The sequence below is a fragment of the Lemur catta genome, chromosome 1, assembly GCF_020740605.2.
Source record: "Lemur catta isolate mLemCat1 chromosome 1, mLemCat1.pri, whole genome shotgun sequence".
In the NCBI taxonomy this organism is placed as follows: domain Eukaryota; kingdom Metazoa; phylum Chordata; class Mammalia; order Primates; family Lemuridae; genus Lemur; species Lemur catta.
In genome coordinates, this window is record NC_059128.1 from 7429834 (window position 1) to 7501922 (window position 72089).

The window sequence follows — 72089 nt, forward strand, 5'->3', positions numbered from 1 at the left end:
TTACTTACTTTTTTGTTTTATTCTTATTTTTCCATCACTGTGTCCCTCCAGAATTGCTCGCCTACTGGAATTTAATGTTTCAAACACAAAGTCAAGGTGGTTAAAAGTGACTTAAGAAGTGGCAGGAGGTGGAGATGTGGATGGGTCGTGGCTGGGTGACCTTGAACTTGTCCCTTGGTCTTTCCGAGTTGACTTCCCCATCTGTAGAAAGGGGAGACTGGCTCTTTCCATCTTCACAGGACTGTTTGAAGTGAACATGTTTTGCAAATGCCAAAGGCATCTCCCAATGTGAGAGTCAGTATTTTTATTTCTCTATTTAGCACCGAAGAGACGGTAAACAGACAGAGGAAAGAACCAGAGCGTTTTCCTCACTGTAGCACCAAAGCCTAGCACAGAGTCTGGCACAGATAGGTCCTCAGTAAGTGTTTGTTGAACAGAACTGGGGGCTCCGTGTGTGTCTGGACATGTCGGCGTAATCAGGTGACACAGACATGGACAGAGATGTAGGCAAACACAGATGCAGACAGGATTCTCATTGCTACCTTGCACTAACAAGGTTGAAGTACATTTCCCCGGTAAGGCAGGCGGGCTTAGCAGATTCCAAGCCCCACAACATTATGATGTGGGCCAGGAAATAATGTGGCCTACACATAGCCTGGAGTGATGTTTCATAGACCTATGTTTAGTCTGAAGCATCCCTGCAGGCCACTGCCACTGTCTGGACACACGCACACTTGGGTAATGTCCAAAGCACTTCGGTCACACTCGTCTTTAAATTCTAACTTGTGGGACTGCAGAACTGTCAAAGGATCCAGTGTCTTCAAAGCCCCCACGTACCCTTGCACTTGTCTCCCTTCCCACGCTGGAGCATGCATATGAACAAAATTGAATTCTGCCCATTAATTTGAAATCATTCTGTACTGATATAACATTTCAACCCTGCCAAAACAGTTTCTATTTCTGAGTAATTCTTTATTCCAAATTCTTCCAGTTGGCATTCTTTTTGAAATGCTGGGCTCCAGTCTCTGTGGAGGACTGCAGACTGCAATATGTCCCCAAAACATCTTCACTTTCTGCAAAACTTCACCAAGAACTCTTCTGGCACCATCCCCATTCATTACGCGCAGCAGGTAACATCTTCTGGAGCCTTTCCTTTCCAATGGGACTCTGGTATTTTTCGTTCTTATTTGGAGTTAGTTTCAACACTGAACCTGAAAAACATCACCTTGATCTGTGTCCAGAAAGAAGCCAGAAGAAATGAAAGGCACAGAGCAAAACCCACAGAGAAAATAGTGTGTTTAGGAACAGACCACCCTGTCTTTATCTGGGAATTAGGTAAGAAAACACCTTGAAAGAGCAGGCAGCTGGTGCAGGGTCACTTGCTGCATCCTTTAGAGACTTGGCCAGTGCTGGCTGTCCCTGCTGGAAGGCGGGGACTGGGTGTGGTGGGCACTCTGTTTATTCCTAAGGGGAAGCATTCTGGAGGTTCTCCAGGGCTTAGAGTCTGCAGGAAGAGAATGGACATAGAACCGATCGATATCAGGGACACTTCCCTTCTAGAAAATCTCCCAAAGGCAGGGAGCCAGGGCCCTGCCCTGGATCAATTTCCATGGTTCCTTCCACTGTCATGATTTCTCAGTGTTCCCTCCTCTCACCATCCTGCCATTCCATCCTCTGTCCCCTGCTGGTGCTGGACAAACAGCAGCTCACCTCTTTGTAATATTCTTTTTGGTTCCTTTGATAATCTTCTGCCTTTACTTTTCTCAGAATAAAAAGTTCTTCCCAACATTATGAACTCTTGTAATGGAGCAAGTGCATTGGGTTGGGTAGTATGGATTTTATCATCCGAATCAGGATACTTTTGAGAGTTAAGTTAGATATTATTAATAACTATATCAGGATAACAGGCACAAAATGAAACTCTTCTGGACACACCAGGAAATATAGTCACCCTGGTATTAGAACTTTTTTAGGTGGAAGTGATATTATAAATGTAATATAAAGTAGCTTGTGAAAACAAATGTATAGATTTAGTATATTATTGGCTCAGCATTAAGCTAAATTCAGTCACACCAATATTGCATGTCACCAAACTCATTCTCCCTTGCTGTCCTGCTTTCTGTTGTTTGTCACTGCCCAGCACCCTTCTTTTTTATTAGATGCAGATTTCCTCCATGTGTCAGGGAAGAGACCTGTTTTCTGACCCAAGAGGTGAGACCTCTTTTCCTCCAGGATGAAAAATCCTTGGAGGGACACTGACTGTCTCATCTTGCATCAGTGTCCACCCCTGGAGCACTTGCCTTCATCAAGGGAGAAGACAATGACAGAGGGTCTACAATGTATGTTTGTGGAATTAAGAATTTCAAAAAATACACAAAAATAAATATGCAGTATGGGCTTAATAAGTTGGATTTAAGGTAACATTTCTGAATGGTGATTATGGGGAGAGAGAAAAATTACCAATCCATGTCCTTCAAATTTAGAAAGAAATCCTAATTTCCCCATTCTGTAGATGAAGGAACAGGCCCAGAGAGGTTGAGTATCTGGCCCAAGGTTGCACAGATGATGAATGGAGCATCAGGGTATCAGGTTTAAACCCAAGTCTACGTGAAGTGGGCCACTGAGAGCTCATTCTTCTCCCCTGCCACGCACTGTTTTGGTGAGACGTAATTCTCCTTTAGTCAGGACTGACTTTGCTTTTAAGCAAGTGAAAAGTAAGCCAGGCTAGCTCAGGCAGAGAGGAGAGTCAAGGGCCCGCATAACCCAAACGTGTGTGTCCAGGGGTTCAGGCAGAGGCAAGGGTGAGAATGCCATCAGAATTCTCTGCTCCTCCGATTCTCACAGCAAGTTTGCTCTGTACTCTTAGATCATCTGTCTCCATGAGGCTGAAACCACAGCTACCAGCAATGCCCAGATCCTCACAGTTTAGGGATCAGACCTTGCTCCCTCCCTCCCGTTTACATCCCCATGCTCAGCCCTGCATAGCTTCCGACATCTCAAAAGAAGGTTCAGACTGGCCCCGCGAGAGTCATGTGTCCATAAGCAACCAATCCAAGGGCCAGGGATGTGAGGGTCTCTGATTGGTCCAACTGCAGTGAGGCACCCGCCACCTGGCCAATCACTGTGGCTAGAGCTGCAGCGCCAATGAAGAACATGGCCGCTCCCATCAGACAAACAGGAAAACAGAAGGCACTTAAACAGTACCCACCACGGAGTCCCCATAAAATTAATCAAACTGACTCCCGAATAAGAAATCTGGGAAATAAAAAAATGCTTTAAAACCATTTTGTGCACATAGAACCATCTTATCCCATGTTCTTTCTAAATGCGTTTTTACCCTAACTCTGAATTAGTATATTCTATTTATTTAAACGCAGTTACTCCTCTTTGTGTATCCCAAGGCAGATTGCCTGGGGGCCAACATTCAAGGAAGGCATCAGGTCTAGCCTTGACTTTGGCCATAAGTCCTAAATTTTTCAAGTGTTCCAGGCCCTTTAATTCTGTTGTCCAGAGGAGCTTTAGGTACCATATCTAACAATAGAAGGAGGGAAAAAAAAATCCTTCTGGGGACAATAGGGCAGAATATTTGTAATTGTAGCTGTAGTGGAAACCCTGGGCTGAGCTCTAAGCAATAGGTGGCAGAACCATATTTCTGAAATGTAAACTAAAGATTGTTTTTTTCCCCTGGAAATTCTCTCCCCAGGCCCCTTTGAATGACCAGACTTCTTGTGTTCATCATCTCAGAGATAGAGAACATCAAGGCAGAAATAAAATGTGCTGCTTATATTTCCCTGACTTTTGTCTTCCAAAAGCCTAGATCCTTAGGGAGACAATAAGATGTAGACAAAGACATAGAGGATTGAAAAAGTTACAGCTTTCTTCCTCTTGTCTACTGGCCCCAGCCTAAGGGGAGAAGATGCAAGGGAGAGATGGGGATGTGAATGTTGGCAAATCCAATGAAAGGACACTCTGCCACCCACCCCACCTAGGTTTGTAGAATCTGAGAATAGAGACAGCCTTGAGCCTATTTTCCAAGTGGAACCCCAGGGAAATGCTGAGATTCCAGAGAAGAAATGGCTTCATGGAATGTCTGGGCCTTCACTAAGCGCCCTGCTCAGCCTCACCAACTCCCTGCACCCAGCCTGACCACAGGAACTGTCCCCTGAAGTTAAGTGGACCAGTGGTAGAACCCATAGAATCAAGACCTAAGGAATGTACCCAAACCCCAGAAAGAACAGAGGCTGGCAGAGAGAGGGGCTGTCTGCATTGACTGAGATTAAATTACTCAAAATAGCCTTAGGACGGAAAAAAATATAGCTGTGTTTCATGCCGATGTGTACTTGTGTGTTGAACTTTGTATTTTCTATAAAAAGAAGGAGGAAGAAGAGAAAGGCAAAAAGATGATCATTCATTGAATGCTTAGTTTATGCTGGACCATATGTAAACCCTATGTATTGGTTTTCTAGTTCAGTGTAACAAATTACCACAATGTAGTGGCTTACCATTTCCATTTATTATCTCACAGTTTCAGTAGGTCAAGTCATGCAAGTAAGCTCTCTGCTCAGGGTCTCACATGCCAAAATCAAGATGTCACTGTTCTGTTTCTGCAACTGCTATATTTGTCTACTTAGTATCCATTAATCACAGGGCAAAACTAATGGCCAAACTTATTTACATGTCCTCTGCAACCCAGTTTTCACAAACGCACAAAAGTTGTATTTTAAACCCTCCAACCATAAACCATAACATCTGTGCTTTGCTTTCTGTCCAGTAGGGAACATGGCCACCCCAAAACTTCCCCCAACTCTCATCACAGAGGCTCTGGCCTAAGCCTCCCCCTCTTCCTTCTTCTGCCTCCTGACCAAACCTGGTACTTCCCCACACGGCCCCACATGGAGGGTGTGGTGAGAGTCTTTCCCTTGGGAAATGTAAGTAATAAATTCTTCTTTCAATGACTTTAGCCTCTCCATGTTGTCATTCAGTCACCTCCATAAATTAAAATCCTGTGGGTACATTTTAAGACAGTCCACTAGTCGAGGTCAGATCTGAGGCTCATAGTTCTATTCCCAGTTTACGTGATTATTGGCAGAACTCAGTTCTTTGCACCTGAGGGGTTGAGGTTTTTGTTTGTTTTCTTGCCTGCTGTCAGCAAGGAACCACACTCAGCTCACAGAGGCCACTCACAGCTCCCTGCCACAGGGTCCCCTCCATGGCCAGTTCACATGTTCTTTGATTTATTTCAAAGCCAACAGGAGAGTGTCTGCTGCTGCTTCTTGTCTCTTGTAAGAGCTCACCTGTTCATGTCAGGCACACCCAGGATGATGTTCCTTTTCATTAATTTAAATACAAGTGATGAGGGATGTCAATTACATCTGCAAAATCCGTTTTGCTATATAATGGTATGTAATCCAAGGAGGAGCTATGCAGGGGGTGGACACCAGGGGGCAGGAATTGTGGGGGCCATCTCTGACTCTGCTTCCACAATAGGCCTCATTGCATTAATTCTCAGTGATTCTATGAGGTAGATAACATTTTCATTCCACTTACAGACATTTTGAGGAAACAGAGGCATATGCTTAAACTTCAGAAGATTCATAATTCAATTGTGTACATATTACTGGACACTTGTTATGTGCCAGGCACCATGCCAGACCAATGCAAAGCCCTCGACCTCCAGGGTTTCATATTCCACTGCAACAGCCAGCTCCGTAATAATGACAGTCAATGTGACTAAACAATCCCTATGCATCATCTCTGTAAGGGACATAACATGTGAAATGGGTATTTATCCTTATTAGCTTTCATTTTACAATCAGTAAACTGAGGCTTAGAGAGTTTAAACGATGTTCTCTGGGTCACATGTGTCATAAATTCTGAAGAGGGAATTTAAACTCAGAGCAATTAACCTCCATGGTGCGTAAGTTTAATGAATGTGATATGCTGAATCTCAACACAAAAATTCTTGTCTCATATTTAATGAGAACTGCTAGAAAAGCAACTGGAATGAATTGTAAAATGGATTTTTTTTTAAGACAACTAGAAAACAGAAAAGAGGTAATGTCTTAGTCCATTTGGGCTGCTATAACAAAAGAACATAAACTGGGGTACTTATAAACAGCAGAAATTTATTCCTCACAGTTCTGGAGACTGGAAAGTCCAAGATAAGGCACCTGCAGACTCGGTGACTGGTGAGAGCCTGTTTCCTGGTTCTTAGAGGACACCTTCTTGCTGTGTCCTATACGGTGGAAGGCACAATCCAGATTCCTTGAGCCTATTAGCGTCCTTATAAGGGCATTCACCAGGGCAAAGCCTCACTCTATGAGACAGAGAGCATTTTTTATCACAATTTTAGACATTTTAGGGAAACAGGTATATATTTAAATCACCATCCTACAGGTCCCACCTTGGGTTAGGATTTCAACATAAAAATTTGGGGGGATACAAGTATTCAAACCATAGCATTCTGCCCCAGGCTTCCCCAAATTCATGTCCTTCTCACATGTAAAATATATTCTTTCCATTCCAATAACCCCAGTGCTGATTCCAGCATCAACTTTAAAGTCTAATTCCAAAATAGCATCTAAATATCATGTAGATTAGATACAGGGAGACTCAAGGTACAGTTAGCCCTGAGGCAAATTAGTGATTAGCCTGTGAAATCAAACATGTTATCTGCTTCCAAATTATGATGGTGGGACAAGCATGGGGTAGACATTCCTGTTCCAAAAGGGAGAAATAGAAAAGAAAGGGGTCACAGCTCCCAAGAAAGTCCACAACCCAACAAGACAAGCAAGACTAAATCCTAAGGCTCTGTAATAATCTTCTTTGACTCAAGGGTTTACCCTCCAGGCCCACTGGGCAGAGTTCCCACCTTCCAGACACATTGGGGATGGGGATTGGGTTGCCAAGTCTCTTGACGGTCCTGTGCCCATAGCTTTGGAGGGGCGCACCCCCACAGTTTTGCTGGGTACAGCCCATGCTGCAGCTTTCATGGCTTGGAGTCATGTGTCTATGACTCTCCCAGGCTGGAATCACACATCAGTAGCTCTGCTGGTCTAGAGCCATAGGGTAGCTCCAACCCCAAGGCTCTACTAGGCATTGCCCTGGTGGGGACTGTCTGCAATGGCCCTCCGCCCAGTCCTGTGAGCCAAGCTCCAGGTGGCTCCATCCTTCAAAATCTAGGTGGAGATAGCAACACCCCCACAGCTCATGAACACTAATGAAGATGGCAACACACTGACACTGCCATGGCTTGCCACCAAGGTTTATTGCCTGCACTCTCCAGAGGGACAGCCACCGTGGTCTGCGCCATACTTGGGCCACCTGGAGCCTTACCTGGGGCCAGCCGAAGAGCACAGCACAAGAATGCAGGGAGCAAAGCCTTGAAGTGACTCTGCCAGCCAATGTCCTGCAGGCACCCTTGAGCCCTCCAGTGGAATCTTTCTGCCCCCAAGGCCTTTGTGCTCTGGGCCTGTGATGGGAGGGACACCCTCTCCTAGAAAATCTCTGAAATGTCCTGGGGTCATTCTGCCATTTTCTTAGCACCTGGCTGATCCTTACTAATCTCCTTAGCAGACGGTCACTTGGCCACACCCTTGGAGTTCTCTCCAGAACATCCTTCCTCATTTTTTACAGTAGGACAGGATAGGTTCAGCATTAACAAATCTTTAAGTTGCACATCTCTTTTGATTAAAAATTCCATCTTTAAAGGCTTCTCTCTTTGCACATTTTAGGAGAAGCAGTCAGAAGAAGCCATGCCACACCTTCAACACTTTGCTTAGAAATCTCTTCGGCCAAATAGCCAATTTTATCACTCACAAGTTCTCCATTTCACAAAACATGAGGACATGAACAGAGTTTGGTCGATTTCTTTGCCACTTTGTAACAAGGATGGCCTCTCCTCCATTGTCCAATCATACGTTCCTCCTTTCTGTCGGGACCCACATCAGAATGGCCTGCACCATCCATGTTCCCACCAGCATTCCGCTCCCAGCCACGTGGTGCTCTCTGCGGAGACTGAGGCTTTCTCTGCAGCTCTCCTTGTCTCCTGAGTCCCCACCAGAACCGCCCTTAACAATCTGCTCATGGGAATGGAGGTTCTTCTTTTTTTTTTTCAACATTCACCTCAAAACTCTTTCAGTTCCAAAGCCACTTTTATATTTGTAGGTATTTGTCAGAGCAGCTTCTCAGTGCCACTTTTGTCTTTTGATTTGTCACACCTGGGAAGATGCTGCTGCTGGCATCAGGTGTGTAGGAACCAGGAATGCTGATGCATGTACAAGGCACATGACAGCCCCCTTCAACAAAGAATGATCCAGCCTTGCTATGCACGAATGTACGCCCCCAGAATCCGTATGTTAAAATCCTAAGCACCCGATACATTAGTATTAGGAGGTGGGGTCATGGAAGATAATCAGGTCATGAGGTGGAGCCCTTGTGGATGGGATTAGTGCCCTTATAAGAAGAGACATGAGAAATTCCCCTCTCTCGACTTGCCCCCGTGTGAGGACACAATAAGAAGACAGCTGTCCACAAACCAGCCAACCCTCACCAAACTCCAATCTGCCAGCACTGTGATCTTGGACTTCCCAACCTCCGGAACTGTGAGCAGCAAATGCTTGTCGTTCCAGCGGCCTTGTCTATGATATATTTGTTATAGTAACCCAAACAGACAAAGACGAGCCCCAAATGTCAAACGTGTGAGGTCAAGAAACTCAGCTCTAGTGAACCCATAAGGGCTGTTTCTCAATTGGCTGGAACTTCATGACTTCAAGTAGTGATTGAAAATTTATGTCATTAGACTCAGGTCTTAGTTTGCTTGAGATAGGTCCACACGTGTATATAATCTTAAAATCAAACCCAAAATATAGTTACAGAATCATTCAGCAAATATTCATGAAGAGCCAGCTACTTGCCCAGTATTGTCCCAGCTGGAAGGGTGGTGAACAGATTCCAAGACCACAGAACACACACATCTTGGGTGTAAGAGTGGGGAGATTTGGTCCTGTAGTGACAAATGTCCGCCAACTTGCCCTTGGCAGTACCGTTCCCTCAGCGTGAGTCATGCTGCCCTGGCTGGGGCGATGGCTGGGATGGTTAATCCACCCTCTTGGGGCCTAATCACCGTAGGCTCGGTTCCCATCTGGTTCCCACCCAATGCAATCAAAGGGAGGCCTCTATCTGCTCAGCCCCCGTGCCCAAGGCAGGTGGGGATGGGTGTGGCATAGAACACTCTCACAGTCCGGCCCCTTCAAGGGTACAAGCCCCAAGAAAACAAGAAGACACAGGGCCCTGTGGGAGCCCTGGGAACATGGGCTCAGCTGTGCTCTGGACAGTGCCAGCCTGTGTGGGCAAGTCTGACCCGAGAGTTGGCGGAGCCCTGGCCCTCAGGGAGTCAGCCGAGACAGCGATCGTTCCAGCTGCCCTCCCCGGGGCTCGGCAGGGTTCCCACAGTCTAGGGAGGCCCTGGGGTGCGGGGAGCTGCACAGGCTCAGCCCACCCCTCTCCCAGGGCTGCCTCTGTGACCCTGCCACCTCGGGGGGCCGGGCTGGGCAGAAGAGGCCACACAGCCTGCCTGGGTGCTGGGTGGAACCCACACCCGCCGAGCCCTCAGCCTGCCAGACAGTGACTTCAGAAAGAACAAACAAGCAGCTCATTAGTTCTTTTAATCAAGAGAAGTATTTGTTGAGCCCTACTTGATGCTCAGAACTCTGCCGAGTTCTGGGATGTAGAAACGAACCCAGAGGACACATGTCCTACTGTCATGGCATCAGACCTACAGTGTAAGAACCACCAACAAACCCTAATCCCATGAATTATTGATCATTTACCAGGCCTGCACTTGCATTCATCATTTAATTTAATTGTCACAGCATGCGTCCAAATCAGGCGTTATTATCGCCATGACAAATGAGGAAAGAGAATTTAGGGGGGTTAGGAGACCACCCATGCTCACATTCTGCGGGCAGTGGCAGAGCTGGGATTCGAACCCAGGTGTGTCGTTGTTTCCTTCACACCCCGTACCCCCTTCTGATTCCCTCTGTGATGAGCCTTCTTCCGTCCTTATTCCAAGTAGAATCAGTTCCTTCTGGGGGGGGAAGGGAACTCTTGGGGACTCAGAGACCATTATCTACTTGGTCTTTATATTTATCTAATCCATTACTTCTTTCGTTCACTTTTCCTACACACACACACTGAACACTTACGTCGTGGCGAAATCTGCACTGCAGCAGGTCCCCGCTCCTTGGGCACTCACAGTGTGTTTGCGAGATGGCTTGTACCCAAGTACCTAGAACACACATGATGGTTATGTGCTCACCTGGGGGTGTACACAAAGCCGTTTGGGCACTCAGGTGAGAAGAGGTGTGGGCACCTGGGGGCAGTCAGTGGGGCTTCAGGAAGGAGGTGTCCTGCCTGCAGAGACCTAAAGAGTGTTTAAGTTGTACATGCTGGAAGGGACATTAATGGCCCCTAAATCTGGGCTTTGTGGTCACAGGACCTGGATGAGAAGGATATTAGACAAACTGCCTCACCTCTCTGACTCCCATTAGCCTCATCCATGGAATGGACGCAAGTGCCCACAAGTGTTAGCGTAGTCACCAGACCTGCTTCTGTGTCAGGAATGCCTGTGCTCATTAAGGTTGGTCAGCCTTTTCCCAGTCCTGTGGAAGTCCCATGTTGCAGCAAGGCATGTCTCTCTGCCCAGCCTGGAGTCCTAAATTCATGGACCTATATGTGGGGACAGTGAGACAATGACCGAGTGAATTGAGAAAGATGTTAGAGAAGTAGGCTGGGGGGATAGGCTGTGCTTCACCGAGAGCCCTGACCTCCCAGTCAGGACAGACCGAACGTCCCCGCACTTGTAGGACACTGGATCCTCCACTGGAGACATGCCAGCACAAGGAAGGGTGTGTTGGGAGCAGACGGGGCATGGTGCATTCCCAGGTGTTTATTGCAGCCTAGTGGCATGCTGTCACAGGGACACTAATTGATATGCAGGACCTGGGCTCCCTGGCTGGCCCGCTCAGACTCCACTCCCTGCCCACACCTGCCTCGCCCTCTGGCCTTGCCAAGTGGATGAGGCTTCCTGCAAGTTTTCTCAGGACTGGCTGAGCCCAGAGGAGAACAAAGAACCAAGGCTCATAAACAGGTGAAACTCTTCTGCATAAAACCACACCGTCATTTCCCTTCCAAGTACTTGTGCACAAACAGGTCTACTTGCCACTTAGTAATACAAAGGTATTAGGGAGTCTAACCATGAACTAATTCCATCTGACTGTCCATGCTGCTCGTGCAGACAGACCTGGAAATAATATTCATCTCAGTCCTCAAGTGAATGAGGCCTATGCCCCAGGGTTGTGGTTTTCAGGCGGGGGCCAATGCCTGTTTTTGTAAATAAAGTTTTATTGATACATAGTCACTCCTATTCGTGTATATATTGTCCTAAAGCTGTTTTATGTGCTACGATGGCAAAGTTGAGTAGTTGCCATGGAGTCTGTATGGCCTACAAATCCTAAAATATTTAGTATCTGGTCCTTTAAAGAGAAAGTTGGCCAATCTTTTGCTGGAAGTATATCAGATTTTATTCTTTTTAAAATTTATCCATTAATTCCTTCATTCAGTTATGTTATTAGTCTGTTTCCCACCAGACCACAAGCAATTTGAAAGAGAAGACTGTCTTGTCTTTGTATCCTCAGTGTCAAGCACAGTGTCTAAGTCCTTAGGAAATGTTTGTTGAATGAATGAAGAAACGAATGCACTCAATTGCACAAGTGAATAAATTCTTGTTCTCTGCCATCAAGAAACTTAATAGTCTAGTGGGAAAGCCCTGCCTGAAAACAATTAAAATAAAAGCTGGTGAGGGTCACCCTATGTGTGGACATATTTCCAGAGGAAAGAGCTCCTGGTACTGGTGTGGGTGGAAGCTGATGACGTTAGAATGTGATCCTGAAGAATACTGAGTTCAAGTTTCTGATCCTGAAGTCCATGGGTTTTAGAGTCAGGTGATGGAAGCTGAGAGGAGCCTGCATATTCACAGGGCTCTGAGAAGGGAAGTGGATTCACGCACTGCTTTCCCCAACATTTACCGTGCACCTTCCATGGCCCCAGCCCTGTGCCGGGAGCTGGGGATGTAACAGGAAACACTCCAGGCCGGAGCATCAGATCCTGACAGGATCCTGTGGCAGGTGGGGGCAGCACGCAGGAGGCCTGACCTCCCCCATCTCTCACTGTCCTCTCTGAGCCAGGAGCCACGCTGCCCTGGGAGAAACGGGGGCTCCAATCCCATCCCCACCTTGTGACGAGAGCAGGGCAGTAGGGCTCGGTGGAGAAGGGACAGACACAGGCTCCACCTTCAAACGTGGCTGTGTCTGCGCCAGCTCTGCTGGTGCTCACCTAGCCACGCCTCTCTGTCTTCAGGTGTGGAAAGAGGACGACGCCCCCCACCTCCTGAGTTTCCTAGGAAGATCGAGTTAGCTTATACCTGCAATGCCCTTGGCGCATGGAAGCACTCAGAAGGAGCTGGCCTAAAACAAGATATATTATGTCAAGTTCACTGCTGCAAAATGGCAGCCTGGTTTCTTTGCCTGACCCAATTCTATCGTCCTGCACGGGCAAGACTTTTCATCCCCAAAGGACTCCTCCTTTTGGCTGGCGAGGTGTAAACGTGGTCACCTAAGGCATCATGGGTGATAAGCCTTCCCGTGTGCCTGCCAACTGCCCTCCACCTGAGCCAGGAAGGGAAAGCTTCCTGCATTGCAGCATGAGGCGATCTTATCTGCCAGCATCTCCATAGTGCAACTTCACAGGCACGCACACCACACCTCCACCAATAGACTGGCTTTGCTGCTTGCAAAAGGCCCTTTAAAAAAAAAAAATGCTTTTCTCTGTCTTTCTTTTCCTAATGGAAGCACATAGAGTGACAATCGCATTCTGCTGGAATAAAACTGCACCCGCAGCAGAAGCTGAGGCCATAGCTCCTATTTTAATGAACAGACACCCTGCATAACAATTTTCGAGGTCCTCCTGTCATCTCTCCCTTCTCCCTCCCTGCACTTCCTCCCTTCTTTTTCCCCTTACTCATTCCTTTCCCCCCACTCCCTTCTTTCCCCGCTTCTCAGCACAAAACTTGTGGGGGAAAAAATTACAAGGTGGCAGGTACTGCAATTGCCATGAATATCTAGTGCTATATATCTTGTCAAAAAATCATTGCGCACGTTAAAAAAGAAGAAAGCAAAACTCTAGTCTCAGAAGAATGTGCGGCTCTCCCGTATTCTCATTCGATTTTTTTTTTCCATTTAATTTTCACTATATTTCTTTTTTTAACCTCTCTTGCAGGTCTTTCTATATAGGACAATACACACACACACACACACCCTCATTCCCTCACTTCTGTCACTTGAAGTATGAAGACACTAGCAAAGAAAAATCTATATTCAGCTGTTCCTTGTTAGAATGCTTTTTGCTCTGTGATGAAAGAAGTGGCTTTCGAAGAAAGTCAAGGCATTGATGAAGATGAAGGAACATTACGACTGGCCATCTGTTCTGTTAATTAAATCCTGTGCATATCAAGTTATATGCTCTTACGTAACTAATTGCTAAGGGAGATGTATGTGTGTATGTAGTATCTACTATGAGTACTTATACATGTTTAAGAAATAAAAATAAGACCTGCTCCTACCCTGGTCCACAGTCGAGAGATAATTAAATGAGCATGGGGGGCGGGGGAAGGTCTTCAAACACAAAACAGGGTTTGAGCCTCCGAGAACAAAGGTTTCTATCAGATGCCTTTTTTCTTCTAATGGTCCTTGTGCCGTAAAAATAAAGTCCAAACACTATAATTTTACTCGCGGAAAAGTTACAAATACTGTAGGTATCTTTAGAAACAGCTGCAAAAGTGGTTTCACTTCTGACAAGATTGGTGTTAATTACCAGCAAGGACTTCAGTATAATACTATTTAAATCATTTTAAATTATCCCTCTCAAAAATTAATTTTTCATCAAAGATTACACACAAAAAAATCATGATATCATCTCTGCAGCTGCGATTTAGTAATAATTTCATCTATTATTACCAATGTCAGTTGGATAAAAGAAAAAATGGCACCCCACCGTGCCGATTCCAGCACAGGCCATATATAGAAATTTTTAACTATCACTTATAATCGCTTTGATGAGCTTAAACCTCCTCTCAATTAACACCCTAAATGACACTGAGACATCTTAATGGGGGATGTAAGTAAGGGAAAAGACTTTAATCAAAGAATAAAGAGAAAGATGCCAAGAGATAGGAGGGCTCGCTGCACACCTCTTCGTGTCCAATCCCACTGAAGTCCTTTGTCACGTCTGGACCCTTTTGTCATTCCAGGATCCGGAGAAAAACTACACGGCTGCACTGGCAGGGCGCTCTGTTCTCTTTGGAGATATAAAGACTTTTTCTAGGGCCCCCTAGCAGGACATCTGGACTAGAGGCTGGAAACTTTGGAGTGTTGTCACTTGAACAAGTACAATAAAGGAGAAAAGAAAAAGGGAGAACATTGTTCTCTGAAGACCGCCCTCTATCCCAGGGTAGCAGTTTTGGGGATCCTAGTCACTCACACAGAGGCACCCCAACTCACTCTCGGCGGAGCCAGAGAGGGAAACGAGTCCCTCCGGACGCATCTGAGTCATGCAAACTCACACAGCCGTGGGGATGTTACAGAAGGACATTTCTCAGGCCATTATTTTTATTGTGAACTGCTGTTCCTGGGCTTCAGGAGAATTGGGAATAAAATGAAATAAAACACAATCCAAATGAAAACTGACCAACATGCTTTACTCTTTTTGAATCATGTTTGCGGTATCCATGGTGATTTTTGTTCCCAATTAAGATGTCCTAATGAACATGTGTTAGTGCCCATGCTTTCCTCCCAGGAAACAAACCGGGCAATTAATGGCCCTGCAGGCCCTGATATCTTGAGCCATATATAGGTATTGGGTCAAAAATGCAACCTTTGGCAAAGTCTTGAAAATTGTGTTTATAAAATTAAGTGGAAAAAACCCGACTTTCAGATCTGACTTAGCTCGTTCTGCCCCTAAGCTGCCTTAGCCCCCAAAGACAGGAAGAGCCTCCTGCTGTTGCCTGCCTTGTGCTAGGGTCTGGGAGAGAGATGATGCACAAGCTACGTTTTCACTGGCAAAAATGACAGCTTCCTCCCTGTGGGCACCAAGGTCCAACACTTGCGCAGTGCCCAGGGCCACCATCCAGTCGGGGCCACACTCGACATCAAAACTCCACAAATAATCTGCCACGGCAGGTTTTATCATCCAGGATTTGGAGATGAGAAATTAATTAGGGATCCGAAAGTCTGAGAAATTTCCAGAGAGTCACACAGACATAAAGTAGAGGAGCGAGGATTTGAAACCAGGCTTCGCCATGGTGGGCAAATCAGAGAATACCAAGAACGGTCTCTTTTCCTAGAAAAAGGAATTTTGGCTGTTTTTATCTTTTGCTGGTTACCCCGACATTTTCCCTAATCCCCTTTCTTCCTCCCACCCCAGTAAACTTCATAGTATTATACCACATTATGTAGAATTTTAACTCTTTATTATCTGGTAGAATATCTTTCTACTTCATTTCTTTGGTATATTGCTTTAAACACACACAGACACACACATGTGCATATGTATAAACTGGCACAATAAAGTATATTAATTTACATACTCATCTGAAATATCCGTATTTCTCTAAACATCCTCCACTGGCATCCATCTTTCAAAAATATTTCCAAAGAGTTTATGTTTGGGTGGTAAACCTTCTGAGCCCTTACTTGCTTATCATTATATCACCCTCATATTAAAAGACAGTTTAGCTGGATATAAAATTATAGATTAAAAGTTATTTTCATTCAACACTTTAAAAATAATTCTCTACTCCATTCTGCATTCAGTGTTGCTATTGAGAAATAAGATTTTTTAATCTGAATGTTATTTCTATGTGGATGATCTGTACTTTCTCTCTGAGATCTTGTTACTTTTTTTCCTTTTTCTCTGTTGTTAAATATAATTTTGTTGTCTAAGTATGATTTTTCTGTTATATATTCTACTTGGCATTCCATAAGAACTTTTGGAATGAATCTTCTGTCTTTCTTTTATTCTGTCATTATTTGTTTTGCAAATATTTCCTCTCTGTTTTTTCTCTCCTTCTATGATGTCCTATTATATTTGTATCAACGGGTGTGCTTCTAGCCTCTGTTTTAACTTCTCTTTTATACTTTTCATCTCTTTATACTTGCTTCCTGCCTTCTCAGGGAATTTATTTTTAAGCTAGAATTGTGGTTTTTACTCCACTTACTGAATTCTTTATAACCAGTATTATATATTTTATATCTAGTTTTTCCAAGTGAATCTGCTTTCTCACTGTTTATTTCCGTGTCCTTGTCCTGATATCCAGCATGTGAAGGCTGGAGTTTCTTTTACTGTGCTTCTCGGGCCCCAGCGTCTCTCCTCCTGAGAGTTTAAGGAGGGAGACACGTGTCCCAGGATAAAGACCTCCAACACCAGACCTAGGCTTGGCCACCCCATTTACTTTGTAACCCTAAATCCCAGCAGAGCTCTCAGTCCATGTATCCGGCATGGCTCTTCCCAAAGAAGTTGTCTCCCTCCTTCCATCCTTTGAGGATAAGGAGGAAAGTGAGATTGGAAACATTTGTCGCCGGGCTCCCAGGCTGCACTGTTGGTGCCTGCACCTCACACTTGCCCACAGGGGTGATATTTCCTCACTGACCCTAACGCTACAGGGTTGGCTGCTATTTTGCTGCCTCAAAGAAAGAGGTCAAAGGATTAGCAGAGGTATGCCAAGGGCAATGTGGAAAAAAGAAAAGATAAAATTTGCAAGCTCCCTTCTTATATCCACCCCACTAAAAGTGGCATGCAGGCATCCCCCAGACCGTACCAAGTCATACCTGCCCTCAATCTCCCCAGACTTCTTCGTGATGCCTATATGACTTGTTCAAGTCCATTCACTTATTCCTTAATTTTATGTCCTCTCTGGTGTCCGGCTCACGGGAAAGGCCAGCATCCAATGCTAACCATATTACCAGACCAGCAAGAACAAGACAAAGGCATAGGATTTTCAGAGGTAGCATGCACAAGGGAAAGCAAGCCAGACAAAGAAAAGCACATGAACAAACCACTGAGCCCAAATCACATTAGGAGTAGAATACGACAAAGGAAGTTTCTTGTTTTTGTCATTGGTTTGTGTTAATTAATCTGGAAAATAATAGGGCCCGCTGGCGCACTGGGGAGTTGGGAACAGAGGCAATGTGGAAGAACACAAGCCCCTGAGCTAAGGATTTGATGAACAAGCAGTTTTTCTTAAAAGTGGAGGCGGTTTTGGGTAAGAGATACCTTAGGTTCATGCCACATGGTGATAAATACTTCCACATAATCCCACCACCTGAGTCGTTGTGTTAGAAAGTGGGAACCATGGTATCCACTCTTGCAGCCAAGATCAACACTCATCTTGCTCAACTTTTGCTAACTTTTATTTATCTTTATTTTGAATCTCCTGTCCCTGGGGCTAGGTCTGTACTTGTGTCCCCGGTCAGTTGATCTAAGAGTGGCTTCCAGGGGGCAGTAGGGCACATGTGGTGAGGGGCAGTGCTAGCACACGACCCGAGTAAACCCCGCTGCTGTGTCCATCTCACCAAAGGCCCTTGTGTAGCCAGTGTGTCACCAGGCACCCAAAAAAGCCTTTTCTTTGGCTGGGCCCCTTTTCTCCCAAGGATTAGGACTGCAAGAAACATTGAGACCTGGAGAGAGAGCCCTGGGCAGAGTGAGCAGACTTACCACCCAGTATCTCTGCACCGCGTCCTGGGCAGGAGGTCTTGCAAATACTCTCTCATCTGACCTCCACAGCACTCTGGGAAACAGGTGTGATTATCCACATTCTACACAGGCCCAAGGAAATCAAGACCCTGGCTCAGGTTTACATGGAAAAGAAAGGCAAGACTCAGAACTGTAGTCCAAAGAGAGGGCCCCATGTTGGAGTTGAGAGGTGGAAGGAAGACGGATTCCCATTCAAATTCCCATCCTGCAGGGAAGGGAGGGCTGTATCACAACGCCCCTGAAGAGCATATGCATTTTACATAGCTTGAGAGTTGGAATTCGAAAAGAAAGAAGAAAAGAGAAAAGAAAACTAGGGCGTTTTAAAAGAGAAGGCCAGGGGTCTAATTTGGAATATGGGGTCAGGGAAGCTGCAGGCAGAGCCATGGAGATGAGCTTGGCGGCTGTTGGACCACGTGCCCCAGACAGCCATTCACCATCCTGACGCCCCGATGCCCACCTGTGGCTCTGCCAGCAGAACCTGCTCCGGTGACTAATGGTCTATATTCAAGAGCTGTTTGTTCTTTGCGAGTGAAACTGACATTAAAGCTGTGACGTTGGAACAATTCAAGGAAAATCCTCTTTTCAGAGAACCACACCAGTTTCTCCTGAGCATGAGGAGCTCTGGACTTTGCGTCCAAAGATGACTCGCTTCAAGGCCCAGTTGCTGTTCTGATTCCCAAGTTCCACAGCGTGAAGAGGGCACAGACACTGGAATAAGGGGGACTGAGTTTCCTCAGTATCTGTAGGAGCATTTCTTAATCTCTCCGAGCTCCAGTCTCCGCGTTGTAAAACTGTCACACCCTGTTATTGCGACTAATACAACAGACCACTCGCGTCTACATACGTGCAACTGGCACGGGGTGGCATTAAAGTGACTGCTGTGCTCTTTCCTTCCAAGGCTGGACAAACCGACTCTGCAGGGATCCCACCTGGCAGGCCTAGTGGAAACAAAGCCCACACTCTCCTACCTGGTCGTTCCATTCTCCGACCTCTGTGCAGAGCCAGAGCAAGAAGGCCACGCTGAAAGCCTCCCTGCCTGGAGTGGGGCCAGCCTGGAGTTGCCCGTGGGCACAGCATCTCCAAGGCCAGCCTGACGCCAGCTCAGAAGGGGCTCATGAGAGCAGGCAGGCGCGGGGGCTGCGTTCCGCGTCCTGGAGCCTCTTCACGTTAGCAGCGCAATCAAGGCAGGCTCGATTGGCCCCCGGTGCAGGAGCCCAGAGCACCCCACTCACTGCTGAAATGAAGGGCTCTTACAAAAATGTGAAGTACTGAATTTGGAAAGGATCGAGGATTTGGACATGAACAGTGCAGAACAATTTAATATTATGGGAGCTCTTCAACTTTTTTTTTTCAATATAAGCACTTCATGTTGGAAGTGACTCAAATAATGGCTGTGTTCCTACGCTGAGCACATGACTGACTTGAAAATGCAATCACCCAACACTAAGAAATAAATCCCCCGAAGTCCCCAAACTGGGGAGAAATATAGAGAAAAGGCAATACTCCTACTGTATGCTTGGAATATCTTTGCTTTTCCACTCCGTCTCCCCAAGCATTGTGTGTTTTTAACCCCGAGCTTTAATGCTGCCTCTCTGAGGCCTTGCGGTTCACATTTGCTGACACGCACTGAGTGACAGCCAGTTCCTCATCCGTTGCTCATTTGATCCTCAGAACGACTCTACGATGTACATGGTCTTTATCCTCACTTGACCTCTGAGGATGCAGGAACTCAGAGGAGCTCGGTTGGTCTGGGAATGTCCAAGAACCTCAGAGAACTCGTGAGTTTCTTTAATACCCATTCAAGGGATTCAGGAGAGAGAGAAGGGATCTGCACTTGAAGAACCAAAGAAGCACAGACTTTGCTCAACATGGAAGACTTCTAAGCAACCAAGAAGGAATAGACCCTGTCCTCAGTGCTTTGAGATGTAATAGAAAGTGATGAGATTTGAATTCATGAAACCGGAGTTCTGACCAGTACAGATGAGGAGAAGACCACCTGGCAGAAGCTTTTTCAGTTATGACCACCAGGGCCACTGAGAGTGAGTTTCAGCCCTGGTTTTGAAAACAGTTTTTAGGTTCCCGCTATGAGTAAACCAGCAAATGCATCTTGACCTGAACTCAGCGTTGCTACGAAATCCTGTAGCCCTAAACACTGCCTGGACCCTGGGTCCCTGGGCATGAACTGGATCCCCACCACCAGCCCTGCTCATGTGGCTTCTCTCTGGAAGGAGGAGACAGGAAAGACACATCTAAGGAAGCAAGGGCATAGGCGCAAGAGCAGCCTCTGCCTTGTGTGTGTTGTAGACACAGCCGCTGCACACACAGGTGTGTCTCAGAGCAACACTCCTGAGAACGGAGAGAGTGAGTGACTTATTCTTGCACAGGGCAGTCCCTGGCAGGAGACCGGAAGGAGACTCTTGGTGCCATGTGGTGCGGGCTGCCCTCTGCGGACAGGAGCTCTGAGGACCAGTTCGGGAAAGAGCTGCTAGTTCAGGCGCAGCCACACCAAAATATGTATCTCTTGACTTCCAGACCAGGACTTTTCAAACCCTATAACTTGATTCCTTTTGGGGTATGATGAACCCTGAAATTTTGCAAGTTCTGTTTTTAGATTTCCAGGGAGTTTTCCCACTTATCACCTATTGCCTTTATACAAATGATGAATACAGGATTTCCACCCAGGATCTGTCCTCTCCCCTCCTCTTCTCCCACTCAGGACCTCTTCCTGGAGGATCCCAGCCATGCTCAGGGCTTGAACTACAGACTCTGGGCTGGAAGCTTCTAAATCCATTTCTCTGCTTCAGATCTTTTTTGCCTTTGTGTCCCAAGGAACGCTGGGTGTCTCCACCTGGACACGATTCGGGAACTTCAAATTCAACTTTTCTCACTGGGAGCTATGTTCTTCCCTCCACCCACACTAAACAAACCAACAAATGAAACAATTGCCGGTGGTGGTAAGAAATGCAGTGCTTCCAAGAGAGGAACAGGGTGCTGAGTCACTGGGCTTGGTGCTCAGGTAAAAGTGGAGAAGAAAGACCTCCTAAACTTAGAGACGTTTAAGTTGAGATCTGCAAGGTGAGAGGAAATTCATCAGATGAAGAGGGAACATGTTGAGCAGAGGGAACAGCATGCGCTAAGGCCATGAGGCAGGAAAGCTGTTTGCACGTTGGAGGAAAGACAGAAGGACCATGTGCACCCTGACAGAGGGAGGGGAGCTCAGGGTGAAGACGCAGCAGGAGACCAATCGTGCAGGGGCTTTGGGAGTCGGGATGTTATTTTAAGCACAATGACAAGCACAAAATGAAGTATACACAGACAGTAAGCAAGAGTCAGAGCCAAGGTAAAGACTAGACATTTGTGTTTCCAGCCTACATCCTGGCACACAAAAAGTCTGCATTCTTCCGAACTCTTCCCAGCTGGGGGTCCTTTTTCTGTCCCTGCGACGATCCTTTACACTGTTCTTCGTCCCCTCCTCCTCTCCACTATCCTCGTGTTTAGACACTCCTCCACTGGCACAAGCTGAATTCTGTCCCCCGCAAAATGCATATTTTGAAGCCCCAACCCAGTACCTTGGAGCGTGACCAGATTTGGGGATGGAATCTTTAAAGGCACAATTAAATTAAACTGAGGTCACATGGATGTGCCCTAGTCTGATATGACGGGTATCCTTATAAGAAGAAGAAATTTGCAGACACGGAGACCTGGGGGTGTGTGAACACAGAGGAAAGCCCGTGTCAGGACACACGGGGAGGACAGCCACCTGCAAGCCACAGAGAGAAGCCTCAGAAGGAACCAACCCTGCTGTAGCCTCCAGCTTGCTCTTCCAGCCTTCAGAACTGTGAGAAAATAGGTTTCTGTTGTTTAAGCCACTGGTCTGTGGTCTTTTGCTATGGCAGCTCTAGCAGACTCCTACAATGACGCCTTCCCCTACCCTTCCTAAAGAGCCACTTCACTCATGGATGCCTGGTTGCCCTTGAAATATGAACCTGCATTTCATCAGATTCTCCAGACAAGGTGGCATTGTGGAGGAAGCCTCCTCTCCAATGTTCTCAGGGTCGGGGCCCTGTTTGAGAAGGGTTTATTGCAATTTCCTCAGCATGGACTTAATTGTTTATTGGCATTGCAGCACAGGATTTCAATGTCAGCTAGATAATGCGTGTCTTGGGAACCAAATCCACCCTGGTCTACCCAGATCACCAGGAGAGGGGCAGATCTTGTTTGCAAGAATATCTGTATTACCGGCATCCGATGTTCACGTGAGGCATCTTCAGGAATGTAAAAAATAGATCAAGAGATTCATTATTTTGAAGTCAGAGGAGAAGATGAGGCTGGCAAAACATTGAAGGTTTCATTTATACATAGTTTAGAATGTTTGTAAATATTTAAAGGAAACATCGAGCAATAAACTCAAATTATTGCCGAGTGCAGAAAAGAACTAGAGGGTAATTTATCAAGGAAGAGGGAGGGATGGATACTGTATTTTACTGGGGCACACACATTCTGACATACTAATGGGGATCGTGTCAGTTAAATGTTGACATGTACCGAATCATGGCCCAGTCTAAATGCCTTAGTCATGGCAGGGGGTTAAAAAAGAGAATATTTGAGAATAATGTGAATTAAAAAGGCAAGTTAGTTTAAATTTCTGTTTGGTAGGCCCCCAGGCCTACAAGTCCAATGGGAATACACTCTAGCTAGGGCTTGATGAATGGCCTTAATGAAGTTGGACAACTTGGAATACATGCATAAAATGATTTTAAATATTGATACGATGTCATTGTGTGTCTGAAGATATTGAAATGTTCATTCTCCCAGCAAGACAGGTTCCATCTAATTTATTAAAGGTGGAAATGATTATTTACATTTGAAAATGGAATGTGTGCCCAGATAGAAGCCAGGGCAATAAAATAATTATTGCATTTAGAGACATAGATATAGTCCGTCTTCTGGAAAGGGAAAAATCAAGACGGGCCCACATGCCAATGCCTTGGAGTTTGTGGTGGCTAAGAAAACAATGTCGATTTCCTTTAAGGTTATTGTTTCAGGTTCCTATGGTACGGATGCAAATAAAATCTTCTAAGAACAGTTAAAGAGGTTTAATCTGCTTACGTGGAGGAGAAGGTGTGATGGAGAGGCCTCCGGTGTGCCGTGGGGGCTGCCCCACTTCCCCACGACGTGTCTATTAGGACATTTCTCTGACACTGCCTGGCGTCTGCAACCTGCTACCTTGCTCGCTGACGGAAGGAAGAGGCATGGCGTGATAGTGGAAAGAAAGCTGAGCTCTGTTGTGATATGAGAGTTTCTACGGAGAATGCCTCCGGCAGCTGTCTGCCTCATGTGTTCGACATCAGGGCCGTGTAGCAAGCCTGAGTCGAAGTGCATTAAAGCTAGCAGGAGGTGCAGAGTCAGCTGCAGGTTCCGAAGTGCTAACTAGGCCGAGGAACCAAGGGCGGACCCAGGTATAAAAATAAAATCACCGCAAGCCTATTTCATTTCCTGCCTCTGCATCTTGGCTTGGAGAGCTAATTGCACCTTGCAGGATGTGAGGGTTTTGCTCATGGAAAGCCGCACAAGTGCTCCACTCACTATCCTATTATTTCCTATTAATCTCCCATCATTTCTGCTATGGCTGCGCACGCATGACAGCAGGCCACGCCAAAGCGCCGGAAGCCTCCGTCATCGCTGCACCCATCGCCATGGCCAAGTCCAGCCAGCCAGACTGCACGGGCCTGAAAACAGTGACAGGAGCACACAAGAGGGCCAGTGGGAGGATCAACTGATGTCATTCCACGTTTCCTGAGTACCTGGTACAATCACAAATACCTGTGTGACCTTGGGCAAGTTACTCAACTTCTCTGTGCTCCAGTTTCCTCATCTGTACCATGGGAAGGATGAAAGCAACCACATCATGAGAATGTCATAAGGACTCAATAAGTGCATTGAAAGCCCTAGAACAGTGTTTCTTATAGTAGATGCTCAATAAATGTTGGTGTTACTGTTGCTCCTGCTGGTGTTTATTAGACACTGTCTTGGGCACCAGAGTAGACAGATAAAAATAGAGCCCCTGTCCTCCAGAATGCATAGGAAATAAAAATAAAATACACTTCAATGTGATAATCATTATTACCATTAATTGAGCACTGACACCAGGCTTTGTACCAGAGCTCGACATATGCTGTGGCACTTGACCTTGTGGATATCCCACTTTGGGTTAGGAATCATCTCCCTTTGCAGAAAAGGTAACTCAGCCTCTCAGAAATCAAGTAACTGAAACCACAGCAAATAGTAGAGCCAGGAACCCAGTTGTTCTTTCCTCTCTGTGCCTCACTGGGTTTCAGACGCCAGGAGAGGGGCCGTGATGTGCCCGAGGTCCCTGCTAGCACATGGCAGAGCTGTTGGCAGGGCTTCCCCTGCCCCACACACCTGCCTGTCCACTGTGCTCTCCCCTTTGGGTCCTGTTACTTGAGGGTCATCTATGAGCATCCTCAGGAATGAGCAAAAGGGACAACTAGTGGTGGATTTTCTCCCTGAATAGAGCTTGGGGTCTGAACTTTCTTCCTAGTGTGATGGGGGACTTGCATCTGGGACTCTCTTGACCTAGACAGGGACAGTACAGGATGCAAATTGCATTGACTGTGACCACGTCTCCTGCCCACCCCGGCCATGGCCAAGCTCTCCCTCCCAACTCTGATTAGTTTCAAATAAAAAGCTCTCAAAAGCAAGTCACTGCAATACCAAAAATACATTGTAGTAGATTAATAAAAATTGCCAAGTAAATGATTAAATCTCTCTGAAGTGGCTTTACATGTAGCAACTCATTTAACATTCATATAGGCATGAAGCGTGCACACACACATGAAATTATCACCCCTTTATAGATAAGGAAACTGAGCCTCTTGTGTGTGTCTGAGGTCACTCAGTTCTGCTGTAGCGAATCTGGGTTTTAATTCAGTCTGTCTAAAGCCAGAGTCCGAGCCCAAGGAACTTCACTTTCTAAGATCCACGGCTTTCAGAGGTGAGTCTCAGTCCTTTAGCCAAGAGATAGGGTAATTAGGGTGAGTGACCCCTTCTCTGGACCTCAGGTCACCTCTATGCAATAAGAAGTTGGTCTACTTGCTGCCTCATTGCTCTTCCAACTTGAAAATTGCATTTTGTGTGACTATGCAGTGGGCACACAATACAAATGTGTATACCAAGTTAAGGCGGTTAAAGGCTGACCTCGAAGGCCAGACAGCACTGAGTCCCCAGCCATGTGACTTTAGACAAGTCATTTCCCATCTCTAAACCTAGTTACCTTCTCAGGATAATGGGAATAATATGATAGCCTCTTTCACACAGTGGGTGGGGGGGTGAAGATTAAATGAGATACTATTTAATGCTTTGCAACAATGCTGAGTGCAATGAGTTCTCAAGGAAGAGATGCTATTCTAGTTAAAATAGCTATTATGACTGGATGCTCAAAAATATTTCTGGAATGATCATTAAATGCAGAGAGTCTTTAATTCAATTTATGGCTTCCTTAAATAATTAAGTTTTTATATCCTTCTCAAAACAGGAATTGTCCTGCTAATAGATAAAATGCATTTTATACTTACTTTAATTATTTCTGCAATATTTATCTTAAATGTTCGTATGTTTATTGTGCCATTCATAGTGTTGTGCTACTTTGTAACACGCGAAAGTGCTGCTTCTTTCTATTCAAGATGTGAAAACAACTCAATATCTCAGATTTACAACAAGAAAATTCTTTTCTGGTGCCTTTTTTTGATTTTGCAAGCAGAAACATATACAAATTAGGCTGCACATTTGTTCTTGAATAACTCCAGGCAATAATAAAAAGATACAAATAAAAAAGAAACAATAGAAAATAAAGACGGAACAGGAGGAAAAGGATAAGATCTTTTAAAAAGAAAAAAAAACAGGGGAGAGGGCTTTCGGACTGTGTGACTTTGGGTTGTCTCAAGTGTGCACAGAAGAGGACTTCCTTCTGCAAGTGAAGTATGAGAACTCGTCCCTATGGAGGAGAGAAAGAGAGAGAGAAAGAACAACATTCCGGACAGCTTCTGCTCACAGTTGGTGGCGAAGGCTCCGTTCACCTGCTACCACTTACTGACCATACTTAAATACATATGGTGGATCCACCCCGGCTTGCGAATCAGGAAGCAATCCTTCAAACGGCCCCTTCCTTCAGTCATCGTCTGCTGAAAATCTATTTCACGCCACACGCGGTACTTGGGCTCGCCGGGACACAATAAACACCAGGCGCTCTCGTTGCTTGCATCAGAACGAGGGAAAAGTGTGGCTGCTTTCTCCCTGGCCTTGCACAAATCGTCTGCTCTCTAAAGTTTCCTACTATGTGATAAGTGGAGCTAACAGTATCTGTCTTATGAGACTGTTGAGAGGTCGATGGGAACCCATATGCAAAGGTCTTTGAACCTAAGAGATGTGCAAAAAACTTATTTCTCTTTCTCCCATTCTGCTGGCGTCATTTTTGACTTTTAAAGCACTCATCACTTTCTGTCTTGTATTCTAGCTTAATGGATTCCTTGCTTGTAGCTTAGACTAGACTAGGACTTCTTGAGGACCATGTGGTAGTCATTAGAGCTGCTTCCCAGATACTGCTGGCTTTCCACTGCGCTAGTACATTGCAGAGTTGCACTTCCCAGCCTGTTTGGCTTTGAGTGGGGCAGAGCAACAAGTTCTAGCTCTTAACATGAGTGAAAATCACATGTATCCCTTTCAATTCCCAGGGCCAGATCCTCCAGAGAGCTCTTCCCCACTGAAACAGCAACTGGAGACAATGGTGGTGACTCCTCGCCCCGAGTTCCGTGGTGAGGAGATATGGAGCCAGCCCTCATGACAACATGAAATAAGCCTCTGGTTTCATACGCTACTGAGATCCAGGGGATGTTTGTTACAACATGGGTCAGGAGCATAACCTAGCTCATCCTAGTACTGAGCGCAATATATTAGTCATGTCATGGCGTCTAGCTCGGGCCATGTGCAAAGTGGCAATTAAAGGTTTCTAACTGGCTAAGGGAAAAGCAGGAAGGCACATGATTAGAACATCAGAATTTAGAATGTGAGTCTAAGAAACTTCCAGATGCCAAAATATCAACACAAATAGGAAAACTTAAACCAGATAGAAAGATGATGGTCTTACCGTGTTCCAGACACTGCACTGAGAGTTGGAGACACAGGGAAGGAGAAGACATAATCCTTTAGAAAGGAAAAATCAAACTGTGGAAGAAGTCAGAGTGGCAGAGGAATCTGTAATTCCCTTACACTGGGAATGTGTAAGGCAGCAACAGAGAAAAATACATCCGGCAGTTAAGAAGACAAAATTCCTATGGATGCAGTATTGGATCTGTTCATGCCGGACTGGCTGTCACTGCCACATGTGACTGCTCCGATATGGCAGACAATCATCCCAGCCAAGGGGCAGTTTGCTGAAAGGTTATGATGATCATATTCTCCTCAGTGCGTCCCAACGACACCAGCAGCCCGTCCATCAGGAGAGCGTGCTTTCAAATTATGTTTCCAGTGTGAGGACAGGAGCGAGGTTGGGTGCCTTACAGAGAAGGCACTAGCATTTCTACTCTCCCGGGCCTCGCATTGGAGTCCAGGAGAGGGGACCGACTGGCTAATAAAGAGCTTCGTCTCCAGAATCAGAGTCCCTGGATTCAAAACTTGGTCATCTCCTCCTGGGTGTGTGACTTGGGCTAGTCACTGGGCCTTGAGGTGCCTCTGTTTCCTTGTATGTCAAATGGTGATGCTAATGGCAACTAAGAGAGAGGCTATGAAGATTTAATAACTTAATGCATGGAGGACACTTAGGCAATATTGGCATGTAGTCAAATGCTTCAAATGTTAGCTCTAGTATTGTTGCTGTTAGTATTATTGCACTTATTATTATTATTATTAATATCACCATTATTTCTTAAGGTTATTCAGCTGGTAGGCGGCAGAGAGGGGATTTTGACCCCACTGTCTCCGGCGGACCCTGAGATGCAAGTTGTGGCCATGGTTACCTAGCAATCGAGGATACTCACAGGCAAAACAAAACCTGCATTCTCCGGCCCCCTGGCCACCACGTGAGCCAACCTCCCACGCACGACCGACTTCTCCCTACGCTGGGGCAGCCTCGTCAGGCCTCGCGATTCTAAGGCAGCTGCGTCCCAACCAACCTCTGCATGTCCCCAAGCTGCCCCAGTCCTAATTAGTCCGAAGAGAATCATCTGGGTAAGTTGAATATCAAACTCATCAGGAAACTCGCCCTGATTGTCGGCTCTAAGAGCGGCCCCAGCAGCTAGATTTCTGTTTGGGAACCTCATTGATTATGTGCAGCAGCTGATGAAATATCAAGGGACGGGAGGTTGTTGGGGGTGTTCTTTTTCTTTTTCCCTCTCTCACTCTTTAAGTGATTACGAGTAAATGAAAGAAAAGCTACCTGCTATATGTCATACACAACATAATGTTCCTTCCATACTATCTGTCACAGGGTAAGAGGCTGACATTTGAAACCAAGAAACCTCACAGATTGGTGAGAGACTGGGAGAGGGTTCCCGAAGAGCAAGCTGTTCATGTAGGGTGGGGGGCAGGCTGAGCACATCACTCCAATTTATAAATTGCCAAAGAATCAAAAGTTTGCCGAGGAAAGTCGGAAACTTTCCCCATTGACTTACCTTATGCACCATTTTCCTATTGATATCAAAAAGCTGCTTCATTGATCACGTCCTAGTGATTGGACTGGGGGATTTACACTCAGTACAAAGCATTGATTGTAATGACAATTCCTATTGAGTGAAAGAGGTGTTCGGCTCTGATTAGGATCCCCCCAGATGAGCAGGTATCCACTTTCAATCATCTGCAAATCAAGGTGCAGTCGCCACCTTCTAAAAAGTCCCACCTAATCACTTTTCGATGGAGTTCCAAACTTTCCAAGGAGCCTTTCAAAGTCAAGGCAACAATAAGATGCAAGGTTGGTATCTCTTGCTGTCGTGGTGACCCCTTGGCCTAGGGTGTCCCTCTACTTTGTCCCCTGGAGACTTCCTAATTCCCCTACAGAGCCCAGGGCCCAGCAGGCATGGAGGAATCAGATCCATTTGAACATAGGAGCCGGGAGAGACCAGAGTGTTGTCTAGACATACTAGACCATGGGCTCCCATTAAATGGCTTTAATTCCATTTATCCTTTCAACAGTGGCCCATTCTTTCTTTCAATAACTGCTGTATATCAAGCAATGTACCTGTGACCAAGATAGCTATGAAATCTAGGTTTACATAAATTGCAGGGGAAGCAGGGGAGAGACAGCAAGGAAGTAAACCGATCAATGGGAAGATATTCCAAATACTAGTAAGTGTAGTAAAACATAATGAAATCGCATTATGGGCCAGAGAAGCACGTGGCAATATTTTAGGCTGAGTCCTGGAAAAGTAGAGGTTTTGCTGACCCTGGCAATCCCAGGTTTCCCAACTTCATCCTTTGGCCCTCTCAGCCCTAAGGCCACATTGCTTTGAGCTAAAGGACGGTAAAGATATTTTTATATCAGTGTAAGAAAAAGATGAACGGGCAGGCTGGGGCCAACGGATCAGGACACAAGAAAAAGAATGGTGAGCTATCCCTGGCTTGAGGTTCCAGGTTCATATTCCTTCCTTTTCAGCATGAATGCACTCTTATAGTCTACATTTGAATTGTTTTAAAATTGCCCTCTATTTCTCTGTAATAAAGATTTTTCCTTCTTATTATGCTAAAGATAACCTTCGCCAATAAAAGGAATGTAGTAAGCCCCGAATGGCCCATGGTGATTGGTGGAAATATTATATATTAAGAAAGTGAGTTATTTTAACATACAGTGGTCTTCACTCACCAGGCATTAGAGTCAGTATCAGAGGCACTGGATTCAGAGTGAAGAGACGCTACTTTTAGTCCCAGCTGCATGGCCAACAACACAGTGTGATGTGTCAGGGAAGGAAAATAAAACATTAATTTTTGTTGGGGCACATCTGGATTCAAATCATGGCACAGCCCCTTGCTAGTGGCATTGTGACTTTAGACTCTTTACCTCTCAGACTTCCATTTTCTCATCTGTCAAATCAAAACAATTACACTCTCGCTGTGGGTCATTGTGAAGATCGGAAATATTGCATGGAGGGCCTTGCTTGACACAGAGCCTTCACAAACGGAAGGTAATGTTTTTGCTAATTACTTGGGCAAGTCTTTTCACCTTTCTGTATCCTGATCTCTTCTCGAGGAAATTAGCAGAGCACAGAGTAGTTGAAATAGATAATAATATATTTTAAGCTTAAAGTTTGCTAGTGTATAGAAACTCTATTTCCTTGGCTCCTTTCACATTTTATTATTCTCTGCTTCTAAATTTCCTTGCTCTCATCTGCACGCTACGTTCACAAGCCTACCCGTGTGGCAGCCCTTTCAGTTAAGGTAATTTGGAGACCCAATGAGCCAGGTTATTAATTCTCATGTTTAATGAGCACCTTCTGGACCACAGGTACTACGGAGGCTTCTAAGGACATGGGGGTGGAGTAAAGTGATACAAAGGTGACTGTGCTCCGAGCCCGGCTCTTCAGAAGTGTCCTCTTGAATAGGAGAAATGACATCCACATAATGATTACTCTAGAGCTGCAGTCCTCAATCCCCAGGCCATGGACTGGTACCAGCTTCTTCTGTATTTACACCTGATTCCCATCTCTCCCATCACTACCTGAGCTCCACCTCCCGTCAGATCAGCGGCAACACTAGACTCTCATAGGATCATGAACCCTACTGTAAACTGTGCATGCGAGGGATCTAGGTTTTGTGCTCCTTATGAGAATCTAATGCCTGATGATCTGAGGTGGAGCTGAGGTGGTGATGCTAGCACTGGGGAGCAGCTGCAAATACAGATTATCATTAGCAGAGAGGTTTGACCACACGATAAATGCAATGTGCTTGAATCATCCCAAAACCATCCCCCCCAATCCCCTGCTGATCCCCCAGTCCATGGAAAATTTGTCTTCCATGAAACCGGTCCCTGGTGCCAAAAAGGTTGGGGACCACTGCTCTATAGGATAATGTGCTAAGGGTCATGAGAGGAAGGGGACAAAATCTGGGGCAGGGGGACTAATGGAGACCACCCTCTTCTGTGGTATCACGGGAAGCTTTGGGGCTCGGGAGGACTTGAAGATGTGCAGAGGAGAGGGAAGGCAGCCAGGGCAGGAACAGCAGGTGCTGATGTCTAGAGGTTGGCAAGCTTGAGGCTTCAGAGGGCTGCAGTGAAGCAGGAAGGAAGAGTAAGCCCCAGGGCTGAAAGGGACTGCTGGAGTCCAACTGCAGAGAGCCCTGGGTGCCAGGCGAGGAGCTCGGCTGCTCTGCCAGAGAGAGCTGACCCCGTGCAAGTCAGAGAATTTCAGGGCCACCTTTGAGCTAATTCCTGGAATCCTCTGTGTCTTTGCTTCTGAAAGGGGAGTAAGACTGGATTTTATCTCATAGGCTGGAGCTGAGGATTTAATGAGATGATGCAAATAAAGACCTAGCACAGTTCCTGGCAAACTCATATTACTGGGGCATGTGCTGGAACCCCCGAGAACGCTCACTTGGTGGGATGTCAGCTCTGAGCTGAGGAGGAGCATCTCTCCAGTGCAAATCTGACGGAGAACAAGGCCAGTGCAGAGGGAAGCAGCACATAGAGGGGAGGGGACACACATCCTGAATGTTATCGCTTGGGCATCTGGTTCCAACTGTACCTGAAGTTGGAGACCTTTAGATTTTTCAGTTTTAAGAGCCACTAATTCTCTCTTTTGCTTAAGCCAATTTCAATTGATTTTCTGCTGTTTACCACTGAAAGTTAAATAATATAGAAACATCACCATTCTTCTGATCTTGGATCTTGAGCCCAGCTTACTCACCAGAATTTATTCCCATAAACTGATACAGGAGTAATCAGTGAGAAATGTGAGCTGGAATCATGAACTTTGGAGTCGGGCTGCATCGTGATTTTTGTGGGCCTGAGACTCTTTTGCCTTTGTTTGCCCTTCCTCCGTAAATATATATATAATTATATTTTATAGCTTTTGCCTTTGTTTGCCCTTCCTCCATAAATATATATTATATTAATATTTTATAGCAATAGCTGTATTGGTATAGAGGTGCAAATAAGGCATGGTGGGTTCATTACTACACATTTGTTATTATTGTATTTCTATTTTTCTTCTGATTATCAAGAAAATTAAAATTCAAACATATTTATTGGCCCCTCTGAGTACACTGGACCCCCTGCATTGTCCTACGGTGCCTGGAGGGAACCAGCTCTGTTAGGTGATTCCACATGGCCCATCTCAGGAGGACTGAGTTAGCACAAGTCCAAGTCCAGCCACCTTTATCATCCTCCATGGCTGTAATCTATCTGTGTGACCACTCCTCACTCCCGAGTGCAAGTGTCTTAGTCTTATACCTAATATCCTCTTCCAACCTCTGCCCTACAACCAGCAGAGCTGGGTTAATACACCCAATTCTGCTATTACCCATCAGTGTGACCCTTGCTCCTGCCCAGACCCCTTTTCTTTCAGATCCTCACTCGCATCACCTCTGAAATGAAACCACTGAGCCAAACCATCTCTGACATCTTTTCCCAGTGCTCAAAGCCTTAAATGTCTCCTTTCGCATTCCCGTTTTCATCTCACACAATTCCCTCAGCCTGATCTATGCTTAACTCCCTTTCCCCCACCGCCACCCCCATTCACGACACGCTTGTCTGTGCCGTCCTTAAAAATTTACAATTAACCAGAGAGTAAACTAAAAAGCAAAAAAAGAAGAACAGAATAAAAACGCAGAAAAGGGTAACGTTAAAACTGGGATCCTTCCAGTGGATTTTGCCTAACCTTCCTTGCCCAGCTTCCACCTTGTTTATCGTATTTGGATTGTAATTCCCCTGGGCAGGCAAGCTATCTGCAATTTCCAAAGTGCCTTCTAAATAATCAGTAATCAAGAAATGCAAGTAATCATGATCTCCCGTGTACTCATTGAGGGTCACTCTGAGACTCGGTGGCAGAGGCTCCTGTCTGAAAGTGCCTCGGTGCCTTGCTTAAAGGCTTAAATCGATGTGCCGGGGTTACCATGGAAGCCCGCCCCTGCATATCACCATTATTATTATTTTGTGTTTCCCTAATACTTTCATTGAAAGATAATCATGTTATGAATATTAACTTTTATAGGCTGCATTTGTAACTGCTTATGTGTAAAGAAGCAGCACTTTCTGAAATCAAAATGACACTAATAATTTAGTCAATTTACTTTTTCTCATCTCTGTGTTTACAGTCGTGTTATTTTGTTACTGCGCGATCTGAATTTTGATATAGTCATCCTGGTAATAACCCTTTTTGTTCTTCGTATTTAAAGACTCATTCGTCACCCAGAACAGCATGGCTTTAAATGCATTCATTCAATAAATATGTGCTGAGTACCTACTGGGTGCTAGATCCCTAGTAGGTATGCAGGACAGATGCTGCTTTTAACCACTGCACAGAGGGACCATGAGAGAGACACCTTATAAGCCACAAATCCACAAATTAGAAATGACGTGACACACATAGCAATAGAAGCACGCTGAGAGCATTTTGGGTGCTTCAGGTGGGGACACCTGATCAATTCTGGGGTTCAGGGAGTATTTTCTGAGTTTTAAAGTTTGAGGACAGTGGGGCTAGGAAAGAAAAAATAAATGAATGGAAGAATACGTGGTCTGTCTGGTGTTTATCAAGATGTAGAAAACCTTCATACTCATTAGGGTGGCCATTATTAAAAAAATAAACACACACACAAAAACACACAAAACAGAAACTGACCAAGTGTTGGCAAAGATGTGGATAAATCAGACCTCGGCTGCATTGCTGGTGCAGTCCCTGTGTGCAGTGTGGGAAATTAAACATAGAATTACCATATGATCCAGCACTTTTACTTCTGGGTATATAATCGAAAAAAAATTGAAAGCACGGACTCAAACAGGTATTTGTACACTCGTGTTCACAGCAGCATTATTCACAGTAGACAAAAGGTGGAAGCAGCCCAAATGTCTGCCAATGGATAAACAGATAAACAAAGTGCAGTGTACACATACACAGTGAAATATCATTTGGCCTTAAAAAGAAAGGCGGTCCTGACACACGCTACAACGTGGATGAACCTCGAGGACATGACACTAAGTGAAATAAGCCAGTCACAAAAGGCTTATATGATCCCACCTACCTGAGGTACCTAGAGGAGTCAAACTCATAAAGACAAAGTAGATACTGATTTCCATGGGCTGGGGAAAGGGGGAATTGGGAACTGATGTTTAATAGAGACAGAGTTCTGTTTGGGACGATGAAAAACTTCTGGAGGTGGATGCTGGTGATGTTTGCACAACAATTGCAATGTACTTAAATGCCACTGAACTGTACACTCAAAAATAGTAACTTCTACATTATGTGCATTTTACTGCAATGGGAATAGTGATAACGAAAGATGCAGAGGCTCACACCACCCCTCTCCAATTCCGAATTGCGTTCTTCTGGGTATCCAAGTACAGTCCAACTTCCCACCCATTTTCTAAAATGCCGTCTTCCTGGGAGCTGCTGCTGTTTGTATGTCAGCTTTATTTGTAAATACAATTAAAAATCCAACCACAAAACACCATCATCTGAGGGTAAATGTTCTTGGGCTCTGAAACTCAGTGCTGTCATTCCCATTAACGGTAATGAGAGTCCCATGGCTAAACCTCTGAGCATCATGCTCAAAATTTACCCCCTAGAGTTTGCAGATGGAAATAAAAAAAGATTATCTTATGTACAAATAGAAAACAGAAAATAAAGCCAGAATGGCATTCTGACCACGGAGATACAACGGGTGTGATTAGCAGGCAATCTGGTGAGGATTGTTTCAGAGGGAATCCTAAGGAGGGCTTATGCCAGAAAGACTTCACCCAGTCCTGGCCTCCAGAGCTTTTGTACATTTCAAAGCAATCAGGGTTAGTGGTGGCCAAGGTCAGGATCTTAAGTTGTGACTCTGATATCAAAATCTATTTTTAACATAAGATATTCTATTGAGATGGATGAAAAAAAGGTAGACCTATACTTCTTGTGCCATCCAAAAGTTCTGAAAATTTTGTTTCAATGAATTTCTAATGGAGGTTTTTAAGAGTCCTGGTGCATTCTCATAATTAAAGACTTCAGGATTTTAATTCCCTCTTCACTTTGTCTAAATTTCCCCTGGAGCCTTTGTCATGTTCTACGTTGTTAGAAAATGCAATCAAATTAACATAAGGAAGAGGGGTTTTATTGGGAGTCAGTTCTCTTTCTCTCTCTCTTTCTCACTCTCTCTCTTTCTCTCTCTCTCTCTGTTTCTCCCTTCTCTATCTCTCTATTCCTAACTCTTGCTCTAGCTCTTGTGAGTGAGACTTTGTGGGCTCTCATCCTCAGCCTCCTCTACACAGCTTCATTTTCCAGCTTCTACCTACAGATAACATACTAGCTTCCTCTGCTTCCTGGTCAACATTTAGGTGGACAAAATGGCTTCCATTCAATATGGCTTCCATTTCCAGTACCATGACTGCTGGACTAGGTACATTTCTGTGACTTAAACTCTCCGGAAAGAAAACCCATAGGTCACCACCTTGCTGGTGGATTGGGTGCTTTCTAGCTAAGTTCTAGCCCTTTCTTGAACAAGTCATGGCCATAGTTGGGGAGAAGAGAGAAATCATATGGCCTGCTACCCACACTTGAGAAATTGAGAGCTGGAGCAACTCTCTGAGGAGGGCGTGTGAGCACAGCAGGCAAACCAAACAACTGGCCAAGATGACTAGACTTGTTTTAGAGCAGTAGTTCACAAAGAACAGTCTATGATCAGGATGCTGCCAAGGTGTCTACAAGGTCAAAATTATTCCCATAGTAGTACTAAGACATTGTGTGACTTTTTCCACTCTATTGGCATTTGTACTGATGGTGCAAAAACTACGGTTGGCAAAACTGCTGGTGTCTAAGCATGAAACAAAACAGTGGCACAGACTCTTCTGGTAGTCACTGGATTCCTCCTTGTACTTCTTGCAATTTTCTGTATAGCAAAGTGGGAAGTACACACAGAGCACTTCTGTTGCACTGCGGAGTGTGATGGTTGTCTTGAGGAAAACATGTGTGATGGATAGCTTGAGTTGCAAGTTGAACTTAGCCACTTGTTTCATGCAACAATATTTTTAGTTAAAAAAAAAACTGACAGAAAAATTATGGCTATTCAGACTTGAATATTTAACAGACTTTTTTTTCCTCAAAATTGGATAAAATGAGCCTATCATTTCCAAGGGATCAACTCACAATATCAGGATTCAAATTAAAATATTTGAACTTTAGAAAATGTCTGTCTACCACTGTGAGTGTGACAGAGACCCAATACTCAACAATATTTTCTGATGAGGTTGCTGGTATATCATTGGCATGGTTTTTAAAATATTTCACAATTCAATGTATCGATATTTGGAAGTTTTGCATGACTCAGTGAACTAATGTATTTGTATTCCAAAAGACCAATGATGAGGTTGCAAAATCACACGTGAGTTTAGTGCACCATCAATTCCTTTCAAAGTTCAATATGGACAATGGATTTTAACATAACAAAATACAAAAAGCTCATTGATGTGTTTTCAGATTTCACTTTACAACTAACCCTTAAGTATTACTACTTGCTAAATTTTGTTGTAGTATCAAAGAAAAATACTCAAAATTATCTGAAAAGACTATTAAACTACTATTTGCTTTTTCAACTACACACCTGTTCAGAGGCCAGGTTTTCTTCATGTACCTCTAACAAAATAACATATCACAGCAGGTTGAAGACTGTGCATATTCTATAACTTGCTTGTTTTCTGAATAGTGTTTGTTCAATCTATTCACTTCAGAACATGTAACTCTAGCTTACACTTTTTCGCTGTGCTATAATATTTCATTGTGACTAACATATCAGTGTATGTTTCTCCATCCTGAGAATGAGCAAGTAGATTGTTTCCTTTTTTCTTTTTTTTTTCCTTCACTGTAACAAAGAATTCTGCTGTGGACTTTCTTTGTATCTGCCTTGCCAGGCACATTTTTTTCTTGGTTTTATTTCTAGAAGTAGAATTGCTGGTTTCTGAGGGGAAAAAAACCCTTTAACTCTACTAATACAAGTAATAGCTAACTCTTTTTGAGTTCTAAGAGCCTAACATATATGCATTCATTTAATTCTTAGAACAACACAATGAGGTAGATTATAGTATTACCCCCATTTCATGGGTGAGAAGACTGAGATGCGGAGAGATTCACTAGCCTGCCTACAGTCACACAGCTAGGGGGAGGTAGAACCAGGGGTGATCCCCCCTAGTGAGGCTGCAAGGCCCACATTCCTAACCACTTTCCAATCTTATTAGATTTCTGTGCATTGCTTCACCAAGGACTACACCAATTTACACTCTCACAACAGTGTGCAACAATCTCCTTCCTCCATGTTCTCTCCAACACTTGGCATCATCAGAATTTTTGGCAATTCGATGAGTATGAAATGGTATCCTATGGTTGCATTCATTTACATTTTTCTGATTCCTACTGAGCATCTTTCCACATTTATTGATTGCTCAGTGTTCTTCTTTTGTGAATCACCTTCATATCTTGAGCCAGCTTTCATTGCATGTTGTCACCCTTACGAATTTGTTATTCAGAGGTTTTTATTTCAATGAATCCTTTGCACCAATTCTTGTTCTAAGTGCATATGTTGCATACACCTTCTCTCAGTTTGTGGATCATCTTTCAACCTTCACAATAAGAATGTTTAACCGAGGATACCCTATGGCGAAATCTCAAATGCATCTTGGAGAAGTTTCAAAGGTAATCAAAGGTATCTCTCTCCCAAACTTTCAACTAGTCATCTGACTGTTTATTTGACATCTCTACTAAGATGTCCCATACAACTGAACACCTGGCTGACTGAACACCTGGCTGACAGCAAATGTGCTACACCTTCCACCTTTCCCCTCTTGAATGATGGCATCTCTGTGTTTCTAACAGCTCTGCAAGCAATCTGCTATGACATCCTGTTGAATATATTTTCCATTTATGTCCAGAGTCCAACCACATGGCCTATGAGCACTGCCTCCACCTGGCCCCAGCCACCATTATCCCTTACCTGAGTTGTTGTTGCAGGGGCCTGAAAACTAGCTTATTTCCATCCAGAATCCTGGAGTCACATTTCTCAAAGAGATAGGTCACTTTTGCTGTGAACCTGGTACCAGAAGTATGAAGGAACTAGAATATCAGCATTAGAACATCACTTTAATAAATGCTACAGGCAAGGTGCACTGATGAACGCTAAAAGTAGTGAGCAAAGTCATGAGGAACAATAGGACATTTTCATAGTCTCAGAGTTTCTCCCCCCAAATTTCAAATTACTGTGGTTGTTTTAACACATGACTCCAAATGCCTTGAAACCCCTCCTTCCAGAAGACAGCACTTAAATCTCCTCCCCTGAGTGTAGGCTGGATTTATCAACTTAATCCCAACAAATGCAATATGGAAAACTAAAAATAATAACTTTACAGTGGAGAAATCTGGCCGACACCACCTTACCCAAGTGGCCAAAGTTAACATCACCAGTGATAAGTCATGTGGCTCCCAGGTGTCCCCTGACATAGTGGGACAAGAAGGGCACATCACCTCTGTGATGTTCTTTTCCAAAACCCGCACCCTCAGGCCACCTGTGAGAAAACATCAGCCAAACCCAAGCTGAGACACATACATTCTACAAAATTCCTGGGTACTTTTCAACAGTATCAAGGTCAAGGAAAAACCAGAGTCACAGACTAGAGGACACTGAGGAGACACCAAATGGATGAATCTGGATCCTGAAACAGGGAGGGGGAAAAAAACAAAGATTACTAATGGAAAAAGTAGGAAAATCAAAATAAAGTCTGCAGTGTCGTTAATAGTATTGTACTAAAGTTGTTGTCTTAGTTTGGATCAAGGGACCGTGGCTGTGTAAGATGCGAACACTGGAGAAAGCCGAGTGAAATTTTGTTCTATCTTTGCAACTCTTCTGTAAATCTAAAAAGTATTCCAAGTAGAACATTAAGGGGACGGGGGGACACAACAGCAATGGCTGCCCATTTTCTCCAGAGGAAACACCAGGGAGCTTACACACAGGGACCCATTTTACTATTCTGGAGCCTGTCCTTGTACTGACAGTTGGCTCTGCCTGGGATGCCCATCCTCTGGTGTCCCTATCACCAAGAAAATCACTTCTGTCACGTCTTTGCTCAAATGTAACCTCCTCAATGGGGCCCCACCTGAGCATCTATTTAGATGGCAGCTACCCCTGCCCAAACACTCCAGATCTTCCTTACTGTGCTCTCTCTCTACTTTCCACACCATGCATCGCCTTCTCATACCCCTGTGTCATCTCCTGATTTATTATGGTTTTTGTTTGTTATCCGTCTTCAGTTCCATGGAGGTGATCTTGTTTTCATTCACTCTTGTACCCACGGTGTCTGAAAAGTTGGGCTCCACAAACTTTGCTGAGTGAACAAGCTTGCCGATGTCATCCCTACCACTGAGCTTGACATATTTATTGCCAGCGTAACTGTGCCCAGGGTTCACCAAACGGTGGAGGGAATAAAGACATTTCCTGCAGAGAAGACATGGACAAAAGATCTCAAATAGGTCCCCAGATCTGGGGCTAAGGTGAGCAGGAGCCCTTTCCCGTGAGCACGGGAGTAGCAACGACTTTCCTGCTCTGCAGAATGCTTTCGTGTGCCTGGAAAGACAGGGGTGGAAAAGTAAGCCCACATTTAAGGCAATCTGTAAGCCAAGTTGAAAGTTATGAAAGATTTAGGTAAGCTCCTTTCTAAGCACCTTCAAAATTCCCAGAGTGCTTTTCTTATGTGGTAGGTATTATAATGAAAAAAGACCCAGACATGACAAGAGACACATGGGTAAAGACAGCTATTAAAGCAAGAATGATTGATTTCATAACATTCCAAGGTAGCACTCTTTAACTCCAGACACAGCCACCTCTAGATGTCGGCCTCCCTAATTTGCATAGGTAATTGACAGCTTGTTAACAGCTCATTAAGAACACTGAAAACCATGTGACAACTACAAAGGTGTTCATAAATGGGGATAGAGTCTGTGACTTGCAGGATATTGAGAACTCAATCAGATCTCAGATTACAGGTCAGAAAACAAGCGAAAAAACAGGGACATCAACCAACTTTTTTTTTTTTTTTTAGAACTTTATTCAACAGTCCTGTGGCCCATGAGTTTATAAACAAAAACCTGGGCCGTGATGATGTTCAGGATTCAGCTCCAACTGATGTGATGATGTGAGTTCCAGTTTCATATAAATATGTAACGGCAGATCATTTTCACTTTCTAAAAACACCCATTAAACTGCTTATGCAGTTTTAAAATTTGTTCTTAAAATTCACCTTTTTCATAAACACAAGTCATTTAGACATCAGAATCTAATATTCTGCAAGTGAGAAAAATGTAAAGTGTAATTTGATTTTGGCCTATAAAAAGGAGATAAGTTTCCTGATTTGCACATAGTTACTATCAGTAAATTCCGAGGCTGCGTTTTTTAAAAGAACATTTGAATACAAATAGTGCAAATAATTGTTACATCAGCAAATCTCTTCCGAGCATTAGATGCCTGTGCAGAAAACTTCACTTGCGAACTGTTCCCACTGGGTGGAATACGAAATTTAAAGGCTGTGTAGGGCTTCAGAGGAGAGCTGTGAGCTCAACGCTCTGCCCCAGTGTCACCTGTGACCTATGACACCCCCTCTCACAGAGCCTGCTGACTATTGTTTTTCCTCTTTCTGCCTGGGTCTGCCCTAGGCAAATGAATAGTATGGACTAAGGGTCCAGGAAAAGCTACCCCACGCTCAGTCCTTGAGATTCTGAAACCTCCCTTGGGGTTCCAGGGCCACCTAGTTCACCACGCTTCCCAGCTCAGGCCAACTCAGCCAAACCCACTGTGCACCCCTCCATCCCCCCTAACTGGTGCCTTCAACTCAAGGGGACCCTCTCACCTGGTATGTGTCCCTGCCCTCTGTCCTCTTTGCATGGCCTGTCCCACCTCATCCAATAAGATCCAGCCCAAGGGACTCTGCCAAGACAATGGGACCATGTCAGGGAAAAGAACGCAAAATTGGAATTTTGGGACATCCAAGGACAGCCATCCAGGGACCTGGCTCCACCACTCACTGGTTTGGTCCATCCTGAATTAGACATTTAACCTCAATAGGTCTCTGTTTCTTTACCTACAAAATAAGAGTGATACTATTTACTTAGAAATAGGAGTAAACTATCTACTTAGAAATCTTGGCGGTGTCAGTTAATTGAGATAAAGCTCTGATACAGGATAGAATCAAGACAAGATTAAGAACAAGAATTGATCCCAATCACAAGGTCTTGGTGTGAAGGCTGCGCTGGAGACGTCAATCAATTGGATCAGACTGGCCACTTGGACCCAAGGAAATCCCATCCAGAGGCTGAACAGAGACAAACTGTGGCCTAACAAGAACAGACGAACTGAGCAAGGCACAGGTATACATATATTATACATATATATTATAATATATATTATATATTAAATATATATGTCACATTTTCTTTACCCACTCATCCATTGGTGGGCACTTAGGTTGATTCCATATCTTTGCAATTGTGAATTGTGCTGTGATAAACATATGAGTGCAGGTATCTTTTTAATAAAATTACTTCTTTTCCTCTGGGCAGATCCCCAGGAGCGGGTTTGCTGGACTGAAAAGTAGGTCTATATTTATTTCTTTGAGGAATCTCCATACTGTTTCCATGGAGGTTGTACTAAGTTACATTGCCACTAACAGTGTACAAGTGTTCCCTTTTCACCACATCCATGCCAGCATCTATTTTTTTTTGATTTTTTTAACAAAGGCCACTATTTTCTTAAATGACTCATGTACATCTAAAAGCTAGAAGATGCCACAAAAATACAATTCACTTTGTGTCAGAAAACTGGAAGATGAGGCTTATATCGGCTGGAGCTGGAAGGGCCTGGCCCAACACCTGCTCTCCGACATCACCCACCCAGCTCAGAGGGCAGCAGAGTCTGGAAGTTTCCAAGCACCAAGTACTGTAACCAACAACTTAGGACTATCATATATAATCTTTCACCAACTGATAAAGTCTGTGACTATTTTATAAAACTGTCACTGATAAAGTGACTATTTTATAAAACAGGAAACTGAGGCTCAAGGGGTTTAGGTAACTTTTCAAAGATCACAAAGTCCGTAAGTTGCTGAACAGAAGTAAAGCTCCTGGCAAGAAAAGCAATGTCTTAGAAGGTGCCGAAATAATTGTTCTCTTCCCTCCTGTTCCCACTCCTCTTTCTCCTGCTCCTGGCCTCCAATGTCCCTCCCTCCTCTAAACCTCTTTAATTTCTGAGGAAATAATTCTCAATATGAAATAAGAATACAAACTGCCTTATTATTTTTTTCTCTCTCTCCAAATATAATAATATTTTTTGTCTCAGATGCAACAAATTCCGTTAAGATTGGGGAAGGTGCCTTAGGGGCCCTTCATTCCTAGCAGACCCTGAATACAGTCAGTCATGGGGGCAGTGCAGAGCTTTTAGCTTTAGCTTCTGACTAAAACGTATTACTGGTAAAATACCGTTAAACCCAGGGAACTAGCTCCACAAACAAGAGACCTGAGAAGAGAACCATGAAGAGAACCGAGAGAAACAGGTCAGCGCTGTAGGCAAAGTGTCCACATAAACCCATGTGATCCGCGCACAGTGGGAAGCACAGGGCTGGGGAGTGGGAAGACTTGAGTTCAATGCCCAGGTCTTCAGGAACAGAGCGCCACCACCCGGAGCATGGTCAGAGTCACAGTGGCCACAGCCTCCTCCAGGAATAGGTTAGAAATGCTAATTCTTGGGACCTGTCCCGTATGTACAGACTGAGAGTCCCTAGAAGTGGAGCCTGGGAATCAGCACTTTAATGATCTATTAAGGTGATTCTTAAATGCACTGAAGTTTGGAAATCACCGGCTGAGCACTGATCTGCCTGGGGAAGCTTTAAAAAACACTAAGGTCTGGGTTAGGGTTGCCAGACTTAGCAAATAAAAATTCAAAATGCCCAGTTAATTGATTTGCAGATAAACAGCAAATAATTTTTGAGTATAAGTATGAATCAAACATTGTATTTTATCTGGCACCCCAAGCCCAACTCCACTCTCAGGATTCTCATTTCCTTGGTCTGAGTGTGGCCCAGGCACAGGGATGCTGAAAGCTGGTGTGCAGCTGGAGTTGAGGACAGTTAGGTAAGATGCAGGCTCCTCTCCCAGCTGAAGGCTTTCCTGCCTCACTGGATTCTACCTCTGGGGTTGGGGGATGGGGTGCCCATGGAGAAAATCAATTTTCCTAGGGTGGAGCAGATTATAGTTACTGAAAATGGGCTAGAACCATCAAATACGAAACCCACAGTGAAGACATGTCATGATTTCCTTTATTCAGCAGCTATGTGCAAAATTGTCACCATTTTCTTCAAGACGGACAGCAAAACCCTACTGCTACAATGTCTAAGAAATCGAAGGTTGCCAACTGTGAGTCACATGACCCGTGGAGTGGGAAAGGGGGGTCACTTGGGGGAAGGACATAGAAACTATGAATAGTGCAGTGGTTTGAAATTTTGGGCTTTGGTTTGGTTTGTTTTCCTGATTTTTAGGTTATTTAGGCACTTTGGCTAATGAATCAAGTTGACCTGCACGTCCCAGAGAGCCAGACCCTCTTGACTTGTTCTCCTTCTCTTGAGGGCTCAGATTCATGTTAGATATCTCAGGCTTCCTAGAGGGGAGAGGAGCAAGGGCTGGGTTAGCAGGTGCTCAGGAAACAAGAGAGCCAGGCATTTCCCTAAAGGCAGAGCTGGCTGCTCTGCACAAGGTCTCCATCTCAAGGCTCCTCCAGTGGCCAGAACTTGGTCCATCCAAGTTGAAGTTCCCCTTCCCTGGGTTATGAACTTGGTCAAATGTGTTACTCAGTTCAGGGACTTGGAGATGCCATTCTCTCCTTGGGAGGGAGGATTTTCTGCCTTTGTCCAATGTTCTTCACTTTACAGGATTATAAAATAAAATTCCAGTCTGGAACAATTACAGGAGGATTTTAATAATTGTCTTCACAAAGACTAATGGTACCCATGGATCTACTTGTATAATGTATTGGATCAATGGAAAAATTCTTCTTTTATTTGTTAATTCTTTGTGTCCTATTCTTTTCTAACCCCTCTGCTTTAATCCTGTTAAGCATATAAATATATTTATTTTGTCATCTTTTTCAAAGTGTTTTATTATTTTTACTTGAGGTGTCTGTTGTCTGGCTTGGTGTGTCTGCTAACTTTCCTTTCTGGTATCTTCTTTCCAGTAGAGTTTTATAAATTTCTGTTGGGTTTATCTTCTGCAGAGGTTTGGTTTGGTTTGGTTTTTCTCTATTTTTAAATCTAGTAGACTCCCATGTGGCCTGAGTTTGAGGACATGTTCCTAAAGAAACATTTTGCATTTCCTTCTACAGGGACCCTACACTCATATCTAATTTTTTGATTTAGGATTCCCACATCACAAGTGCAATGTAAACTTGCATGTATCGTACAGGCTTGTAGCTTTGGGTTCTCATGAGAGGCTTTTTTTTTCCTATTCAAAGGCCAAACTAGAAGGCAAGTCTCTTGATTCTTCTCCTAGTCTATCAGATCTTTGAAAGGTGTGTGTTCCACGCTGAGGATTCAGTTCTGGTTTCTACCACATATAGATTCAGAGCTGCATCTCTTGTCCCCCTACAGGCAATAATTCTCACACTGGGCCTATAGTCAATACCCCCAAGGGAGGCCAGGGTATCAGCAAACTGACCCTCCATTTCAAGCACCTAGGCATTTCCTTCCTTTGAACTTATGTGTGTATTTTTTAAATACTGTTTATTTCCCCAATATTTCCATATATTTGTACCTTGAAGGTGATGCTCACTGGCTCAGTCTGTCATGTTGTTAAAGCCAGAAGCCTGAAAGTTATTCTTGCAACCAAAGAGCCAGAGACTATGAATTCTTTCTAATCCACTCAGGAATAGTTGGCAGCAAAACAAAGGATATGAATGGAGAGTCTAGATTTAGATCAATAAGGTATAAAGAGCTGTGGCTGTGATTTTGCTGAGATGTTCAAAAGCAACTCAGACAAAATAAAGCATGAAGGAGACAACTCCAACAGGGTCCTGGCATTGTATAATTGATTAATTATTCATGATAATTGATCAATAGCTATCTCTGCTTAACAACAAAATATCCCAAAACTTTTTGGCTTAAAACAAAAATCATACCTTATGATTTATGGTCAGGAATTTGGATAAGGCTCAGCTGTGTGGTTCTTCTGCTCCACATCATGCTGACAAAGGTCACCCAAAGGTCACTGGCATTCAGCTGGTGGAGGGGCTGTTCTGAAGGATCCAAGATGGTTTCACTCATACTTCTGACACACTGTCTGGTTGGCATAATTGAGATTATTCACCAAAACAGTAACATGTGGTCTCCTCACCAAGGTAGTCACGGAAGAGTCAGATTTCTTACATGGCTCAGGCCTTCAAAAGAAAGTTCCAAAAGACAGTTAATGGACACTGACAGATTATAAGTCTTGAGCACCATTTCTGACCTATTTCATCAGAGTAGTCACAGAACCTATGTAGGGTTCAAAGGGAGGGGATTCTTGGTAGGAGTAGTATCTAAAAATTTGTGGCCATCTTTCATCTGCCATCATGAAGCAGAGTGTGGGGGCTTTGAAGCCAGGCAGAAACATGAGGAGTCTGAAGCCTTTCTAAGCTCTTTCTTACTTGCTGACTTCAATATGCTGTCTGAGTTTTTGTTTTCCTCATCTGAAAAAGGGATATGCTAATATGGAATCATATTGAAATATTTTCAGCTACAAGTAATGGAAAACCTGATTTACACTTATTTAAACAAATAGGGCTTAAGTTTTCTCATATAAGAAGACTTGGATTAGGAAGCCCTGAGCTTAACCATATTGTACAGACCCAGGTGCCTTCTTTCTTTCCACTTAGCCATCCACCCTTGGTATATTGGTTCATTATTTAATGACTGCAAGATGGGCATGGATCTTCTAGAATCATGGCCATGTTCAAGGCAAACGGGAAGGACAAGGCTGCCCTATCCAGGTTGATTGTCTCTTATCAGGAAAGCAAAGGCTTCTCAGAAACTCCTGGAAGACTTCTTGCACCTCACTGGCTAGAACCTCATTACTTGGCCACCCCAGTAGCGAGGGAGCCTGAGAAAATGTCTTATGCCATGTACACTGCTGCCATTGAAAATAGCCTTCTGCTGGCAGGAAGAAAGAGGGCATAGGATAATAGGAAGAAAGTTAGGGTGTCCACCTCAAAGACATATCATGAACCAAATATGTGTATAAAAGCCCAACACACTGCCTGGCCCATAGCATGAAGTCAAGAAACAGAAACGATGGTGATGATGATGACAATGATTTGTTTGGATCCCATCTTGGCCCATCAAAAACATAAGGTATTTTACTATAATAGGAATACATTAAATAAAATAATGGCAACTTAGAAGTGAGGGTTACCAATCTGAACAGAAAGAATTGGAAAAAAGCAATCTCTTTTATAGATATTTGAGAAGGAAAGCACTAAATTCTGAATTGAGTAATTATAGATTGAGGACACTTTGCTGTTAGTAATAAGGACCTTACTACAAGAAAAAAGGGTTATCCAGGGATCGCATAATGTATGGTATATTAAAAATAAAACAGAGTTGGATGAAGAAGGAAGAAACATCTGGAACATCTGGGTTGGACCAGAACAGATAATTCTCTGAGACAGCAGCACTTAGTCGCCATCAGAAATGAATGTCAGAATTCCACTTCACGTAATTTATGATTTGAGCTACATAATTATGCTTAAACTAAGTGTATAATAAATTCTAAATAGAACTCATGTCCCAGGTTCAGTGACTAACACCTGTTTTGTGGCACTCAGTACAACACTTATTTATGAAGCACTTACCAGATTGCCCACTGCAATGTGAGCTTCCTGTAAACTTTAATCCTGCCCAAACTTGTGTGGAGAAGGTCATCAGGGCATTTCGTACATAGATAGTGAAATTGAGCCTTGGAAATGCCAAGGGTCACACATCCACTTTAGTTGGTCCCAGGACAGATTGTCGCCCATGATCATCCTGCTCACATTCCACCAGGCTGGGCCAGTGTCCCCCGTCCCACCCGCCCTGAAGGACTTATCACATAGTTACACCCTATGAGAGTTTACAGCAAACCCTAGATGGACAGACAATTCCTCTGGAAGTATTTACAAAAATGAGATAATGGCAAAGACACTAAAACTGTTTGAATGCTACAAAACCAATAGACCTCCTGCCCATACACACAGCTTGGGGTAGGGATGATGTTTAAAAAGCTAAAGTGCAAGGTTCTCTCACCCCTGAGGCACTTGAACGTACATCTTTAGACCTTTGTTACATTGACTGCCTTACTTTCAAATGCTTTTTATTTTTTAGACATTTAATAATAGTGAATTTCTTATGGCCGAACCAACATGTTGTGGTTTATACCAATTTTATACATTTATGGCTAAGAACCTATCTGTAATCACTTCCTAGACAAAAGTCAGTCACCTTAGACTTTAAAGCCCACAGTTTATTTTTCACACAAGTTCTAGGAATGGGTCTCCCAACATGCAGCCCAAACACCTGCTTCAGACTCAAGCAAAGCAGGAGACGCTTTGCCCCAACGTCAGAAACAATTTTTGGGAGAATTTCGTATTCAAGAAAACACATCAGAGTTTTTATATTGGATGTTTTTGCTGTTTTTTTATATGTTAATTTTAGTTTAAAATATACAAGAAGGCCAGGTGCAGTGGCTCACATCTGTAATCCTAGCACTTTGGGAGGCCCAGGAGGGAGGATCGCTTGAGGCCAGGAGTTCAAGACCAGCCTGGGCAACATAGCAAGAATTCAAGACCCCATCTCTACAAAAAAATTAAAAATTAACCAGGTGTGGTGGTGCACACCTGTAGTCCCAACTACTCGGGAGGCTGAGGCAAGAGGATCACTTGAACCCAAGAGTTTGAGGCTGCAGGAGCATTGATGATGCCACTGCATTCCAGCTCTAGGAACAGAGTGAGACCCTATCTTAAAAAATAATAATAATAAACTAAAATACACAACAAAAGGGGACCAGATTATTTTTAGTTCATGGGATCTAAATATCCCTGAGCTCCTGGCTGAAGCTCACCACGCAGCCGTTGACATGGCAGAGGCAGGAAGAGCAGACTAGGTGCTGAGGCTTCCTTGCCCTGCCGTCCTCCCCCTCCCCCTCTCCTGCGCTACAGCCGCTCTAAGCAGCAGTGTGTCCTGTACATGGTGCTACCCAATCTTGGCAAGATACCAAAACTCAATTCCTAGGACAGCCAGACGAGACTATGGTCATCTCTCCTCTCCTGGGCAGGCAGAGCTGTCCCCAGAACCACACCTCCCCACCCCCAAGATATGTCTCAAGATGCCGTAAGTGCCTAAGGAAAACTAACCCTCGACAGGCAGGGATGCACGTGCACGCGTGCACAGAAACACACACACACACACACACACACACACACACACACACACACACGCATGAACTCATTTCAGGACAGCCATGAATTCACTTCCTCCTTTACCCAACACTGTGACAGGCCTTTTCACTCTACTTTCACTCTCTCACCAGCCCCTCGCCCCGGCGCCTCCCCCAGCCACTCCCTGTTTTATTAGTATTATTATTCTCTTAAGTGGCACATGTAATACCACTTCTTGCTCCGTCAGGGCCCACCGAAAGCGACGGAAGCGTTCTCTCCTCGCCGTGACATCTGTGTTGGCGGCAGCCTCCTCAGGCAGTTCTCTTGGCAGCCTCTGTGCTGCCACCAGGCCTGTCGGGCGTCTCCTCGGCTGACGGGCTGTCACCGCCGCCTCATCTTGTGGGCTGCCATTTTCTTTTGATTTACCTTTTGATTCGGCGGCATTTGCATGCTTTCATCACCGGCTGGACAAAGTCCTCGGCAAGTCCCCCATGGCTGCCTTCTGCGTAGGCAGCCAGCAAAGAGGTAGAGCCCTACGTGGCGTGGCTTTGAGGTGTAAATGGGGGCCCGGCTGGCCATGCCAGGCAGAGCCCAGGAGCGGGTGTAGACTGTCACTTCCCGGCTCCCGGAGAGATGCCGTGTCGTTGCTCCTCTCTCATGCTTGGAAGCCGCTTCGCCAGTGACAAGTGTCCCCTATGTCAATTAGTTTATTAATCACCCTGCTAGACAACTCGGCAACATGGTAATTTGGGGGCTAGAACACACCGAGTCCCCCTTCCTTGGCTGGGCAGAGGAGCTCCGCCAAGCGCTTCCCCTCCACTCCAGAAAACTCTTTCTCTGCCTTTGTGCACACCCCAAGGAAACCACTCAAAACGGCAACTCCTCGTCCCCTGTGTGCGGACAGAAGTGAGGACAGGGTTAAATTGCTAATCGAGGTTTCGTGAGGTCTGCCAGAGCCGAGTCTCCAACACTTACATCTGTTCAACAATTATTACAGCATTTTTGTCATAAAAAATTCAACACCCTGAGTGTCGTGCTAGCAAAACCTGAAAATTTATGCAGTGAATAGAATAGCTAATTTCTCTGAGGAAATGCAGGGGGAAAATTACAGATTTTACTTAAATTCCAAACACCAGAGTGCACACATCTGACGCCCTCCTTGGGTTTTTTTGTCCCACCGCCGGACCCAAGTGGGGCTTTGTGTCCACCAGGAAGCAGGGATGGACGTTGACACGTGTTCTGACCTTGGAGGAGGCTGCACTGTGCAACTGCAAACGTGTCTCTGCACCCACCCCCGGGTGTCCGGGGAAACCTCTCTTCCGATCAAACGCGTGCACGGTATAGAATCAGACTTCAGTTCTGGAGTGAGGTTGGCGCGACCGGTTTGTGTGTGCACCACTCCCTTTCTCCAACTCGCCCCACGCCTTTAAAACAAATCCCTGGAGAAAACAAGGGGGTGGAGAGGAGCCCCAGCAGCTCCAGAGGCTTTAATCTCCTTAATTCATTCTAATGCCGTTTGATGCTTACAACGGCAGCACTGGAGTTTGCCTCTCTGCTCCAGGAAGGTCTGGAATATGGATTTTATGCTAAAACTAAAGCTGTCTGGTTAGGATGCCAGCAGAGTGGAACAATATGCTACAGGCGATCCTGGACTATTCTCCAGGGCCGGGCCTGCCCGCCCCGGCTGGGTGTTTGCTGCCGGAATCGTCGCTGCAGCAGGACGAGCAGGGATTCCTTGCGCTGTCACCACAGTGGCGCAGTCGGCGTTACTGGAATTTTCAGAAATCCTACTGCAGAGAGAGGGAATTGCTGCCCTCTCTCAGTGACTCTTCCAGGGGTGGGTGGTCAAATGGGCCATCTGGCCTCTGCCCACTCACCCTGCCTCAGTCGCTCCGGTTCCAGGTGGAAAATACCTTTGCTGCAGTCGATGGCTCACACCTCCCTGCTGCCTCACCCCAGGGCTGGGGAGCAGCGGGCAGAGGCCAAGAGAAGAGTCCATCACGAGCATGCATGTCTTAAGGAAAGCAAGAGCTGCTTTAAAATAAAATGAACACCACGGCTTTTCCCTTTTCTGTGGGGATTTTTCTCTTCTCCTCCTGCTTCAGAGCCTTCTAGAAGGTGTCGGGTGCCTTCAGAAGAGCCCAGGGAGCCTGCGATTTGGAGGTTCCAAATATGCAGACACAGCTCCCCAGGCCTTGTGAGTGGTGGGGACAGCGTGTGGAGCCCCCTCCTCGGAAGCCCAGCTGTGCCCCGGGCACAGAGCACCCACCGGGAGGAGGCCCGGCCCTGCCTGGCTCCTGGGGACCCTGTCTCGTGGCCACGTCCCCAGGCACTAGTGTCACAGCCCAGGCACTGCCTCTGGCTCCGTCACATGGTGAGGCCTCCCAGTGGGTCACTTGTCTGCACTGTCCTCCTGCCTGAGGCCCCCGAGTGTGTCCCAGGATGGAGGCCTCCAAGGAGGGGCCTGTGAGTACAGTGTTCACCAGCCAGAGGAGACCCCGAGTGACCCCACATCTGTCCTGCTCCGGGCCCTGCGTGGAGATGAATAACAGACACAAAAAACAAGCACAGCGCTGTCCCAATGGGCACTTACCACGTCCCTGGCTCTTGTGGCAAGCAGCTTGTCTTCTTAATTTTCAGAATCACCCTGTAAAGTATGCATTGTCATCCCCCTTTTCCAGCTGAGAATTCTGGAGCTCAAAAAGTTTAAGCAAGTGCGACATGACTGCTCAGTGAGTAGACACTAGGGCTGAGCCCAGACCCAGGTGGGAGCCCTGCTCTCCGCTGTGACACCCTCCCTGGAGGCGGCTTTCCAGTCGAAAAGCAAGTTCAGCATGTGATGGACAACAGAAACGGGCACAGGGAGGATTATGGAATGAAGCGAGCTGCATGTAGCACACCTGAGCAGTCTGCTACTCAGAAGAGAGCAGCGGTGGCAAATCAGACCGTTCTAGGAGGGAGCAGGGACTTAGCTTGACTAGAGAGAACTGTGCTTTCAGAGGCATCGGTTCCAAGAGGCAGTTCTACTGTTCTCTTCCCTCCTCTATACGTGTGATTTTCCAACTACATTTCCCACAGGGAGCAGCTCTGGGGTTCAGCATGGTAGAAACGGGGTTGCAGAGCTCTGGGATCCCCACAGCAGTGAGCGCTGCTCTGCTCTTATTTCCTTCAAGTGCCGGAGCTTGACGTCCAGGCCCCTGGAACATCCACTCAGTGAGGCCCCTTTTCTCAGCCACCACCGTAATTTGCCAGAGCTGTCTGCCAACAAGAAGGTCTCAGAGCCACTCTATACCCCGACAGCCTCTGCACAAGGCACTCAGGACCTCAACGTCAGCTCAAAAGATCCCTTTTGTCTCCACAAGTACTTTGTGTTATTTGTTGACACATAACAAATTCTCCCAAAGCACAGTGGCTTAAAGCAAGGAACATGTATTGCTTACAGTTTTGTAGGTTGATAATCCCTCCACAACTTACCTGGGGCTTCCATTTCAGAATTTCTCGCAGGAGGTAGGTAGCCCGGGCGGCGTTGGGAGGTGCAGTTCCCTAAGATCTGATTGGGGGAAGAATCTGCTTCCACGCTCACTCACGGGGTTACGGGGCAGCTCCCCGTGTGCTTTTGGGCTAAAGGCCTCAGTTCTTCACTGGCCTTGGCTGGGAGCCATCCCCACATCCGCCCCCTATGGGCTCCTCCATGGAACAGTTCCCAACAGGGGAGCTTGATTCATTCTTGTAAGCAAGTGAGAAAACAAGAAAGGCAGCTTGAAAGCAGGACAGAAGTCACAGTTTTTCATACCCTTATCTCAGGAATGCTACGATATTCAGTCACCTTTGTCAGACTCCATTCATTAGAAGTGAGTCACGGGCCAGCCCACACTCAAGAGAGGAGCTCACACAAGGACATGAATCCCAGGAGGCCATGATCATTGGAAACCACCTTAAAAGCTATCTACCTCACACCTCAACCCCTCCCTGGACCGCCAGTTGTCACAGTGTCACAGCCTCCTCTATCACGGGGGCCCTAGAACTCTCATTTGGCTCCCTGGTGCCAGGAACCATCTTTTTCCTTACCTTGTGGGTGGCTCCTAAAGACAGTGAGATATCTGCTCCTCTTTCTCTGCAGAGCCCCAGTAAGGACAAGGAAAAATGAACGCGCTATAGCATCCTCAGCATTTACTGAGAGCCTGTAAAGATCGGGCACTGAACTAGAGCTGTAATTATTTCATCTCGTTCAGTCCTCTAAGAAAGCCAAAGTGGTAGCATGGAGTGAACAGGTGAGGACTCAGAGGCTCCATGTGGCTGAGGAATGTGCCCAGCATCTCCTGTCTGCTTCTGCAGTGGAGTCTGAATTCAAATGCAGGCTGTATTTTGTCCACTCAGCCACAGGCTTCCAGAAATACATCTGAAGTTTCATTTCAGAGGACTGGTGCATTCACCCTGGGCGTCGCTGCATTTGGACTCATCCTACAGAGCAATTCTTCGTCACACCACTTGGATGGCAACCGAAGCTTCAACATAACTATGTGCTCTGGAGTTTTAAGTGACTGATGTCATCTTGTTCATTCAGTAAAACAATTCTAGAAACACACAAATAAATACCACTTACTTAAATTTATTTGAGCCACATGGAATTACCAGTGTTAGTAGTCAAAATATCAAATATCAGAAATTCTATATATTCTGATGTTTTTTGTTAATAATCTCATCTAAATAAATGATGCTTACATATGAACAAATGATCTTTTCATATTATATTAACAAATGATCTTTATCTACAATACAACATGTGTAGACTTAAAAACAGACAAACATTTCCTCTCTCCATAGAGTCTATTAATAGTATACGGTAGAAGTAGCAATACTGACAATATTTGATGATCATGGACCCTTTCATATTTAGTATTTAATATGTGATATTATATTTTATTAAATCTGTACAGTAACTCTAGTGTAGATACTCTTATCCCAACTTTTGTACTTAGGAAGGATCAATTCAGAGAGTTGGACCACTTGCCCTAAGCCAAACAGCTAATTGACAGAATCAGCATTCTAACCTACTAAATCTGCTTGATTCCACACCTCATGCTCTTTCTATTAAGTTTTACATCTTATTAAGAAATATATTCTAGAAATTTCCTGGAAGTCATGGAGCTCTGCCTGATTAAGCCTGGCCCTCTGTGCTATTGAAACATGCATAAGCATACACCAAAACATGCAAAGCTCTCATAGCACTGGAAAAAAAAAAAAACAACTTATCTCAAAGGTAAATTGCCCACTCTCTGCTTTAGAGGTGACCAAAAAAAAAAAAATTAGAAAATTCCCAATTAAGCAATCTGCAGATCCCTCTTTAGTGTCTTGGAGGCTGAACCATTGAGTGTAAGTCCTGGTGGTAACCTCCACACTTTCAGTACTTTCTCAGACATGCAGAGCCATCCCTATTCAGTCTCGTTTCTACTCATTGCTACTGTCCTTCCCTGCAGTCATTTGTAAGAAGTCTGAGACACACATGAATAATTATCTTACCCAACTCAAAAAACTATAAATGGAAGAGCTGAAATTTAAACCGGGGCAGCCTAAGCCTACATACTCAATTTTCAGACGGTACTTCACTGGAGGAACCAAAGAATAGAATCTACATAGCAAAAAATTAAATCAGTAAATAGAAAGCAAGCAAGAAGACTTCCAGGAATTTAAACCAAAAGTCAGTAAACTATAGTCCAAAAGCTAAATCTGGCTCATCATTTGTTTTTGTAAATAAAGTTTTATTGGAACACAGCTATACTCAGTTATTTTTTTTATTTCAGCAAATTATGGGGGTACAAATGTTTAGGTTACGTATATGGCCTTTGCCCCACCCAAGTCAGAGCTTCAAGCATGTCCATCCCCCAGACAGTGGGCACCGCACCCATTAGGTGTGTATATACCCATACCCTCCTCCCCCTCCCATCTGCCTGACACCCCATGAATGTTACTATTATATGTGCATGTACGTGTTGATCAGTTAACACCAGTTTTTTATGTGTTGTTTTTTGTGCTTCAAAGGCAGAGTTGAGTAGTTGTGCCAGAGAAGGTATGGCCCACAAAGCTGAAAATACTTTTTATTTAGCCTTTTACAGAAAAGTCTGCTGATTCCTGATTTAGAGAAAAAAGACAAAGATGTACAAATTATGTGAGGGAAGATGAAGATGTGGAAGATACAGAGCAAAGACACAGTATATGAAGAGAGTTGGCATTTCAGAGGACATGACCAGGGCCAACAGAGCCAATGGCTAATAAAATATATAAAGAAGAATTCAGAGCTGGAAATACCTGAATTATCTCCCCCAAAAGCCTCACATTATTCCAAACAAACATTCTCTGAAGAAACCCAGATCTGAAAGAAATTTTGAATCTCTGAGGGAAAATTTTTTTGCAAACTTAGAAAGACAGTGGTAGGGTAAACAGATTAGTTACAAAAGGAAAGATAATATGGCTAATCTCAGACTTTAATATCAAAAGGAAAGTGAAACAGAGTCTAATAAATTTTAAGAAAAAAAATGACCTAATAATTTTATACCCAGCCAAGGGATCATTTGTAAAGGAGAAAGTGAGATACTCAGCTACATAAAAAAGCATATTAGCGTTATACTCATCCTGGAAAATATGATCTGAAGATATACTTGAAATGACTGAGTAATTAATCAAAATAAATAATTCAAGAAGAGGGAAACTATGGTTCAGGACAAATAGTGGTAAGTGTGGATCATAACTGCTAAATATTTTATTAAACATATAGAATTAAGTCCAAATCAGTTTAGAAAGTAAAGCAAGAAAAATTAGAATTCAAAGTTAAAATACCATATTGAAATAAAGTATATAACTTAAAAATAATTAACCATCTCAAGAAGAGCAAAACAAACCTAAGGACAAAAAAAGCTAAGGAATAAATGCAATGAAATCATATATTAATTAATTATAGACTGATATAATAGCATTAGTAAATAAACATAAGAATTGGTATTTAGAAAGACACAATAAAATAAACCACTTCTAAATTCAAATTTAAGAAAGAAACAAATATGCAAGTTTGATATGAGAAATTAAGTACAGTATCAGATAAGACTTAAGAATTAGAAAAATACAGGATATACAGCCCTGTATAAAGGCAAATATAAAGAAAATATAATAAGATAGATGATTTCCTGGAAAGTTGCCATGACAAAATTAATCCAAGAAGAATTAGAAAACTTTAGTAAACCTATAGTCACGGGGAAAATATGGAAAAAGAATCTTCAGCATAATTATCTCCCCAAAAGACTTCTAGGCCAAATAATTTTGCTAGTTCTTTATAACTTCAAGAAATATATAATTATTATTATATATGATTTGATTCAGAGCATATATAATAATGAAAAAAATCTCCCATCCATGTTGTAAAGACACTTTACACTCACATCAGAAGGTAACAGTGGATAGCACTGAAAAGAAAACTAGACGTTTGAATTACTCACGAGAACACAGGCAGCATCCTCTGGTCACACTTGGGGCCACTCCTTCTGTGCCTATTGCCTGGTCCCACCTGTTGCTGCCTCCCGCACACCTGGCCACACCGCGGCTCCATCCAACTCTCTGTCACCCCGTACAGTAAAGAGGAGACTCTGTGATGTGCACACACAGCATGCCAGACCCTGGACCAGGACCCCACTGCGTCACGTCCCTGCGTTTTCATCATGACATGGCGGGCAGGTAATACTGGCATCATTTCATAGTTGAGGCTACGTCCCTGACCCGAGTCATCCAGATAGATGTGTCCAGACAAGAGATGGACATTTACCTGGCCACAACCCTTCTGTGTATTTTTACCACAACCCTTCTGTGTATTTTTACAAATTTGGTTTATCTTCAAAATTTTTCAAACAGATTTCTCCCCTAAAACATTTGGAGGTTTTGCATCATACACCGTATTTCTGGCTTCTTTTGAAAGAATCAGGTCCAGCAACAGTGGGTTAGAACCTTCCAGCTGTGAGAGTCCGTTACTTCCCCTGGTGGCCACTCTGCAATCTCCATGTGCAGCACCTGCCTTGGCCCTAGGGGTATTTGTGACAGCTTTCTCATGCCTACGCAAGTAGTTTCATGTTTGCTTTTCTTTCATTCCATCCTCACCCATGAAATACACTCTACCCAGGGTCTTCTACAGCCCACTTCTCTCCTGCATCTGATCGGCCTTTTCGCTCCTCTGGGAAACCTCCCCGGCTGCCTCGCATAAAGGGGTCACTTTTTCCCACATCTTACAGCCCCTGGGACATACCTCCAGGACACCGTTGTAACAACACTGGTCAATTGATGAGGGCCTACTATGTGACTGTCACTCATTCACAGTTTAATCCTTGGCAGGCTCCAGAGTGGTCAGGGGGAAGACTGAAGTCTCAGCCAGGCCAGGGTGTTTCCCGCTGGGCACGCCACCCACTGGCCACATGGTCATGTCATGCGGATGCTCGGTACATGGCTGGTCTGGGCTCCCAGGAGACGGAGACCTGCTTGAGCACCAGGAAGCCTGGTCATCTGGGCGCCCCGGTGCCTGGCACTGAGCTTGGTGCGGGGAGGGTGTCCCATAAATGCTTATGGATAGGAAGAAAGAAAAAGAAGGAAGGAAAGGAAGGAGGATGGAAGGGGGACTGGGTATCTGAGGCAGCACCGGAAGCACACGGCCTTGCCCTGGCAGTCAAACAAGGGCAGAGCGAAGCCCCTGGACGGCTCACAGGGCTTCGTGTCTCGCCTCTTCCTGCACAGAGTCGCCAGGCTGCGGGGAGGTGCCAGCACGGTCATCGAGTCCACTCAGACCTACTAGTTCCTGAGCCACATCTTCCGTGAAACAGACGCGATCAGCCACCGTCACACAGAAGCTCTTCCGTAACAGACGGGATGCTAGAGTCTTGGAAAGTCGTTCAAGGAAAATCTACCTCTTTCCTTTCCCCTGGAAACATACCATTAGCCTTTAATTTAAGCCAAGGTGGGAGTAGAGGGGGCGGCCAGTCTTTGTAGGAAAGCTGAGTGACGACGGTTTAATCCCATTTAGGGACACTTTGAGCAATGACTTACAGATAATGAGAGATTTAAAATTCTTTGGCCAGTCTCTAGCTAAAGGCTTTTTATGGGGGGAAGAATGAGTAATTCAATGCAGATGATCTAGCCTTTCATAAGCTTTTATTAGTGATTTGTTGGACATGGATAACATAAATTTTGCAACCAATCTATTAACAACTTAAATTGGAAGTTGGTTTCCCTGCCCTCCACATAGCGTTTCAGGAACAAGTATAATAACTGGAAGATCAATAATTCCTATTTGGTGTTGTATCCGAGGTAAGCAGACAGGACTGCGATATTTTCTATTTATCCAATATCATGTCAACAAACTCCCATTTCAAGGATAATAAAACAAGTTACTTCTGATGTCAAGTTTGTTTATCCATATGAAGGGTGCACAATATATTTCACTTTTTAAAAACTTGTGCTAACATTCTTTATTTAAAATAATCTGTGTTTTGATCCACTCTGCCAAGTAAAAATAATTTTGCATTGAATCTGTCAGCCGTCCAGCCACGTTATGTCCCATAAAATGGACAGCAGCTTCGGGAAGAAAAGTGCCAAGGTTTTTTCCCTCTCCTGTTTACGGAGTGAGGCATGAGGTTGGTTTACTTAAGGTATTAATATAGACACGAACACTTAAAAATACATACAGAAAGGAAAGAAATGGCTAAATTTACCAGATGAGGAAGCCACTGAGCTGCCAGAATTATTTCCAACCTATAGTTCTCAAACACAGTGTGAAAAGTCTGAAAAATGAAATTTTAGTCATTAGAACCTGACAGCTTCCAGTCATAACATGCTGACATGTGTAACGGGAATTAAGAGGTTCTACCGGCGGGATGAATGTTAATAATTTTTTTTTTAGGCAAATCCTTTATTTCAGTTCCCTGAAGCACAGTGCGGCAGCAGATCGCCGGACATTTCCACATGGCACAATACAACTTTCTGAGGCTCTGTGTGCTTTCGCAGGCAGATCCCACTTGCAGACACTAATTGTCGGCTGAATGGGGGCACTTTCCGCGAAGCAAAGCGAAGGAGGTCTGTTCACAACAGAGGTAAGTATCCAGGGCCTGAGACCACTGGGACTCTGCTCTTGCTGCCTCCCTAAGGTGACCGTGAGTTTTAACTGGCTCACCTTTTCAGGGACAGACCACAGCCTCCCCTGTTCATTCATCATGGACTGATACTTATTGCGAGTTCCCTGTGCCAGACCCTGTCCCACCTCCAGGAACACAGACGGGATAAAGAAGAGGACTTGTCTCTCATCTGACTCCTCTTAGGGGTGGAAGAAGAAACACATAAACAAGTAAGTATGTGGTGCTGAGACAGCAGGTCACAGGTTGTCAAACACGGGTGAGCGAAAGCTTCCCCGGGATGCTATGGAGTCAGTGTGAGCAAAGGTCCTGGGGTTAGACTGCCTGGATTCAAATCCCAGCAGCTCCACTAGTAAGTGACGTGGCCCCAGCCAAGAAACTTGACCTTGCTGCATCTTCCTTTCTTCCTCTATCAAATGAAGCAATCACCTGCTTCCCCCTTAGGGCTGTGGTGAGAATTTAATGAGCAGATTGATATATGTGAAATGTGTCTGAGTTCTCAGGGAATGGGAGGTGTTTACTAGGAGAATGGTGGGAAATGACCGTCCACCATCACAGAAGACCCTGTGGGGCCCCAGTGGTCCTGGCGGGCCCAGAGGACAGAGCATGGAGCCGCTGAAAAGGATTATTCTTAAGCCTTGAAATCTAATGGGATTTGCCCTGCTGGGTTTTAGACACACTTGGGACCCGTGACCCCTGCCTTCTTTCTGATTTCTCCCTGTAGGAACGGGATGTTTAGCCTATGCCTGTCCCACCATTGTATTCTGAAAGTAGGTAACTTTTCTGGTTTCACAGGTTCATAGCTGAAGAGCAATTTTGCTTCAGAATAAATCATACCTTGAGTTTCACCCGTATCTGAGTTTGATGCTATTTAGGTGAGATTTTGGACTTAGAGTTGGCGCTGGAATGGGCTAAGACTTTTGAGGATGTTGGAATGGGGCCAGTGTATTTGCATGCAGGAAGGACATAAATTTTGGAGGCCCAGAGGACACAGTATTATGAGTTGAATTTTGTCCCCCTCCAAAAACAACAATCCATATGTTCAAGTCCTCCCAATACTGTATTTAAAGAAAGCATTTTTAAAAAGGTAATGAAGTTAAAATGAGGCCACTAGAGTGGGCCCTAGTCCAATATGACTAATGACCTAATAGGAAGAGATTGGGGCACAGACACTTAAGGAGGGAGGACCACGGGAGGACACAGGGAGAAGACGGCCACCTACACGCCAAGGAGAGAGGCCTCCAGAGGAACCAACCCTGTGGACACCTTGATCTTGGACTTCCAGCCTCCAGGATTGCGAGGAAATAAATTCCTGCCGTGTAGGCCCCCCAGTCCGTGGGACTTTGTCCCGGCAGCCTTAGCAAGCTAGTGCAGATTTCTGAAAAGGTTGTGCAGATACTTCTGCTGGGCCTCGCAGGCTGAGAACCTTGGTTTCACGGCGTGTAACACAGCAAGCCTATGAGAGTGGAAGTGGGCAGAGGGAAGTCGTTCCTGCAAACACCTGAGTTCTGTTGCTGATTCACACAGTGACCTCAGATGGCTCAAGTTGCCCCCTGGGCTCAGCCTCTTGCCCTGAAAATCACAATTCTACCCACCACTCCACAGTTTCAGGCCGTGGCTTTCTGTGAGATAAATCAAATAAAGTCTTCAGTCTTGGCCTCCCCCCAGCAGTGGGGCTGCATGGGACAGAAGACAACAGACTGCCAAGAAAAGTGTGGTTTTTGTGGGTTGGTGACCCCGAGTCTAGGTGTTGAGGCAGAGAGAGGAGGAGAAAATAAAGATTAAACCAAAAATCACAAACTGACGTCCCAAAGTGGCTGTGAGGCTCAAGACAGGATTTTACACATTGGAAAATTTTCATAAACCTGTCCATTTACAGCTTTAAAAAAAAGTGTTTGTTCTGCAGGGCACTTACCTGGGGCTCCCTGTGATGGAGAGAACACAGTCCCACCCTGTCCTGTGTCTGCCCCTCACCCCTATGAGAAAGTGGCACCAGGGGTGCCCTGCCCTGTGCTAAGCAGTGGCCACTGTAGGGCAAATGAAACTTGATCCTTGAACTGGCAGTGACAAAAAGCCCCAAAGAGGTTGGAAACCCACAGGCAGCAGGAGTGGAGAGCCAGGGCGCTGGAGGCCAGTTTGGAGGAGCAACAGTCACCTAGGACAGGGGGAAAGAGGGGAGCACAGGTACCGTGGATGCTGCTCTGAGTCTCTGAATTTGCATTCTTGCGTTCAGTCTCCACTGCGAAGCCCTGAGAGGCGGGTTAAGTCATTTATAGGGTGATTAATTTTCGTGTGAGGGATGTAGGCCTATTCCCAAAGGCCTCACATAATTCAAAACTAGCGCAATTCAAGATTAATTCTCTGGAGGAGGAAATGTAAAGTAGGGTTTGCATTAGTTCGAAATCTGTGCATAAACTAAGACTATTAATACATTATGTAGCAAAATTTCTGATTTGCATTATTCAGATTCTCAAAAAGCGCAACCACACCCTGTACCCCTCCTGGGGCCAGGGGAGCTGATCAGCAGGTGCGAGGATGAACTGTCTGTAAGGGGACCCGGGCCGGCATGACAAAGCCAGGTCACCTCTGCTGGGAGAGTCCCAGGCCTACCTTCCCTCCCACAAGTGAGTATTTTCTGAAGACTGTTTGCCTGGAACGAGACAGGACAACTTAGTGGCCAAAGTTTCACCCCAGACTTCAAACAGACACGGGTTCAAGTGGTGGCTTAGCTGTGTTCTTGGGTAAATAATTGACCTTTTTACCTCTTTGTCTCCTTGCCTGTGAAATAGCAACCACAGTCATCAGACGCGCTTCCGAGGGGTGTCCTCAGGATTAAAGAAGAAAATGAGTATCCGGCACATACTTCGGTGCTTGGCACATGTAAGTGCTCAATAAATATTAGCTGGTCTCATTCTTAGTTTAGATATTGAATGACCTCTTCTCCCTCCACACAATCTGGGAGAGTCGACATATTATTGTCCCCACTTTATAGGCCGAGAACTGGGGCGTCAGGAGAGGTGAATAGGCTTGTTCAGTTTTTATAACTGGTAAGATGACAAGAAGGACACAGAAACGCAGTCCTGCCTGGCTGCACAGCCCACACGCACACTTCCCACTCCAGCTGGCTCCTATCAGAGGGGACGAGGAGCAGACCCTGCCCGTCTGATTCTCCGGAGCCATGGAGCAGGGCTGGGCCTCGCCAGCCACCGCCCTTTCTCCCGGACTCACTACCTGTGTGACCGTTAGCACGGATGTGCTTCACGGATGCGGCTGGCATTTCAATAACGCCGGGACATTATGCGCTGTAAAAACAGAACATCATTGCTTACCAGGGGCTTATAAAAATAATTGCTACCCAGCCTGGCCTCTGTCATTAGTAATTTATCGCATTGCTCCTCTTTTTGTTAATGCAGTTTACACGAGTCAAACGAATCATATATACATTAGGAAGCATGTTGGGCTTCACGTCGAGAAGTGACATGCAGACGTGTGAAGAAGATATTTGAGAATTTTTCAAATCCCAAATGGAGGTGGGTGATACGTTAGCAATGGGACAGGGACAGGCTCTGGAATGGGGGGCAGGAGGCCCTCCCTCCAGCTGGGAAAACCAAGGGTTAAGGTCTCTGCCTCTCCAGGCTTCTTGCCCATGCTGCTGCTGCTGCTATAGGTCAAAGTCACAAAGGTGGCCTGGGTTCCACTGCCCCTCACTGTCACCAGACTCCAGCCAAATCCTTAGCCTGGCAGGCAGAGTCCCTTCTCATGCAGGTCCTGCCTTGCTCACTGACTTCCTCCCACCAACCTGTGATGCTCCTGTCATGTCCCCACATGTCACAGCCTATGCACCTCCCCTGATGCCAGCCCCTAGGCCTAAAACAACCAGTCCTCTTGCATACGCCTCAAATTCCATGAGCCCTTCTAGGTGGGCCCCATTCCCCTCACCTGAGCTGAAACCACTGTGATCTGTCAGAGCTCCCTTGGTCATGCCATGCTTTCTACCCAAGTGTCTGGAAGTTTCCTGAGTGCTTAGACTTGTGCTCATTCCCCCAATCATTTATTCTTTCACTCTTTGATTTGATAAATAATCCTTGAGCGCTTCCTTGTGCAAGACCTTGTATAAGCTGAGCCCCTGAATCATCTTCCCACCCTCACTGCGCCAAGTGAAATGCCCTCAGGTTGGAAGGAAGGAAGGAAGGAAGAGGAAAGATTACTGTTCGTTAAACCCACTTTTAGGCTCCCTGTGCTATGCCAGGCACTCTGCTTGTGTCTCATACTCGATCCCCACAATGGCCTTATGAAAGATGACTTCCCCATCCTGTTTCTGGGGACATTGAGGATCAAAGAAGGTAAGTAACTGAGACATCACCACAGAGCAGGGACTCAACTGCAGGCAATGTGGGCCCAAAGGCCATCCGTGCAACTGCACTGTGTTGTCTCCTTAATAAAAGTCCAATAAAGCTTCTGCAGTGAGTGAATGAATGAATCAGCGATGCAAGTGCATGTAACCACTGAGGCCTCAATGAAAGGACACCTGGCCACCCACATGGCAGATGGGAGAAATGGGCAATGTACAAAAGAGGTGAGGTGAGCAACTGCTAAACAATTTGGCCAGGAAATTATAAGGCAGGTCTTCTTGTTAGGCTTTGGCACATCTAATTGAGGGGTCCCAGGTTGTGGGCAACGTCAGTGAGTCTGAGCCTGACAGCTGTCTAACGTCTGACTTCTGGATCTCCAACAGTTCCAGGTAGCTCCAGAACACCTTTGGGATTCCAGTACCAGAAAATATTATGATTTCACTAAGATTTGTCAACAGGCATACTAGACAGAAGGGGACCCCTTCTTAAATTCAAGTGCTCATTCCCTGATAATCAAACTCTTTGAAGGCAAAATATGTTCTCTCCGAAACCATGGTGTCTCCCAAAATACCTAGCATAGATTATACGTATTACACATTTGCTGAATTCCTGAATGAATAAATGATTAAGATTCCATGACAGTCCCTATGCTAAAGAAACTACAGTATTGCCCAAGAGCTTAAAAACAATTATAAAATTATCTAATTCATTTATACTAGTTAGCCTTTTTGAATGCCTACTGATTGTCAGCACTGCTCAATGAATAGTAACCCATTTGACCTCAAAACAACCCAATGAGGTGGACACGACAGTTATCCCTATTTTATAGGTGGGGAAGCCGAGGACAGACAGGTTTAATAATTTGCTATATGATAATTAACAACAAAGGGGCAGCAGAATTGTTCATTCATTCATTAAAGTAATATATAGTGAGCACCTGCTATTTACCAGATAGATCCCGTCCACAGGGACACAGAGGGACCCTGACACAGACAAGTGTTCACAAGATTGTGGAGACAACCAAAACACAAGCTCTGCCCACAGGGAGGTCCTAGTCTAGGGTAGAAATAGACCTGATACAATGTTGGGGACAGGTCCTGATAAAAACCAGAGCAAAGTGGCATGGGAACCAGAAGAAGGGGATGCTAAACACACCTGTCATGTGACTTCCTAGAAAAGAAACATTTGAGGTCAGCCTAAAAAACCATGGCCATGGAAATTGGAAGGGCAGGAAAAGGGATGGGAGATGTTACCAGTCAGGGGTTACAGTCGGGCAAAGGTGTGATTTTACCCCTGTCTGGTATGTTCCCCCCAAGTGTGACCAGGAGGTAGCTCCCCTGCCTAAATCTTCCCTGCCTTGCCAACACTTTAGGAAGAAAGACCAAAATCCTCACCGTGACCTCAAAGCCCAGCATGATCAGTTCCTGCTCTTCTCCAGCTGCACCTTGCACCACTGTCCAAATTGCTGCCTCACCCCCAGCCTCCCTGGCCCTATTTCAGTGCCTGAAACCGTCCCATCCACCCATCCCAAAACATAAGCATGTATTATCATGCTGCAGGGCTACGGGTCAAATTGGATGTCAGGGATGGCTGGGTGGCTCTGGTCCACATGCCTCTCACCCTTCTGGGCCAGTGGGTCACCCCGGACACGTTCCTTCCACATTAACAACAGAGGCACAAGAAGCTAAGCTCTGCAAGAAGGCACAGTCCAAGCTTTTGTTCATGTCACATCCATTAACATCTCACTACGCCAAGCAAGTCACGTGACCAAGCCCAAAGTCAAGGAGATGGAAAGCAAATTGCCCTCTTTGGGAAGGGCAGAGAGTGAATATGCTGACCAGTAAGCCAAACTGCTATAGTGTCACTTCCATCCCATCTAAGGGTCTTTGAGCACTCTGTCCTCCAGCTGGGAGGTTCCTTCCTCCCTCTGTGCCTCTCTGCTCACCTACACAGGCAAGTCTTTCCCGACTCCAGACTGGTTGGGCCCCGCTTTCCCAAGGCTCTCAGGACACCGTACAATTTTCCTTTGTTGTATTATATTTGCCAGGATGTGTAGCTGCATATGTGTGACCATTCAGCTACAGTCAGTCCTCCCATGAGGGCAGAGACCACATCTGTTCTCGCTCATCATGGCAGCTCTGCAGTCAGTGCCCAAAAGTATTCACTGGATGAACGAGTTCAACAAGTGGACTCACGGAGGGCATCCCCAGCCAGGTTTGTATTATTGCCAGAAATGATGCTGGCAGAGCACGGAGCATGAGGCAGAGTGCACAGGATGGAGAGCAGAGGGCCTCAAAGAGGCTGTTGCAAGGGCCATTCAGTCAAATCCATCATTCATTCACACATATGTGTATTATACTTTTCAGACACTGGGACACTGCCTCTTAGCACTTACCTACAGGAAAAGGAGACCCTTTGCACAAGCAAGAGTTGTCAGATGCTGTGAACTCCAGCAGCAGGGGAGAGGAGGAAGGGTTTGGAATGCCCTTGACAAGGGGAAGATGTAGGAGACATTCCCAGACATAATCACACTCCCTCAGTGTGCGGCTGACGTTATTATTTTAAAATAATGGTGTAAGTACAGAATCAGGGCCCCAAATCACCTTCCACAGAAGAGAAGAATACACAGAAGAACTTACTCATGACTAGGAAGAACTCAAAATTGGGTCAGTTTGAATCTAAGATGTTCTTCTCAATTGAAGACACAAAGTCTGTGGGGAACTTATGTTCCTTCAGCCGCTGGATTGAGAATCAAAAGCCCCAAACTCACCAAGATTAATTACAGCAATAATAGGACTAAATACCCATTATCAAGAACATAATGCTATTATGTGTGTTTCACAAAAATTATTTCCATCCTATCAACCACTGTATAAAGTGGACATTGTTTGTTGATGAGGAACCTGATCCTTGGAAGAGTTAAGTCTAATAACTTCTTTAAAGATGTACAGAGATCAAAAGGAAGAACCGGGATTTGAACCCAGCCTGCTGTGGCAGACAGCCTCTAAGATGTCCCCAGAGACTCGAGCTTCCTGGTATTCACCCTGAGTAATGCCCGCCCTTGAGAGAGAGCCGGAGCTGGACATAATTACCTCTCACAAATAGAATACAAAAGAAACAATGAAACAATGTATGTCACTTCTAATACTGTGTTACAAAATGACTATGGCTTTTATCTCGAGCATAGCTCTCTCTCTACCTTCTTCTCTCTCTTTTTCTCCCTCTCTCTCCTTCTTTCTCTCCTTATCTCTCTCTCTCCCTCCCCGCCTCCCGTCATAATGAAAGAATCTGGCTGCCATATCTTGAGTAGCCCTGTTGATAAGGAATTTATGTCTCTGACCAACAGCTCCTGAGAACCTGAGGCTCTCAGTGGACCACACCCCATGAGGAACTGAATCTTGTCAGCAGCTCTGTGAGAGAGCTTGGGAAAGGATTGTCCCCAGTCAAGCCTTGAAGGGACAGTACCCCCAGCCAACACCTCGACTGCAGTCTTGGGAGAGACCTTGGACTGGAATCACACATGGATTCCTGACCCACAAGCACTGTCAAGTAGTAAATGTGTGCTGTCGGAAGCTGTAAAGCTTGGGGATAATTTGTTATGCAGCAGTAGGAAACTAATACATTTACCTAATTCCAAAGTCCACGCTCCCAACCGCCATAGCCTGCCGCGTCAGGGAGGATTCCTAGTTACCACAGCCACTAAAACACCACCCACGACTGAAACGATAGAGCAACGCAACAAATGTGCACCCGAGTTTTGAGCGAGGAAGAACATATTAGAATGCACATCTTGAGCCAGCTCCTCTGAATGAAATAATTAGTACAGTTTACTACCTGCCAGGGTTTTACATTCAATGCTTTAATGAAATTATTGCTGTTTAAAATGGTTGTTACACCTCAGTCTGCCTCAGTCTGAAAGTTCCCTGAGGTGCCTAGCTCATTAGGAGAACCACAGTGAGGAAATACGCTTCAAGACCTTCCTTCACTTACTCATTTTATACTTGAACACCGTTGCGTGCCGGACACTGGGAGGGATTGCAGGAGAAACATACTTGCCATTTTCTTCAGTCTTATTTTAAGATAATCACCCAAACAGACAGAGACAGAATGAAATTGATGGATGTGGGGGAATTCTAGAAGCTTCTTGCAGAAAATGGCCTCTCAGCTGGGCTCCCAAGGAGGAGAAGCATTGGGACAGACCAAAGGGGGGGGGGAAGGAAGGATAATTTTCTTCCCAATCAATTAACTTGCCCATTAATTCAACAAATATTTATTGAGTACCCCCCTTCCCTATTGTAGAGGTCACCAAGGATACAGGACAAAAGGCACTATCAATATAATTACAACATTTAGAGAAAACTTAATTGACCAACTGCAAGGATTGACCAGAGAGGTAAAGGGAGATTAAAGAAATCTCCCCTACGATTAGTGGGGTGGATTCTCAGTGAAAACCTTGCTGAGTAGCTGAGACTAGCTTTGGCCCTGTCACAGGTGACCCTACAGACGAGCATCCAAACAAGGGCAGTTTGAGGGAGAGAGAGGAAACCATTAGAAATTAAACAGTGAACTAGAGCCATCCCAGGCAAACGAAGGCAACAGTCACTTAGCTGTAAGGAACCGGCGCGGGTTAGATGAGGTTTCCTAAGCAGAGAGAATCATGTGAGTGACAGCTCTGAAGCAGAAATTATTAATTGCAAATTAATACAATTATTTAAGTGTGCTGATAATAAGGCTTATTATAGTACCTGCTCAATGAATATTTGTTGAAGAGAGGAAGAGAAGGAGGTTAATTTGCTAACAGCAAACCCAACTTTGGGAAAATTATTTAATTCCATCAAAACCCCTAGAGTTAATGAAGTCTCCTAAAATTTTCGACCTTGATTTTTGTCTTAATTGACCTTCAACGATTAGCACAAGTATCTCAAATATTTCCCCCATCCCCTGCCACGCTCTGTCACCCCAACACCCCGCAGGTTTCAAGTGATCCTCCCACCTCAGCCTCCCGAGTAGCTGAGACCAAAGGTGTGAGCCTCCACTCCCGGCCTCAAAGATTTTTAAGGATGGGGTATGGTAGAGTGTAAATGTCACGGGCTTGGATCCTGATCTTGAACCACAATTCCAGCGTTTATTATTAAGTTTCAGAATCTCAGTCTCCTCAATTGTGAAAGAGGGATTAGAGTTCCTACCTCCGAAGGCTATTATGTGGTTTAAATGAGATAATATGTAAATGCACACGTAGCTCCTGGCACACAATAACATGTAGCACATCTTTGTTCTTTTTTCTCTCTTCAATAAGCTAAATGCACAGAGTATGCTGAAAATACCTTAATATAACCTTAATTCCTGCCTGAATTAACAGCCACTTTCTTATAAATACGAGGGACTTTTACAAAGAAAACTCAAAATGACCAAAGACACTCAGTTTAGGGAATGAAAAATGTCAGCTTGTTAGTCTTGAGAACACTGCAAGGCTTCTGAAACCAAGATTCTGCAATGATGTGCGTATTTTCACTAGCGAATAAAGAACCAAAGAGATTTTTAAAAGAAATTTGGATAATTCTGCCATTTGAACAACAAAGTTGAACAGATTTTAATGGCATTTTAAGCCTTAGAAAATAGGACTCCTTAATGTAAATGCCGACAGACCCTTAACTATAGCAAGACATCTATCGACACAGTAATAGCTTTAAGAGGGAGAGTAAAACACCTATTTACATTTTGAGTACAAGCCTATTCCCTAAACACATGCACATTTGAATCAGATAAAAGGCCAAGAAGCAACCTCAGGCTGACTGACAGATGTGCTGGTGGCAGGATGAACTGGGATCAGTCTCTAACACCACTATTAGTGACTGCTCCCCACTTAAACATCAAATGTTGTACTTACTGACCGGTAAGACCATTGTCTACTTTATCCTTGCAGACGTAGCTCCGGAACATGAACCCAAACCAAGGGTCCCCAGCCAGAGATCCAAAGAGCACCAAACTAGCCACATGCCCATTTGTCAGTTCTGCACAAAGTCCAGCATCTAACACAAAGGAGAGGTGCAATGAAGATTGTTTGAAAGACAAGGTGGAAAGAAGACAGGAAGACGAGAAGAGAGGAGGGGAGGAGGAAGGACATAGTCCAGAGCCATGTTCAGGATTTCAAAGGACACCCCAGAAGGTGGGCTGTTTGCATACCTACGGAGAGTGCCCTGGGCCACTCCCAGGTTATGTCCCAGGAGCCCAGATTGTCACACATCCAACCTCGAGGCCCAAATAGTCCTTGACTGCTTCTTTCTGTATACCTGCCTCTCTGTATACCTGGCCCGTCTCCTCATTTGGGTCCCATCTCAACATCATCAGACAGACCTTTCTGGACCACTCTATCTAGAGCTGCTTGCTACCTACGTCCTGGCCTGTGTCTGGCACATTGACCTGCTTTGAGGTCTGCACAGCACTTACCACTGTGTAAAACCACCTGGCTTGTTTACTGGATTTTGCCTGCGTCCTCCCACCAGCATGGCAGCTGCCGGCAGGCAGGGACTCTGCCAGTCCGTTAACTCCTGGATCCTGAGGGCCTGGACCAGTTCCTGGCACCTGATCCTGCTGGGCCCACACAGGAGGGGTCTGTGATTTGTCTGACTGGCAGGACAGCCTGGTGACCCAGGCAGAGGCTGTGCAGCCAGACACCTGTGGTCAAGTTCTGGCTCCACATGGTGGAGAGGGATGACTTTGGGTGACTGAGTTGTGTAACTGAGACTTAAGGTCTCAGTTTCCTCATAGGAGAAATGGACTTAATAACAGCATCTCCCTTAGGATGCTGTGAGGATGATGCTGTGAGGATGCAGATACGCCTGCAATAGCTGGACAAGGCCACCATTAGTAAACTGGTGGTAGCAATGTTCTCCGTGTTGACGCTTTAGTGCTACACAATGTCTATGCTTCTAGTTTGTTCCTAGAATAAAAATCCCTGGTTTTGCACACCATTCCTCATCTGACAGAGTTGAATGTTCCTTCTATATATGTTCCTACATATCCTGCAAGACCCCTAAGGTCCACTCCTTCCCCCTAGAATGGAGCCATGGACGCCAGGCGGGAGAAGGGCAGGGCCGGTGGTGAGAGCTCCAAGCAGTACCTACACCAAGGGGGGAGATGTGGAGGAATTACAGCCAGGTGCCCCTCCCCATGAGGAGCCGTCTTCCCAACAGCCTGGACTCCTCAGGACTCTAAGAGTAAGGACAGGAGGACACAGCGTGTCAGCTTCCGACAGACATGTGCGAATCCCAAACGCTTGGGCAGGAAACCGGAGGTAGAGACCAGACTTCTGGCAACCCAAGATGCTGGAATTCATTGGTATTTAAAAACACTTCCTTGCCCTTTTTCATTATACAGTCTAACATTTAAAGACTCCAAAATCACTACTTATTAGTACAATGCAACTCGGAGAGCTTGGAAGAGGTGTTGGAAAAAACACTGCTTTAAGAAGTAATAGTTTGAGTTGATGCATCTTGTAAGTAGAGATCTCTTCTTAAACCATGCAAAGCTCTTGGCCTGGCCTGTTTGCTAAAGAATTGCAGGTTGTCCTCTGTTGTCTGATCATGCAGATTGGTACCACCCAGGTGCAGGTGAACATTCGATTCCGTATTGTCTTGGATGTCTCTTTAATGCTTGCTTTGTGCGACTGTCTCTCTGGCTCCGTTACAATGGGGTAGGTTCTGCTCTTGTTCTGCAGCACCCCACGGTGCCTGGCCTTGAACTAGGAACATAACAGGTGCTTTAAAAGTAGTGAATGAATTGATCTGGAAAACTGGGAGATTTTCTTTAACTTCTCAGCTGATTCTAAATGCAACTTCTGGGAAATTCATGGAGTAACAGAGAAAATACATTTGTAAGACAAATGCACTGATGATATTAGTTTAACCACATTATTAAACATTTTGTAAAACAGAGGAAAGAACAGAAAGACCACTTGTAAAGCGACAGCCTAGGAGAGGCTGCTGTAGGCTCAGTGGGGTGTGTCTTCTCATCCCTTCTTCTGCCCACGTGCCGCATTTCATAGTGTTGCAGTTCCACGTATCTCGGCGTCCCCGGTGTCCCCCTTAACGTTAGGGTGCTGTGGTTTGGACATCGTTGGTGCTGGAACTGCGTGGCTCTGAGGGAGTCATTTTCCTCTCTGAGTCTCAACTTAGGCATCTGTGAAACGGGAGCACTGACCCATCCTTGTTTGCCTTGAGGTGCTGCACAGCTGCGTGGCCCCAAAGAGAGAAACATGCACAAATGGTGACAGGCTCCTGAAAGGCCGCGGAGCTCCTTTAAGAGACCTTTAAAGACACAGTAAGCAGGCGGGGGGACCACGAGAGCAGCATAAACACGAACTTCTGGGAGTTTCCAAGGCACAGGTGGATAATGACCCCTAAACTTTTCCCTTTCACGCTACCGGCCTCCGTTCATTATTTTTTTCCCCTCACCATCTCTCCTTCCGTTAAAAGCTTTTTGCACCAAATCTTTTCCCTCTTAATGTTCTAATTTGAGAGGAGCCAATGTAGGAATCTGTTTGGCCAGAAGGTAAACCTGCGAAGCTTTTACTTTTAAAGCTATGCTCTGCGGTTTTGAAAACTGTGTTCCCATCACTAAGTGGCAGGAGGGCCATCAGCGCTCGCATGGTGAGATTGAAGAAGGGGGACATTTTTTAAGGCACTTTTACATGAGATCTGCTGAGAAAGGGCAGTGACAATGTGCTCCATCTAGGTATTGATCTGTCCGTCAGTCTCATATTAAATGGGGCGCTATGGTGGTCAGCTGCTGGGGAATATTTTCCAAATTGGATTTCAAATGCAGTGGCCGATTCTAGGATGGGATTAGATGTCCTTACAGAAGGGTCTGGCAGAGGGCATTTGCTCTTTGCTCCTCTACTTCCCACCACCTGAGGACACCTCTGCCCTCTGGAGGAAGCAGCAGGGACTGGGTCCCAAGAGTCCAGGGCAAAAGCAACAAGACTCCTTAGTGCCTGGCTCAGGATGCCCAGGATGTCACTTCACTGCATTCTAGAGGTCGAGTAAGCCCCTAAAGCCAGTCA